This window comes from Gossypium hirsutum, chromosome D08 (assembly GCF_007990345.1).
Source record: "Gossypium hirsutum isolate 1008001.06 chromosome D08, Gossypium_hirsutum_v2.1, whole genome shotgun sequence".
NCBI lineage: Eukaryota > Viridiplantae > Streptophyta > Magnoliopsida > Malvales > Malvaceae > Gossypium > Gossypium hirsutum.
The window spans coordinates 7,781,093-7,853,181 of NC_053444.1; the positions used below are offsets into that span (position 1 = coordinate 7,781,093).

At 34.4% G+C, this 72,089-nt stretch overlaps 5 protein-coding genes across 13 annotated transcripts; 2 read left to right on the forward strand and 3 right to left on the reverse strand.

Annotated features, from left to right (window-relative positions):
• Positions 1-11,969: 11,969 nt before the first annotated feature.
• On the forward strand, positions 11,970-14,796 carry LOC107915904 (thioredoxin-like 2, chloroplastic). Its single transcript, XM_016845096.2, has 4 exons — positions 11,970-12,532; positions 13,465-13,647; positions 14,038-14,202; positions 14,430-14,796. The coding sequence occupies exons 1-4, from the start codon at positions 12,308-12,310 to the stop codon at positions 14,562-14,564; spliced, it is 708 nt and encodes a 235-aa protein (XP_016700585.1). The 5' UTR covers positions 11,970-12,307; the 3' UTR covers positions 14,565-14,796.
• Positions 14,797-34,901: 20,105 nt separating this feature from the next.
• Positions 34,902-39,916, forward strand: LOC107919901 (ELMO domain-containing protein A). Of its 8 annotated transcripts, none has more exons than XM_016849333.2 (12): positions 34,902-35,323; positions 35,467-35,595; positions 35,785-35,896; positions 36,043-36,248; positions 37,367-37,476; positions 38,032-38,100; positions 38,204-38,319; positions 38,432-38,486; positions 38,762-38,882; positions 39,148-39,213; positions 39,359-39,453; positions 39,590-39,916. In XM_016849333.2, exons 4-12 carry the CDS (start codon positions 36,164-36,166, stop codon positions 39,689-39,691), a joined length of 819 nt encoding a protein of 272 aa, XP_016704822.1. In that variant the 5' UTR covers positions 34,902-35,323; positions 35,467-35,595; positions 35,785-35,896; positions 36,043-36,163; the 3' UTR covers positions 39,692-39,916. The 8 variants fall into 8 exon arrangements, with proteins under 8 accessions (XP_016704822.1, XP_040955699.1, XP_040955702.1 ...); XM_041099765.1 differs by having other exon boundaries at positions 39,166-39,213; XM_041099768.1 differs by having other exon boundaries at positions 39,166-39,213; positions 39,594-39,916.
• Positions 39,917-40,197: 281 nt separating this feature from the next.
• LOC107919903 (protein mago nashi homolog) lies at positions 40,198-43,328 on the reverse strand. Of its 2 annotated transcripts, XR_005917428.1 has the most exons (4): positions 43,028-43,328; positions 42,461-42,637; positions 41,781-41,903; positions 40,198-41,235 (listed from the first exon to the last, which is right to left on the reverse strand). XR_005917428.1 is itself a non-coding variant. In XM_041099770.1 (3 exons), exons 1-3 carry the CDS (start codon positions 43,244-43,246, stop codon positions 41,844-41,846), a joined length of 456 nt encoding a protein of 151 aa, XP_040955704.1. In that variant the 5' UTR covers positions 43,247-43,328; the 3' UTR covers positions 41,560-41,843. The 2 variants fall into 2 exon arrangements, 1 of the variants encoding a protein (XP_040955704.1); XM_041099770.1 differs by lacking the exon at positions 40,198-41,235 and having other exon boundaries at positions 41,560-41,903.
• Positions 43,329-43,937: 609 nt separating this feature from the next.
• On the reverse strand, positions 43,938-44,832 carry LOC107919902 (uclacyanin-3). Its single transcript, XM_016849338.2, has 2 exons — positions 44,508-44,832; positions 43,938-44,428 (listed from the first exon to the last, which is right to left on the reverse strand). The coding sequence occupies exons 1-2, from the start codon at positions 44,659-44,661 to the stop codon at positions 44,049-44,051; spliced, it is 534 nt and encodes a 177-aa protein (XP_016704827.1). The 5' UTR covers positions 44,662-44,832; the 3' UTR covers positions 43,938-44,048.
• Positions 44,833-48,192: 3,360 nt separating this feature from the next.
• LOC107920694 (ras-related protein RABD2a) lies at positions 48,193-51,811 on the reverse strand. The gene is made up of 8 exons (XM_016850516.2): positions 51,448-51,811; positions 50,562-50,634; positions 50,159-50,206; positions 50,014-50,061; positions 49,666-49,737; positions 49,376-49,531; positions 49,159-49,262; positions 48,193-48,536 (listed from the first exon to the last, which is right to left on the reverse strand). The coding sequence occupies exons 1-8, from the start codon at positions 51,459-51,461 to the stop codon at positions 48,440-48,442; spliced, it is 612 nt and encodes a 203-aa protein (XP_016706005.1). The 5' UTR covers positions 51,462-51,811; the 3' UTR covers positions 48,193-48,439.
• Between the last annotated feature and the right edge of the window lie 20,278 nt (positions 51,812-72,089).

Genomic DNA, 72,089 nt, shown 5'->3' on the forward strand with positions numbered 1-72,089 from the left:
GCTTTAATGAAGTGATGAATCAATGGAATAATCTCTTACCTGAAGAAACAAAAGGGCTTTTTTGTCCAAGCGAATTAGGTGAGCCATCTAGTGAAACAAAGAAGCCTTTACTGCATGAGTCAGCAGTCTCCTTATAAGTGATGTTGAATGAAGCATGTCTGGCTAGCCTGGGCTCATTGAAGGCATGAACAAGGTAGAAATTAGAAGGAGGAATAGGAAAATGTGTACCAATCTATTGTGGGAGCACTAGCATAGGCACGTGAACACTATGCCAACTTAGTTGAAGAGAATAAGAAACTACTGGAGCAAAATAGAAGGCTAGAAGAACATCTTACCATTGCTGAGAAAGATGTTAAAAGATTACATAGGGAGATCACAGGTGAGAAAGCTAATAAGATGGTGCTGGAAGTTAGTTTAAGGAAAATGAATGAAGAACAAAAGGTTGCAATGGTTAATTCAGCAAAGAGCCATGAGGAAGTCTTGGAGAAATATAAGAGAAATACTATGCAGAGTCTCCAAGAATATCTGTTTGATCTAAAGGCTAACTTCTTTTTGCACGCTCAAGTAGCTGGTGTCCCTTTTGATGCTCGCAGGTTAAATTTTGATGCTCTTATCAGTTAACTGGTGTTCAGCTAAATTTTGATGTTCACTCCCCCTCGAAAGCAACCTGGGAGGAATTTACAGAAAAATATAAGAACTCTGATAATTTTGACCTCCCTGAGGACCTTATTGAGACCAGTACTGCTCTTAAAGACGTTGTTGATACTAGCGTTATTCCTGTAGATGAAGGTGAAGGCAATGGACTTGAAGGACATGGTTAAGAAGAAGACTAATTGTTAGCTGACCCTGTAGGCACAAGTAATAATTGATGATTTGTCTGTTTTTTATTGTATTTGTTACCTTTGAATTGGAAATGGAAATCTTAGTTTGATTCTCGTTGATGTAGTGATGTGTTTAGTTGTTAACTTATTTTAAACTGTTGTGTAGCCATATTGCTAACATAAACACACTAAGTAATGCAAGTTGCCAAAATGATTAACTTTAAGAAAATTATTCATAACTTTCCACCTGTTATGCTTGGGTTATAATTTGAGATTATTAAATCTTTAACCATACAAACATATGTTAACGAACTATTTAGGAGTCGCAATCTTAAATCAACTAACTCAAATAAATTTAGGTTGCGATTTTAAATTAGCTAACCTTTGTAATATCAGCCGTAGGACAACAAGTTGTTTAGGAGTTACAATCTTAAATCTGCTAACTCAAAGAAACTTAGGTTGCGATCTTAAATCAACCAACCTTTGTAATATCGGCTGTGAATGTAAGTCAGTGAGCTATTTAGGAGTTGCGATATTAAATCTACTAACTCAAAGAAACTTAGGTTGCAATCTGAAATCAGCTAACCTTTATAATAACAGTTATGAACGTGGGTCATCGAGCTGTTTAGGAGATACGATCTTAAATTTGCTAACTCAAAGAAACTTAGGTTGTCCACATTTGCAAATAATACTTCTTTATTGAAGAAGAGAACTTATTCATACATAATACTTCTTCAAATGGCGAGCGTTCCACGTTCGTGGCAGAATAGGACCCTTCATTTTTACTAACTAGGCTCCATATCACTTTATAGGGCCCTTTTCCCAGTTTAGAGCTATTTCCCTTCTATGCTGCTAGAAAACTAGCTCCAGTATTTCTGAGGACAAGTTTACCCATCTGAAACTGATTGTTCTTCACTTTAGAATTATAATAGCGAGCTACCTATTGAACTCACACAGCGGCTCTGATTTTTGTTGCTTCTCTAACTTCATCAATAAGATCCAGACTGAGTCTCATGGCCTTTTGGTTAGCACTTTCATAAAAATGTAATATTTTATGTGAGTGCATACCTATATCAGTAAGAATCACTGCCTCCACTTCGTAAATAAGTGAGAACGCAGTTTTCCCGGCTATTGTGGGAGGTGAGGTTCGCAAGGCCTAAAGAATTCCTAGTAGCTCCTCTAACCAAACACTTTTGGCATTATCAACCTTCTTTTTCAAAGCTGTTAGAATTTTCTTATTCATGGCCTCTACTTGACCATTTGTTTGGGGATTCTTGACAGAGCTTTGAACCAGAGCAATTTATAAATCTCTACAAAAAATTTTAAATTTCCCTTGAAATTGTGTCCCATTGTTTGTTATGATTAGGTCAGGGATGCCAAATCTGCACACAATAAACTTCCAAAGAAAAGATTCCATTTGTTTTTCTGTAATTGTGGCTTAGGCTTAAGCATTTATCTATTTAGTAAAATAATTACAACCACCATTATAACTTCTTTTGCACTGTAACTATCGAAAATGGACCTAAAATATCGATTCCCCAGGTTGCGAATGGCCAAGGGTGTAACACCCCTTACTTGGCCCAATTTCGGACTCAAATAATAAGATGCTAGGAAAAATTTTTAAAATCATTATATGTATACACTTTACAAAACAAAATCTCAATTGTTAATCATCAAATCACATATAACCAAAGATATTGAAAATTTGAAATATGCATGGACCTAACTGAGAAATTTAAGCATGAAAAAGGGTTGAAATGAAAATTTTCAAAGTTTAAAGGTTAATATTGAAATCCATAGTTGGTATTGATACCAAATCAATACCTTTTTGAAAATCGATACCAAAATTCAATTATATTTTCTTGGCAAAACAAGGGTGTCAATATTTATTTTATGGTATCGATATTTTATGAAAAAGTATCGATACTCAAATAAAAATTGATTCCATTTTGGCATTCTATTTGTTTTAAAACTTTTCATTTGGTTAAATATCGATACCAGATGTAAAAATATCGTTACTTGTGTTCAAAAATGGTAAAAACTACTTTTTAAAAGATACACTTATGCTCAAAACTTGCCTAAACTCAAATAACATACCTAAACATGAAAAAAGGCATGCAAATCACCATTTAAATATCTTATCCATATACAACTCTATTCAGTACATCAAAATCTAAGCCAAATATATATCCTTAAGATCAACCAACCTAAATAATCAACCATTAAGCCATTAAGGTACTTCAACATGAACAACTAAACATTCAATTTCATTTATAAAGCACACACCAACGGATTATCATCTATTGAGATCAAATCATATATTAACTATCATTCTCACAACTATGCATTAACCAAAAAAAAAAACTCATCTAGCATAACAACACATCAACTATTTAATCATCATTGCATATTACCAAATTACTTTAGCAAGACATCTTCAAAATGATCATTCCTATCAACCACATGTATATACATAATACTTAGAAACTCAAATACCATCAAGACACAAAATGAGCATTACATATATATATATAACATCCTAGTTACTTGCCAAGATCAAAAGAACATTTCACCAATAGTTGAGTTTGTAATAGCCGTTAGATGTTGAGTAGACTATCAACCGATAAGTACCTAACCTGTGCACGAAAAATAAAACTGTATGCTGAGTATAACTCAACGGTATTTCTATAATCCGAACATAAAAGTAAAATACATTACATTTATATGCTCAAGTTAAAATAAATAATGCTATGCAATATTATCTTAATCATAGTTCAATTCATTTCATGCTTAATTAAACATCATTCCTTAAATACATATCATTCACTACTTTAGTTTCCAATTCACATTTTATTCTATATTTCATTCCATTCTATCACATTTGCTATTCAATTGCATTGCCATTTTCAAATCATTGCTATCTCAAGTCATTATCTCGAGTTTACCATTTACTTCCCTTATTAATGTGACTCGGACTCGGACTTGGATACGCGGATTCAACCAACACGCCAAAGTTTGACACCCAGTGCCTGATGGATAAATCGTAGAAATGAATTGTGCCCTGCACTGGCTGGTAAAATCGACAAATGGGGTGCCCAACACTCCCCAACATGTAGTCGAAAAACCCTGAACTCTTCCTATCCTATGACATGCCAATTATACATGACCCTGCTAGAACAATTAATAAGGTAACAATGTTCTCGATTCAATTTGTAATTCCATTTTATATAATGAATTCATTCATTCAATCATTCATTCATATACATAACCTACCATCTCATTTTCATATCAAATCCAATATCATATAATATAAAATATTTTTACAACTATGCAATTTAATAATTTGTCATTAATAATCATTCAATCATCTCACTTCAATTCAAATTCACATCTCATGATATTATTCAAAGGAATAACTCACCTTATATATATACTTACCAAACAATGCAATGTATAAAAATAACATTTTAAATAGTTTGGATTATAGAAATACAAACCGTAAATTTCGAGCTATTCATCGTCAACGTTGTCTTTTCCTTTCTTTCTCGAGTATTCCGAGACGATGTTAGCTACGAAATTAAACAATTAAAATACATTCAAAATACACAATCCAATTCACAGTCAATTACAAAATTTATACTACTGTTGCATGAAATTCAATTTAGTCCCCGAAACTGGAACTAATAAAATTTCCAAATTTAACCCCCAATATTAAAGTTGAATATTCCCATAGTCCCTATAGGACTTTTCATTTCTTAATTACACCTCTAATTTTAATTTTTTCACTAAATAGTCCTTTTTTGCATAAAATTAACAATTGACTTTACAAAATAGTCCTATTTCACTTCCAACCTTAAAATCTATCAAAATAACACCAAGAACTTAAATTTCTCTATAATGGCAACTTCCGTTAACTTAAAAAATTCTGAAAATTTTGAAAATTCTGAAAATTCTGAAAATTCTAACATGGGTAAGCTAGCTCATGATCTTGGGGTTCCAAAAACATAGAATTTATGTAAAAAGGACTAAAATATACTAACCAAATTGAGCTTCAAAAATTAGAACCTATGGCCAAATGCTCATTCTTTCTTTCTTCCCAATTTTTGCATGCAAGGCAAAGTTGAAGGTATGTTTCTCTTTCTCCTCACTTTTCCATCTTAGTTCTAATTGTTTATGTTTTATTATTATTATAATTATTTTCTCTTTACTAATATTATTACATTAAAATTTCATCATATAACTAATAACTAAAATCATGTTACCATCCACTAAAATAAAGTGATGATTTAATTGTCTAACGAGTCCCTTAATTATAAATTACTTATGATTTAGTTATAATTCAACTTTTAATACTTACGCAATTTAGTCTTTGTACTTAAAATAAGCTTTAAATCAATGAAATTACCTAATCGAAATTCGATTCGCTACTAAATTAACTTCGTAAATATTTAATACAAATATTTATGAGTCTAATTTACGGAAATGAGATTTTGAAACTACACTTTCTGGTACCACTAACTTTCGAGTCGTTACAAAGGGCCTGACATAATTTGCAAAGGCTCTGTTGGCGATTGATGCACTTGAGCATATCTCTAACAATAATCACAAGTGCAAACCATATGATATATACCCTTTTCTACTGTTGGCCAGTAGTATCCTTGCATGAAAAACTTTTCTGCGAGGAGTCTGCCACCCAAATGGTCGTCACAAATTCTTTCATGAACCTCCTTCATCACATACTCGGCTTTTAAGGGTGCTAAGCATCGCAACAATGATTGGGAATACTCCTTTCTATAGAGTACACCCTTTAAAAGGGTATACCTAACAGTTACATAACAAAAGAAATTGTTTTAATCAACCAAAAATGGAATAATTGACTAATTAATAGACATTAATCAACCAACATTGGAATAACTTACCAATTCCTAGGCATTCAAGTTATAAATAATAATGTCATACCTCACAGCCTTGTGTTGTAATTTGGCGAACTCTTTCTTGTCAAGGTGGTTTTCTTCGCCTCGCAATGTCCGAACAATGAGGGTCATCCATGTTTCTTCTTGATCCAAGCTAAAAATTTGTGGCATGTCATAGCTCGGGACATCTCTGTATTCTAGCAAAATCTTTCCTTTTTGTTTGATGACAACAAATGATGCTAACTTTGACAAAATATCTACCCAAGTATTATCTTTTCTTGATAGTTATCTGACTTGCACTTTATAGAACCCTGTGTATAGCTGAGCTGCTATGGCATGGCATTTTTTCAAAATTGATTCCTTTACTTTAGACTTACCACTCATTTGCTTAGCTACTAACTGTGAATCAGTATATATGATTAGCTCATTCGCCCTAAGTTGTCGAGCTATTTGTAATCCTGATATTAGGGCTTCGTATTCCATAGCATTATTAGATGTTTGAAAACTAAAAGGAAGTCAATATTGCCACTTATTTTTATCAAGGTCAATTAAAAGGACTCTTGCCTCTAACCTCGTCCTCGTTATAGAACTATCAACATGAAAAACTCCAACTCTTTGACCTATCAGTCGTATTTGCACATTCCTGTGGTGAACTAGCTACTATATTTCGCATGATAAATATAGAAAAGGAAATTTTAGAATAGAGCATGTGCTTATCATAAGTCGTTATATAAGGCAGTAAACTAAACATGTAATTATCATGAGTCTTCACGGGAAATAATAAACACCTAACAAATTTAATTATATTAATCGCTTATTAATACTCTATATTATGAGTTACCTATGAGATTGGTTAACTTCTCAAAAAAACACTCCACTATAAAGTCAACTAAATTCTGATCCTTTATCGTCGTTCTTGGAGTGTACTCTACACCAAACTTGGCTAACTCAATCCCCCACTTTGTCATTCTTCTAGAAGTGTCAGCTCTGGACAATATGTCCTTAATGGGCTGATTTGTCATGACAATAATGGGATGAGCCTGAAAGTAGGGACATAACTTACGAGCTTTAAAAATTAGAGAAAAAATAAGTTTTTCAATTTTCGAGTACCTTTGCTCTCTGTTCTATAATACCTTGCTGACAAAATAAACTGTGAACTGGTGAGCTCCCTCTGCCCTAATTAAAATAACTTCAACTACCTCGTTCGAGGTTGCCAAATAAATATACAAAGTCTCTCCCTCACAATGTGACATCAACAATGGTGGAGATGTAAAGTATGACTTAAGTTTTTCAAAGGCTATCTGGCATTCTTCAATTTAAGAAAAGAAAGTCCTTAAAGCTTTAAAGAAGGTCAAACATTTGTCTACCATCCTGGAAACAAATCTATTAAGCGCAACCACCCTCCCTGTCAAACATTGAATATTTTTAATTGTCTTCGGAAGAGGCAAATCCAAAATGGCACGAATCTTCTCCAGATTAACTTCTATTCCTCTCTTGGAAATCATAAACCCTAGAAATTTTCTAGCTCTAACACCAAAAATATATTTTTTCGGATTAAGCTTCATGTTGTGATCCCGAAAAACAGCGAATGCCTCTGACAGATATCTAACATGCCCTTTCAGAGTAAAACTTTTTACTAGCATATCATCAACATAAACTTAAACACTTCACCCAATATATTCTTTAAAAATTATGTTCACCAGCCTTTGGTAAGTTGCACTTATGTTCTTCAAACCAAAAGACATGACCCGATAGCAAAAGAGGTCTTCCTCAATGACAAAGGTTGTCTTATCCTAATCTTTTGATGCCATAGATATCTGGTTATAACCTAAAAACGCATCCATAAAGCTCATAAATTTATGCCCCGGTGACGCATCAACCAACCTATCGATCGATGGTAAGGGAAAACTATTTTTAGGACAAGCTTTGTTAAGGTTGGTGAAGTCAATACACATTCTCCACTTACCATTAGCTTTCTTCACTATCATTGTTTTGAGTCATAATCAGGATACGTGACCTATCTGATAAACCCTACTGATAACAATTGCTCCACTTCCTACCTTACTACCTCAACAACTTGCTGAACAAACTTTCTTTTCTTCTGTTTAACCGGTTAAATCCTAAGGAGAACATTTAACCTGTGAACAATTATTGAGAATCCACTCGAGGCATATCCGCAGTCAACCATGCGAAAACATTGGATTTTGCTCTTAAAGTTTGAACCAAATCCTATTTTTTTCTGCTGCCAATGCTAATGAAATTCTCACCACTCTGTCCACATCATCATAGAATAATTGTAAAGTTTCCATAGCTTATGCTACCTCTGGTTTCTAAACTCTCTCATCATTTCTTGCATCCAAATTGTCTAAATCCAAAACCTGACTATCCACACTCATTTGCTGCAAGCACTATCCCCGCTGAATATGTCTAGACGTTTGTTTTATTGACAACATATGGCATTGTTTAGCTGTTTGCTGATCAAACTGCATGAATCCTACCCCTATTCTTGTAAGAAATTTAATCTTCATATAGAAATTTACAATCATCATCTTAGTCATTCTCATTATGGGACGCCCAAAAATAACATTATATGCCATGGGATTCTTAACCATAAAAAATTAAACATACTCTGTCATGGTGTGCTCGTCATTCCCCAAGGTAACAGGAAAAGTGATACAACTTTTTACCTCAACAAGATGGTTCGTAAAACCATGTAACAGGCTCTCATTTTTTAACGTTTGTTCCTTCAGTCCTATTTTTTGGTAAGCTTCCTACGTTAAAACTTCCATTACATTGCCACTATTCACCAACATTCTCTTTACCTTGGAACATGCAATAGCCGCTGACACAACCAATTGATCATTTCCCTCGTCACAAACTAGTTCCTCATCTTTGTTACCAAATTCCACCTTCTATTCTTCCTGTTGACGTAACCTCTTTGGTGAGCTAACTGACATAACACTTCTAAGATGAGCCTTTTTCTTGGTGTTAGAAGTCACTCAATCTTCATCTGTCCCAATTATCACACAAATAGTTCCTTTCACCTTGTATTTACCTTTAGCTTCGATTCTCAAACTTTTCCTTGGTTGATTATCATGTTGAGCTACAAAATCTTTTAGCTCACAATTTTTTACAACTTTTTCAATAGCATCATTCAAGGAAGAACAATCTTTAGTCTTATGTCTCCCATCTTTATAAAAAGCACACATGTCCCTCGAGTTTGATCTTCTTACACTATGTCTTATAGATAGAGGACTTGGCAAAATTCCCAAACTCTTTACCGAGCTTAAGATGTAGGCACATGTATCATTCAAAGGTGTATATGTCTCAAATCTACCATGAGGAGGATATCTTCTCGCATGGTCAGGTTGATGCCTTTAAAATGTTCTAGATGACTCATTCTGTGGTTGCCCCTTCTATTGTCCCCCACCTTATACATATAAAGCTTGAAAAGACGGGCCTGGACAATCGCAAACTCCTTCTCTATTCCTCGAACGTCTATCATCTCTTTAGAACGCACCACGAGCTGCTCTTTTAATCTCCTCTACCTCAGCGAATTTGTGAGCCTTCTCATGCAAATATGCTAAACTCCATGGTCTGTTATCAGTGAATAAGTATTGCATATGTTCATTAAAGACTCCCATAATAAAAGCATCAATGGCCCACTGATCCTCTAAGTTTTTTGTGTTTAACGTCACTACATGAAAATGTTTGATATAATCTTGCAAGCTCTCTCTTTCTCTCTGTTTGACAGACATCAAACCCATAGGAGTACTCATTATCATCCTATGTACTCGAAATCTTCCCAAGAACATCTGACCTAATTGTGAAAAACTTTGAATGAAACCCTGCGGGAGAGATAAATACCAGTCATTTGCACTTCCCTTAAGGTCGTTGAGAAGGTCTTACACTTCGTGGCATCAGAAGCTCCCAACACATTCATATAATCATTATATTGGATTATATATGCTCGTGGGTCCCTCTTGCCTTCAAACATCTCTTTTGGGACTTTAAAATCAGCTGGTAAACTCACGGCCGCAATCTTAAGAGCTAATGGATTGTTAGAATAAAATAACCAATCTATATCTTAAGAATTAGGGTCCAAAGCCAGTACATCTCTACGTAGAGCATCCATCTCATTCTATTACCATTTTGCCTATACCTTACGGCCTTATTCATGCATGACAGTATTACCACGGAGATCAGAATTATCAGACTGTACCTTTCTTCTTAGTTCCTCATTCTGCCTTAGCAACTCTTGTTGAAATGTCTGTTGTTGCTCGAACCTACCATTCTGCAAAGTCACCTGCTTTCTCATCAACCTCATTTGCTCCTAGAGGGTAAAAAATTATTATGGAGATGCCTCTTGATTAAAGGGGAGCAATAATCCCTGACCCAAAGGAATATTCAAGTCAAAAGAATTTGAGACTCCTGTATGAGCCGAATTACCCAAATTCTCTAGCTGATATGCAAACCAACCGGCAAATAAATTTGTCTCACTAGGTGGATTACCAGCACTAGAAATTCCAGATTGTTTTGTGAAAAAATTAATCGGAAAATTCTCATTGGGGTGAGCCATTTTCATTTTTCCTTTCAAACTGAAAATCTTTTTAGGTCGGAAATCTGTCCACGCTCACCACACCATATTCTTGCGTGTTTTTCTTTGCCCCTCTAAGATGATCGTGTTTGTATATTTATAAGATATGGGCATTGTTCATTGATATGACGTACTAGGTAGGTTTCATGCATATAGACACGTATCCTACTCTAGACCTAACACATATTTATATAGTTCTATGCACGTGTAACTTCGCAAGAAAATGAGCTTGGTCTGCGAGCTCAACAAAATCTGACCCAAACCCATTCAAAATTTAGGCCAATAATAATAATTATCCTAACAAGAAATAAAAGATACCCGTCAAGATTTGTCATTGCATTATGATAGTAACACTTACGTGAAAAACATAATTAATTTATTAAGAAAAAACTTAGACTTTATTCACCAAGAAATTATATTCATTGAAATTACAACTATCAAATAATATTGGATGAATTAAAATCTTAATTGAATATTGTGGAATAAATTTTATGTGAATATCTAAAAGAGGGTGAAAGAAGAAAAGGAGTTACCAAGAGAACCGACATCTCCATAATTTCTACATTGAAGATTGAAAAGTGTATTTAAAAGAAGGGGGAAGCAATATTAGCCAATAAGAGAAGCAGCAAAATACTACTGAATTCCATGCATCATGGCCTTTCAATCAAATTTCTGAAGCCTTCCAAATTTCATGATGATCAATATATTTGGTGGGTCCTCTTTTATGTCTCATTAACTTGTCCATATCCCTTTTCTACATATTCTATTGTTTCTTAAATGGGTTTTTAAGTTTGAAGGGAATATTATAATATTGCCCCTACAACTCAGACTCACTCAATGACTCAATTTTAGTCATGGGTTAAGTTCAGTCTCGACTAATATGGGTTAAAATTTGGTTCAAATTCGACCTAAATAAAAATTGTTAAATCTGAGTTGGACATAGCCCCTACTCGTATTATAAAAATTATATTATTTTTTATATAAAAATAAATTAAAAAAAACATAATACATCAAATAGACTAAAAATATTAAAATAAAATTTTTTACAACAAATTGAAAATATATTTAAAAAAATTTGTACTTAAATAACACAAAGATAGTTACAACTTAACAAACAAATGTCTCTAAAATAGTAGCAAAATTAATAATACAATAAGAGTTATATAATATCCTAACAATAACAACAAAATAATAGTAATATAATAGTAAAATGGCAACAAACAACAATGATAAAAGATTTAGACAAATTCAAGTCTGGTTGAGCCGGGCCAAAAATATCTTACTCAAGGCCCGACTTGTTTAGAAAATGGGACTTATTTTTGTCCAAACATATTAACCGTGCCTATACCTTTATTCAAAATCTCTTACTTTTCAAACAGGTCTTCGAATCTGGATGGGTGACCCGGCACATGATGAGGCCTACTCAAATTGCATTTATAATCATTTAACTAAACATACCCAAAGAAAGCTTGGGTATTTATGGAGCAACAACGAGGCCCAGCCATAATTAAGCTACCAACCAACAGCTAAAAGTATAGATCACCTTATTTTATGGCCCAAATTATATTTCAGGCCATTTATTCGTATGGACGAATTGAGTTAATTAAATTTCAATAAATGAGTTAAAAAAACTGCATCGGTTTCATCCTCCATCAAACTGGTATTTTATATGGTAGAGAACAGTAAACAAAAACGGCGGCGTATGGAAGATGCATACGTGGACGCGTCTTCTTCCAACGAATTACATTCGATCACCTTCTTCAACCCAAAACCAAACTACTATCTCCCTCTCTTACCTGTTGCTCGGCGCTTATCGCATCTCAGCCCTACAAGTTTTTTTGGGTTACCTATTATGAAGTTAAATAAAAAATAAATAGATATTAATAACCCCACTGGTATAAATTGATTTACTTGTATAAAACCCAATACTTGCTTCTGTGTTTTTCACTTGGTTTTTTGCACTTAAATCTCTTTTGATGGCAGATGCTATTCGATTATTATCATCGTCGTCGTCTTCTTTAATTCATTCGCTTCGCTTCTCTTCGCCTTCACTGCTCACCACTTTCCACTTCGCTTCGAATTCTCCACTATCGTCTCTTGGACCAACCAATCAGAATTCGGATAAGATTTTTTCTTATTCTTCTTCTATTGGTCTTGCTCCGCTTGCTCTGACTCCCAGAAAACTATCGCTCTCTTTCAAGGTACAATATCCTTCTGTTTTCTGATTTTGAATTTTATTTCAATTCTTCAGCTAAAAACAGGAGTACCCTTTTTCTTAAAATTGTTTCCTTGGCTATTTTCTTTGGTAATGATGGCCTTATTATTTATTGAAGTTCTTTGCTTGTGGAATATTATATTTGAATTAGGCATCTTTAGATTCCATTTCAAGCTGAATTTGGATACTTGGTGTAAAGGTTTTAGCTTTCAGAAATATACTAGTTTAAAAGGTGAAGTTCTCTAGTAATGGCTTTGTGCTGATTTGCTGATTCTTTGGTATTTCTAGCTGCCGGTTCCAAGTCAACCATAGAACTGGAAACAGTATACTTTTGGTAACGGAAATTTTTCTGATTATATGGCACTTGTCACTTATCAGGGGTTTCTAGTGATGATTTCAATTGAGTTTCAATGGCCAAAAGACAAATAGATAAAGCTATGTTGAGTTTTAGCTAGCAAAAATGAGCAACCTTTAGTCTTCCTGCTATATACCAGTTTCTCACGCTTGCTTTAAATACCTTTTATGTTAGTTGTAGCTTTAGATACCAAGTTTGTTCTACTTCACTTTTTGGATGTTGTAGGCTTGGGGATTAATACCCTCCTCCTTATTCCACTACAATTTGCTTGACTGGCAACTTGTTTCTCTCTGGCATGAGGTTCTTTTGTACTACCGATGCATCATTTTCTCTGAAAACCCATGCTGATGTATGCTAGTCTCGGTGGTTGCAATGTTATCAATGGCATTCACTTCTTTTAATAGTGGTGGTGTATTTCCTAACGAATATGGATGAATAAAGTAACCTGTTAATCACCATGTTCTTAGAACATTCCGATATTGCTTTATCGTTTCGAAGAAAACAAATTTGATCAATTTTCCTCTTCGGGGGCCAATGGTATTAACCATGTTTCTTCGCTTCAGGTGTATGCAACAGTCGAAGAAACTGAGCAGCCAAAATGGTGGGAAAGGAATGCGGGACCAAATCTGATTGATATTCATTCTACAAAAGAATTTATCAGTGCCTTAAGTGAAGCTGGGGATAGATTAGTTATTGTAGAATTTTATGGAACTTGGTGTGCTTCCTGCAGAGCATTATTTCCCAAGGTAAGTCACTTCACTTTTTCATGGTTGTTGTAATATTCCGGTAGGCATATAATTTCATGATCAAGTATCGTGATTGAAAAAAAGTATGCTCTTGATTATCACTCGTAGAGGAGGAATTACTAGAAAAACATAGTACAATTCATGTATATTAGAGGTCAGAATGTCGCTTTGATGTCAGTGCTGTAAGTATAAAATAGAGCCTGCAGGATACTAGTTGACGAAATGAAGAAAAGAAAAAGAAATTCAAAGAATTATGTTCCTGCTTGGAATTTCACAATTGCTTTGTTAATTTGGCCAGAATATAGGATGAGAATAAGTTTTTCACCATGCGAAAACTAAGGCACGGTGCCTAAGAGCATTTTTTTTCTCCATTCTTTCTTCTTATGTCAGCTCTGCAGAACGGCGCAAGAACATCCGGAAATTATATTCCTCAAAGTAAATTTTGATGAGAATAAGCCTATGTGTAAAAGTTTGAATGTTAAGGTGCTTCCTTATTTCCACTTCTATCGTGGAGCAGACGGACAGCTAGAGTCCTTTTCTTGTTCACTTGCTAAGGTTAGCCATTTCCGCTTTCCTTTTTGTTGATCTCGGTGTTTTGACCATAGAATTTATTTCTAAATGATTGCTTGGAAATGGTCTAAATGTGTACATGTTGTTCATACAAATATGCTTCGTTTATATTATCTCTTGTTAGCATAATACTATGAAGAAACACCGAATAAATATCAAATTTAAATCCCCTTCTTCTTACTTAATCTGGATGTTCTGAAAACGATGTACAGTTTCAGAAAATAAAAGATGCCATTGAAATGCACAATACAGCTCGATGCAGCATCGGTCCACCCAAGGGAGTTGGAGATCTTAATCTCGAATCTGTCTGTGCTCCGAAAAACGACAAGCCAACTGGTTCAAGTTAAACATGGTGGGGATAAACCAATTTGTCTATGAACACGCACCAAGTGAAAACTCCTTTGTAAGCCATTTATAAATATTTGCAAACTAACATTTTCATGTAAAAAGAAAAAGAAAAGTTGATGGGAACTCATTGTTGGGATGCATTCTTTGTCTTGTAATGCATGTAAAGTTTAAAGCTTGAATTCTAAATTTCGTTTCTTTAGAAAGTGGATCAAAGAACTGTAACATTCTGCATGTCTGTCATATTAAACTCTCAAGCAAGCTCTCTACTTCAAAGGTTTATTTACAGAGGTACACGCAAGGGCCGCCATCGCCTACAAGCTTCTGATGGCTGGCTTCTTTCTCTGTCGAGACAAAACCGGTTTTGTCATCGCTCTTTTACCTGTCAAAATGCACAGCAGTATGGATGAATGTAAACATGATTCAGTTTACTAACAAGTATTAGATGTCTTTTCATTAATCAATCCACTGTGTAACATTCCAATTATTGCAAGTAAATTTAAGTGACAACGAAGTTACTACAATGTAGAGTTGTTGCAAATCATTTGTACAGCAACATGTCATGCAAGACTAGCATGTTTAAATGTAAACCTTGGAGAAAGGTAATAATTAAAAACTTCACCAACAGGAATATGAAGGGGCTCCTCTAGAATAAGAGCAATCCTGTGAGTTAAATGATTCCATCAATAACAGATGTCATTAATCAAGAAAATACATATCTAGGAGCAAATTAATCCTTCTACTACATAAGTGAGCAATTTGACCCTTATATTTTTAATTTTGAATCAAATAAGTAAATGTCTAAATGATGGAAAGATTTCTTGTACTAGAAAATAAATGAATAATTTAATTTTTATCATAGTCCATATCAATTTTATGGTTCATGTTTGCGGTTTGGTTCTCTCTCCCAATAATGTTGTTTCTAAGGTTTGAACTTACATCTCCCCTTAAAAATGTAATGTGCTTTACTACTTCACCTAACACTTGTTGGTAGAATTATTATTATTATTATTATTATTATTATTTTAGTGATTTCTCACTTTTATAATAAAGAGACTAATTTACAATTTATCCTATAAAACAGGCATCTGTCAGTGAATTTAGGGTGTGTGTTTTCGTTGAAAATAACTTATCTAAAATATTTTTTTATATGAACCCTAAGTTGTAGCCTATTGATCGCACATTTGCCTTTCCCAAGAATAGTTTAGGTTTAATTAATAGTGGAACTAAAAAAATATTTTCTTGTATTTGTTTCGTGAAAACTATTTTGGTCAACGAAGAATAAGTCCTTTTTTAGTTGACTTTTTTTTTTGAAAAACTAAATTAATGATGTGGAAAAGAATCCATATGAGTGGCATGGTTTTTGTATAAAAGTAGTTTAAATCAAGCCAAATATTATTATATTTGTTGAGGGGTCAACTCCTTCGAGAGAAGTTTTCGAAGTGTCGTCTATCAGGTGGTCGACATTGCTCTCAACGACCAAAGTTATTGTCTCCATGTCAGGGTTTTGTCCATTGGCCTTCGCGGAGAGCCGTGTACGATTCACGGAGGAGGGTGGGTGACTCCTTTAGGAGCTGTCTTCGAAGTGTCATCCATCAAGCAGTCGGTGCTACCTTCAACAATCGAAGGTATTGTCAAGTCTAGATTTTGTCCCCCAACCTTTGCGGAGAGCCGTGTATGGTTCATGGAGGGGGACGCCTCAATTGGTGGGGATCAATTTCTACAAGACTTGGAATGCATGTTAGTATTGGGCGTATGGATAATTATGGAGGTATCAAGGCTGGTGGTTGAGCTAGGATGCGCCCAAGCACCTCCATAATTATTAACATGTATCTCGAATCTTGCAAGTATTGATCTCCACCGACCAAGGCACCTGCCTTTGTGAACCATACACGACTCTCTGCAAAGGTCGGGGGACAAAATCGCGACACGAGGGCAATACCTTCAATTGTTGACAGTCCAGATTAGTTGCTTATAGGACGACACTTCGAAAATTTCTCTTAGAGGAGTCAATTCCGATATCAACATATTCATAATAAAATTTTAAATTTATTTTAAAAAAATTAAATATTCAAATATTATAATTTTCAATATTATTAAATATACATATCTATATTTAATATTTAATATAATTAATGTTATATATTATTTTAATAAAATCATTTAATATTAAAAGTTTATTTTAATAATAAATTCTAACATTAATAATATTTTAAAATTTTAAATCACATTCTTAATATTTTATTTTAATATTTTAAGAATAAATATATAGATTATAGTTTATAAATATCTAATAATAAGTGTTTTATAATATAAAATAAAATATTTTAATAATAAAAACATGAATATTTATTTAGACACTGCTTAGCTAAATTTATCATTTTCCGGAAAAACTATTTTCACAGAAACAAAAAAACACCTTAACCCATGAAGTGGATTGGGCAAAAAAACGAGGCCCGTTTAGAAAACGGGCCGGGCCTCGGGCACCACTTTTTCGGCCCAGACCCGGCCCGGCCCGGCCTGATATAATAAATATATATTTTTTTTTATTTTTAAAATATTTTTTACATACTTTTTTTAATTTTTTTAAATTTTAAAATATTTTTAAAATACTTTTTTAAAATTTTTTTTAATTTTTTTAATTTTAAAATATTTTTAAATTTTTTTAAAATTTTTAAAATAAAAATGGGCCGGGCCGGGCCGGGCCGGGTAGGGCCCGGGCTTATGATTTTTTTCTCGGGCCGGGCCTGGGCAAAATCTTAGACCCATATTTCGGGCCGGGCCCGGGCCTAGGACTCGGGCCGAAATTTTTTTATGGGCCCGGCCTGGCCCATGAGCACCTCTAAAGTGGATGGACATGTTGCTTGTGCACAATGGTCGGGAACTGTATAACCCATTTTCAGATTTCAGCTAAGACCAACAGCACCGAGAACCATTTGGTTAAAATCAGCGACCAGCCTCATACTCCCTTAAAATTAAAATGGTAAATTTTTAATTTAAATATTTTATAATTTATAAAATTTAAATTAGTAATAGTAAAATTATACTTTGACTTTCTTAAAAATAATAAAAAAATTAATTTAAACTTTTAAAATTATAAAGATATAAACTATTAAAATGATGAAATTATATTTTTACTATCGTAAAATATACAATTTAATTTCGGCCCCCAAAAAATTATTTAGGCTCTGCCACTGGTTAAAAATATGCTTTTAGTTTTTATACTATGAGAAAATTTAAAATTTAGTTCATGTATTTAAAAAAATTAAAAATTAAGTCTTACTTTTCTAATTACAAATTTCAATTTAGTTATTAAAATCGTAAGTATTTTTTTCGAAATTTATCAACTTAAAATTTTAATTAGGTTATACTCATATAACGTGTCATATGATTGACAGGAAATAAACATGGTAAATTTACTAATTTTGATAGAAATTAATAACGATAATAATAATTTGATTAGGATTTTTAAATTAAAAATATAGGACTAAAATTTTAATTTTTAAAGTCCAAATTTTATACGAGTACAGATAATAACAACATTTTTAGGCCAGCATAAACCAATTGACAAAGCCTTTTGATAGTCCACAAATCCAATTGATCATTTGAGCTTAAAACACAACACAAGATGTTAGGTGGTTGATCATAACATTGACTACCTGACCGGCCAAACTTTATTAGTGGAAGAAAACCGAAAGGTGATTTCGTAGCAAAAGCAAAGACATCCCCATTCCATCCTCCATGATTATGGGTTCAATTGTTTCCTGAAAAGTGAGACATCTTTCTCATGCACCATATCCTTTGTTTCCAAGCCTTTTTGTTCAAAATCCCCCCCCCCACTCACTTCTTACTAATAGACCCCATCCCATGTGAATATGTTATCTCTCTTCCCCTTCCTATATTTTTTCACTACTCCTTCACCATTTGAACGTTACTCTTCTCTTTATGTCGAATTACTATCCCTCTCCATTTAGGGTTTACTGCACCCAACATCCTTAAATTGTTGCCTGCAATAATTTATTTGGTCTTGAAATCATGATCCTAATCTTATACCCATTCATGTGGTTTATGGGTATATGATGGTGTTGACCATGTAAATATAGTTTGATGCACAAACTATCCTCACCATATCAACCTTATGTGATTTTCTTTTTTTAAAATATTTGCTTAATTGATGGCTTAACAAACACTACAGGATTCCTTGGTACATCCAACAAAGATATTGATTGAAGAGAAGTTCCCCACGTTGGGTTGAAAACCGGAGGTTGTTGAGATGGCAGGCATATCCATATTTGACTCGGTCTAAAACAAACCATGAGGTTATGTTGGGTAATCTTTTGCCTTGGTGGGATTGTTTTTCAAACACAATATACTGTAGCAAGTACCAATAAGAAATGGAATTTTCCCCAGGCCATCTTTAATGTGATCTAATCGAGATATTCATATAAGATCCATTAGTTAAATCAGATTTTAATGGCGGTGGTGGTGGTGGCGAGATCCGATGCTCTTTAATTTATTGTCCATCTTGTGGCCAATTCTTAATATCATTTTTAGTGTTAAACAACCGAAGCAGGCCAGAGAAAAAGACCAACGTCAACCTGACTTGTCACTTTAATTAACTATCCTTGAGGTCAAAGGTTTCAAGAAATAGTATTGGGGTCTGATTTTAGGTCAAATTATGGTTTTAGTCCTTCTGTTACATTCATATTTGAAATTTAGTCTTGAAAAATATCCCCTTACACCTAAGGTTAGATGAAAACTAACCCGAACCCCTAATTATTCTATTTAATTTTTTATATTCAATAATTCTCAATTATAAATAATAAAATTATAATTAATTATAATTTTTTTTTGAAAATGTCATAAAAATATATTTTAATTATTATTAAATTAAATAATAAATTATATTATATTTTAATATAACAATAAGTTAACATAATGTATTTTTCAATTAATATGTGTAAATTTTTTTAAGCTACAAGTATAATCACAATTGTAATTGCAAAGAATACATCTAAATAAGTATAAACAAAATTTATAATTATAAAGCATGATCAAATTATTAGCCAAAATAAATCCATACCTAAACCAAATAAATTTATACAGATCTCACATTGTTGGGACATAAACCATAATAAACAAGAATTGAGAATCCACACGTTGTTTATAGAGTGAGACTCGAATTTATGATATTTCGCGTTAACCTTTCCATAAAATCAATGTTCCATTGGTTGTGAGTTTATTTATTTTTTAATTATTATAAAATATTTTAAATAAAAGTAAAAATAGGAAGTAAAACCAACAATTAACCTTTTAAGCCATGTATGTAATCAATATCCTGTAGGTTTGTTGTATTTCAATATCATAATCTATATTTGTGATACAAAACAATATTAATCATTCATTGTCTTTAATTCCACTTTGATTTGGAAAGGTTTAGCTATATTATTCATTAAGGCTTTATTGCTTGATAATTAACTTTTCTTTTGGAAATGGGAATCTTGGCTCTCTTTTTTTTTTTTTTTTTAACTTGTGGTTGACATTTGACTGAAGCTGCTCACCAGCTATGATGGAATCAAGGTTTGCTTTTTGTTGTTGTTGTTGAGAAGGTGTTTGAATTTATCTACTCTGGTTGGCTTTTGGTTTTTGGTGAAACAACCTTTAAGTTTTAACCTCAATTGGCTTTTAGTATCTTGGCACTTGGCAGGTCTTTGCTTTTTAAGCAAGTTCAAGCTGAATGAGTCCATAATATCTTATTAAAAAAACAATTAAGTTAAGGTTAACATTAACATCAATGATATTTGCAACTTTTTAGTTTTGAGTTTAATATTTGTTTTTCTGTTTTTGTTTCTAAAGATAAAATAAATATTATATGAGATCATTTTTGGTACATTGACCACTATCAATAGATCAAATGATAATATATCATCAAAACTTTTAAAAAATAAATTAATTTGTTGAGGAGAGATCGGTTCCTTTGGAAAAAAATTTTGAAGTGTCATTGTCGAAACCATTTTTTTATTTTTGGAAAAAAACAAAAATTAGTTGTCGACTTTAAAAAAGAAAATTGGGAGTCGCCACCAATCTTTTATTAAGGTGTGATTGGATCACCTAAAAAATAGCTTTGGTCTACGAGTTTCAGAAAAACGGATTCGGGAGTCAGTTACGTACGAGAAAGGATTAGCACCCTCGTAACGCCCAAAAATTAGTACCAAATTGATTAATTAATGTCTTAAAGTCGAGAGTTTAAAAAAAACATTATCCTTAGTTAAATGAAATTATTTATTAAGACTTTCTCTTTTTGAAAAGAAAAATATCACACCCAATGCGTTAGGGCACAACATTTTATTCTCTTCAAAATGAGTTGGTCCAAAAAACTTGTCTAATAAAATTTAAGAAAATATTTAATTGTTTAAAATTTATGAAGAAATCGCAGCCCAATACGTTAGGGCACGATTTCTTAAAATCCCAAACATTCAATATTTCCTTTATATATATATTTTTTAAAAATCTTTATCTCGAGAAATCAACGTGTCACATCCAATACGTTAGGACACAACACATTGAATTCCCGATGACAAGTTTTATTTTGTTTGATTAAAAAACAATCCTCGATTGTTAGATTTTACGAAGAAAATCGGAACCCAATACGTTAGGGCTCAATTTTCTTGAAAATCCTAAATACGAGTATTATCTTTATTTTGAAAATTTTCCATTTTTAAATTCGAGTGAAAGATAATGTAATGTTATAATGTATGTATAAATATCGTGATAACAAATACAATAGTAATAAATACAACAATGGCATAAAAATAATATAAACAAATAAATAAAAATCAATAACATGCAAAGCATCAAATAAATGAGCGAAATAAAAAACATGCTTTTAAAATATAAATGAAAACATAAATTGATAAACAAAAGAAGGAAATAAACAAAAAAAATATAAAGAGAAAAAAGGGTACAAAATATATACATGTACATATATAAAAAAAATTATATACATATATATAGATTATAAAAAAGATAATTACATATATATATAAACAACTAATAATAATTACATATATTAAAATTAATTAATTTAGAAATATATATATATATAATTTATGAAGAATAATATAAGAAAACATACGTATGTACATATTTATCAAAGTAAAAAATATATAAAAGTGTATATATATGCATATAAAAGTTAGGAAATAAAAAATGTATATGTATATAAAATGTAAATGTATATATATGTATATAAAAGTTATGCAAATAGAATAATAATAATATATATATAATATGTGCATGTGTTTATAAAAGTTTTTTAAACAAATGTATGTATATATATTATTGTAAAAAAATATGCGTATGTGTATATATAGTAATAATAATAATGATAATAATAACAATAATAATAACTTAATAACAAGAAAATCAAATTTAATAAAAATAAATAATAAATAAAAAAATTAAATCGAACTTTGACATAAATTCTGGGCCTAAATCAGCAAATAAATGAAGTCGAAAGGACCTTATTGAACACGCCAAAGAAAATAAAAATGCAAGAGAAAGAGAAATTTGAGGGAATACTCTTAAGAATTAGAAATTTGAGGGAATACTCTTAAGAATTATTATTACTCTCAACTTCCCCCTTTACAATGAATGGAGAGGCATCTATTTATAGTTGAGCCTCCCCAAATCCAACGGTACAGATTAATTACATCAACGGCTAAGATTAACAGGTATCTACAAATTAAATCTTTAATATTACAAAATCATATCTTCTAAGATTGCATAAATCATATCTAAGATTGCATATCATATCTAAGATTACATATCCTTGAAGATTATGTTTCCATATGTGAGCCCGGGCTAAAATTGGGTATTACAGCTGCTCCTCTTTACTCGTTGTCGTGTAACAGGAACGGAGCAAAGACTTTAGAAATGGCCAATTTTTGCCCGGTCACACTGGATCTTGGTGCTCTTCTTCTTTAAGCAGCCACATCCATTCTACTGCATCTTCAGAGGTATAGGAATTGGTGTCTCGATCCACTCCACCGCAACATCAGAGAGATAGGATTGGTGACTCGTAACTTTTAATCTACTTAACTGTAATTTCAGATAGATAAAATCCATCACTCTAATCCACTCCACTACAACTTAGGGAGATAGGATTTGTTTATTTAGTCTGCCCCACTGCAATTTCAGGAGGATAAGACTTGCTCTCTTGAGTCTACTCCACTGCAACTTCAGGGAGATAAGACCCGATGTGATCTACTCTACTGCAACTTCAGAGAGATAAGATTTGTGATTTTAATCCGCTCCACTGCAACTTCAGGGAGATAGGATTATTGGCTTTAATCTACTCCACTGCAACTTCAGAGAGATAAGATTCGCCATCTTCAGTCTTTTAAATTGCAATGTTGGGGAAACAAGATTTGCCGTCGTAGCTTCAATCTGTTCCACTACACCGTCAAGGGAGTAAGATTCACCGTCGTGGTTTCAATCTGCTCCACTGTAATTCCAAAGAGGTAGGATTTGCTGCCCACAGCTTCAATCCGCTCCACTTCAGCTAATCCAAGCCTTAACGCCAAGGAGATAAGATTCACCGTCGTGGCTTCAATCTGCTCCGCTACAACGCTAGAGAAGTAAGATTCGTCGTTGTGGCTTCAATCTTTTCCATTGCAACGTCAAGGCGATAAGACTGATGTCTTCGATCTGCTTCACTGCCAGTACAAGAAGGCAAGATCTGCTATTTTCAACCTACTCCACTGTTGCTTAGGGAGATAGGATTCACAATCTTTAACCTATTTCACTGTTGTCCAGGGAGATAGGGTTGGGGTCATCGATCTGCTTCGTTGTCGGTGCAGGAAGGCAAAATCTATTATTTTTAACCTGCTCCGCTGCAACCTAGGGAGGCAAAGCTGGTGTCTTCGATCTGCTTCGCTGTCGGTGCAGGAAAGCAAGATCTGCTATTTTTAACCTACTCCGTTGCAACCCAGTGAGGTAAGGCTGGTGTCTTCGATCTGCTTTGCTGTCGGCGTAGGAAGGCAAGATCTGCTATTTTTAACCTGCTCCTCTACAACCCAGGGAGGCAAGGCTGGTGTTTTCGATCTGCTTCGCTGTCAGTGCAGGAAGGCAAGATCTGCTATTTTTAACCTGCTTCGCTGCAACCCAGGGAGGCAAGGTTGATGTCTTCGATCTACTTCGCTGTCGGTGCAGGAAGGCAATGTCTACTATTTTTAACCTACTCCGCTATAACCCAGGGAGGCAAAGCTAGTGTCTTCGATTTGCTTCACTGCCGGTGCAGGAAGACAAGATCTGTTATTTTTAACCTGCTCCGCTACAACCCAGGGAGGCAAGGTTGGTGTCTTCGATCTGCTTCGCTGTCGGTGCAGGAAGGCAAGATCTGCTATTTTTAACATGCTCCGCTACAACCCAGGGAGGCAAGGCTGGTGTCTTCGATCTGTTTCGCTGTCGGTGTAGGAAGGCAAGATCTGCTATTTTTAACCTACTCCGCTACAACTGAGGGAGGCAAGACTGGTGTCTTCGATCTGCTTCGCTGTCGGTGCAGGAAGGCAAGATCTGCTATTTTTAACCTGCTCCGCTGCAACCTAGGGAGGCAAGGCTAGTATCTTCGATCTGCTTCACTGTCGGTGCAGGAAGGCAAGATCTGCTATTTTTAACCTGCTCCGCTGTAACCCAGGGAGGCAAGGTTGGTGTCTTCGATCTGCTTCGCTGTCGGTGCAGGAAGGCAAGATCTTTTATCTTCACTGATCTGCTCTCTAGGGAACATGACCTGTATAATGAACCTAATTATGCCTAATGATTAGGATGGCATAAAATGAATCAAATGCTCCTAACTAGACATGTGTGAATGGTGTTTGCACGAATGCATAATTTTTAATAATAATTTTTTTCGAGAATGATCCCACTTAGGTTGTCATTGCTCGAAGTTTATTAAGGCTTTAACACTGATGTGCTACAATGCCTTCTTGCTTGGTTGGTTTTTCTGAAGAAACATTTAGTCAGGTTGCCCCCCACTGTAAACCTCAAAGTTCAATCCATTGGGCACAAAATTTGTACCATCATTCTCCCACTGTAACCCAAAGGTAGAAATATATGGCTTTTTCTCGATCCTCTCCTATCACAATTCAAGGATACAGGATCTAAATCTATCTGGTCCCTTACACCATTCCCAAGGTATCGTACCAAAGGCTCATGCATAAATGAAGGCTTTCTTCTCTGAGAAAACCTCTTCCTACTGTCTGGTGATCATTGCTTACTTGTTTATTTAAGCTTTGTCATTTTGTTCAATCCGTGTTTTTAACAACAAAATTCAAAGAGAAATTCCTAATTTAGACTCTTCCTTTTTAGATTTCCAACCTTTAAACATGGTGCGTTCTAAACAATAGTCCTATTTCAGGTTCCTGTATTATTTAGAAACTTCTAGAGTAATATGCCAAACTTCCCTTGTGAAAGTTTTATTAGTCCATTAATCATTATTCCAATGCAACATGGTTGCAAAAAGGGTATAACAATGGATGAGAATACAATTGGTTCTGAGCATAACTCGAAAGGAATAGATTATCAAAAAATAGTAAATAAGGATAACAAAGAAATTGATTGGGAATGTGTATCTTGGGAAATAATGAAGTATTCCAAGAACAGCAAATTCAATATAAATAGTATAAAAATTGGGTGCCCCAAATATCGCAGCTTGAGCTTCTCTGTACAAACTTTCTAAAGACTATTCTGAGTTTGACATGTGTTTAGGAGATCTACAGTACTTCGTCGATGTCCCAAGATGTCGCCTACCCTTTCTTGTTGGTTCAGGTATAGCAAGATCACAACATGCCTCAATCTGATCAAAATTTGAGCTGCTCTGATCACCTCATGTCCCATTCTGATCAAAATTTGAGCCGCCCTTTTCAGGTTTTCAGCTCAAATCCCCTTTGGTCTCAAGACGTCCTTTGCGGATTTTTACCTTGGCCTCTCCTTTTTTCTTTTCTTTTTAAAAAAAATATTTTTTTGATTGAATTTGAACTCATAGGATTAGGCATGTCATTGTTATCCCTTCTGATAAAAATTTACGTTTTTCCAGATAAGGCCATCTACATAAGGTCTTTCCCAGCTTGGGATAAAGTTCTTTTTGTATGGGAAGGATTTTCTTCAATACCAGGTCCCTCTCAAGGAATTCTCTAGGGCGGACCTTTTTTGTGAGCTCGCATCATTTGCTTTTGGCGCATTTGACCATGATGGATAACTTTGAACATTCCTCTTCAATCGGAATTGGATCCAAAAACTTAAAGAGAAAGAATCTTGTCTTCAATAGGCAAAACCGCTATGGGCCCAAGAGAAAGGCATTGCCCCGATAGAGTTTTTTTTTTGCGCCATCTTTTTTTTTGGGCAATATGGCATTAATCATGAACAAACTGCAAACTTTTGATATTGTGCTGTTGTTCAAATTTAGTACATTGTCAGATATGATCCTTTTGGCGTTCCATACTGACATATGATTCTTCACAAATTTGCTAACTGTCGACTTTGTGACATTGGCATATGAAGCATCTTCCACCCATTTAGTAAAGTAATTGACGACCACAAAGATGAATCGATGACCGTCAGATTCTTTTGGTGATATTGACCAAATGATCTTCATGCCCCACATAAGGAGAAGTCATGTATCCCAATGATTTTTTGTAGGGTAAGATTCGTTTCTCGACTTGTTTTACCATCGTTAACAAGTTCATAAATAGGCTACAATCTATGTCATCTTCAAAGTCCTGAGATCCCTCTAAACACATGTCTCACTCAAAAGGAGATTCTGAGTCTGTAGCAGCGTCACTAATGTCGTTGATATCCAGGGACCTATTGTAGGTACAAAAGATTATACAAAAAATATATGAATTTAAGAATCTGTACAGTATGATTATGAATGAATGATTTATTTGGAAGATAATCCAATAGAATGAAAGAATAAAAAATAATTATTCGTAAAGAATGAAAGAATATTGGCTCAAAAATGATCGCAAAGATGCATTTCATTAAAATAATGACGTTCAGACATTAGCCTATTTCACAAATGAGTTCTTATTGCCTCTAGGCTGAAAGTAACAAGTGTGTTCTGAATATTACTTTAAGTAAGCTCTAAAACTACATGGATTTCTTCTACAGTCTGATTATTTAGAACACTCCCAAGTTTATAAGGGTAGATGTCTAATAAGGTTCCTTTTCAGTTGTCTTTATGTATGGCATTGATGTAAACGTTTCTTTTAACTCTTTCATTTTTTATTGCCCATCATATTTTGTTGGACCTTAGCTAACGCTCTTGCAGCAGTAGCTGGTCCTACCTCTCCCTTTGGAGTTGTTCAGGTCTTTCCAATCTTTGGTCCATTACTTTATTTTTTCCTCGTGTACCGATATTCTAGGATAACTGCCAAAATTTTAGTCATTTTGTGAGATTTAATGTATATGATGCAATACAAAGCTAATGTAATGGATGCCATGAATGCAAAAGAAGAGAGGCGTTGTTTCTAATTCAATTATATTAGAACAACTTTTCTAGAAAACAAATCTCTTTACATAAAATGGATATTTATATGGCCTTGCCCTCATACTCCAGGTGAAGACATCAATCCCTTTCTTTATATTCGGATGTTAAAATCTCGTAAACTTTCTAAAAATGGTGTCTCTTCTATCTCCTTTTTGCTTGATCTGGGCCACGAATTGTTGCTCATTCATCCTTGTAATGCTCATTGGCTTTTCTTTAAAAGGTCGGGAGGTTGACGACTCTCGAATAATCTTTATCAACTTGAATCCTCGGGCAACGAAGCCAAGTTGCGTAGTCCTCCCTTAGACCATCATCTTTCTCTCGTTACGTTTTCTCGGACTATATTTGGATGACCGTATTATCTCCCACTTTATTAAGAAATCCATTTTCTTATGACAAGCTCTCTATTTAGATACTAAACGTGAATCAACACCTCTTTTCTATGATGAAAATGCAATGCAATCATAACCATAACAAAACGGAACAGGTTAGTGCAAAATAAAAGCAAGCAAGAAAGAAACAAATTGAGCATCTACTCGGGAAACCATTAGGGTTTGGTGTAATTATTCCTAAGGTGGGCAACTAGGGTTCACTATATGTAGTTTGGCTCTAAGGTAAGGGTACCTGAACTAGCAGATTCCTCGATCCTCACCCATTATAGGCTCATACAGACCAATTTTAGTTCAGGGGAATACATTTCCCTATGGCTTCACGGAGATGAAAATCTCACGAAGACATAGGTATGGATGTATCTCGAAAGTAATCTGCTATCCTGCACGGAGGTGAAGACCTCACGAAGGAAATAGCTTCTCACTCCCACTTAAAAGGATATAATCGAGTGGTTATGTAATGTAATATGCAGAAACATCAAAATTCAAACTAATAAAGTAATTACAAATCGAAGTAATTATAATCGTAACAAAAATGGACAAAATACAACAAAATGATCGTAAATTTAAACCAAGTTTTCGGGTGACCTCTAGGCATTCGGTGTGATTCTACCTAGGGTAGGCTCCTAAGGCTCATTATATGCGGTTCGGTTCTAAAGTAAGGGTACCCGAACCAGCAGATTCCTCGATCTTCACCCATTATAGGCTCATATAGATCAAGTTCGGTTCAAGGGAACACATTTTCCTTATGACAATACGGAGATGATAATCTCACGAAGGCATAGGTACCGATGTATTCCGAAAGCGATCCACTATCCTATACGGAGGTGAAAACCTCACAAAGGAATAGTTTCTCACTCCCACTTAAAAGGGTAAAATCATTCAACTCATGTAATGTATAATGCAAAGATCAATTAAGCAAGAAAATAATGAATGCAAAAGGATCTCGTGAATTTAAAAAAAAATTCTCGACCATAAGACAAAAATTAATCAACTTTGTGGCTCGACTCTCTTATTTTTTTAAAAAGTCCCCAGCAGAGTCGCCAAGCTGTCGAAACCATTTTTTATTTTTAGAAAAAAACAAAAATTAGTTGTCGACTTTAAAAAAAAAAATTGGGAGTCGCCACCAATCTTTTATTAAGGTGTGATTGGATCACCTAAAAAATAGCTTTGGTCTACGAGTTTCAGAAAAACAGATTCGGGAGTTAGTTACGTACGAGGAAGGATTAGCACCCTCGTAACGCCCAAAAATTGGTACCAAATTGATTAATTAATGTCTTAAAGTCGAGAGTTTAAAAAATACTATCCTTAGTTAAATGAAATTATTTATTAAGACTTTCTCTTTTTGAAAAGAAAAATATCACACCCAATACGTTAGGGTACAACATTTTATTCTCTTCAAGATGAGTTGGTCCAAAAAACTCGTATAATAAAATTTAAGAAAATATTTAATTGTTTAAAATTTATGAAGAAATCGCAGCCCAATACGTTAGGGCACGATTTCTTAAAATCCCAAACATTCAATATTTCCTTTATATATATATTTTAAAAATCTTTATCTCGAAAAATCAACGTGTCACATCCAATACGTTAGGACACAACACATTGAATTCCCGATGACAAGTTTTATTTTTGTTTGATTAAAGAACAATCCTCGATTGTTAGATTTTACGAAGAAAATCGGAACCCAATACGTTAGGGCTCAATTTTCTTGAAAATCCTAAATACGAGTATTATCTTTATTTTGAAAATTTTCCATTTTTAAATTCGAGTAAAAGATAATGTAATGTTATAATGTATGTATAAATATCGTGATAACAAATATAATAGTAATAAATACAACAATGGCATAGAAATAATATAAACAAATAAATAAATAAAAATAAATCAATAACATGCAAAGCATCAAATAAATGAGCGAAATAAAAAAAACATGTTTTTAAAATATAAATGAAAACATAAATTGATAAACAAAAGAAGGAAATAAACAAAAAAATATAAAGAGAAAAAAGGGTACAAAATATATACATGTACATATATAAAAAAAATTATATACATATATATAGATTATAAAAAAGATAATTACATATATATATAAACAACTAATAATAATTACATATATTAAAATTAATTAATTTAGAAAAATATATATATAAAAAATTTATGAAGAATAATATAAGAAAACATACGTATATACATATTTATCAAAGTAAAAAATATATAAAAGTATATATATGTGCATATAAAAGTTAGGAAATAAAAAATGTATATGTATATAAAATGTAAATGTATATATATGTATATAAAAGTTATGCAAATAGAATAATAATAATAATATATATAATATGTGCATGTGTTTATAAAAGTTTTTTAAACAAATGTATGTATATATATTATTGTAAAAAAATATGCGTATGTGTATATATAGTAATAATAATAATAATGATAATAATAACAATAATAATAACTTAATAACAAGAAAATCAAATTTAATAAAAATAAATAATAAATAAAAAAAACTAAATCGAACTTTGACATAAATTCTGGGCCTAAATCTGCAAATAAATGAAGTCGAAAGGACCCTATTGAACACGCCAAAGAAAATAAAAATGCAAGAGAAAGAGAAATTTGAGGGAATACTCTTAAGAATTATTATTACTCCCAACTTCCCCCCTTTACAATGAATGGAGAGGCATCTATTTATAGTTGAGCCTCCCCAAATCTAACGGTACAGATTAATTACATCAACGGCTAAGATTAAAAGGTATCTACAAATTAAATCTCTAAGATTACAAAATCATTATCTTCTAAGATTGCATAAATCATATCTAAGATTGCATATCATATCTAAGATTACATATCCTTGAAGATTATGTTTCCATATCTGAGCTCGGGCTAAAATTGGGTATTACAGTCATCTTCGGGATTGTCAACCCAATCCCTCAACAATGGAATATATTATCCCCTAGGGAATGGTTTTGCCCCTCCTCCATAGAGAGTCGTGTATAGTTTACAAAGAGGAGCGCTTTGATCGTACGTGAACATACAACCCCCACCAAGAGGCGATGCGGGTGACATGAGCATCTTGCTCTTGGTGAGATTCGAACCTCTGGCCTATTGTATATAGGTCAATTGTTGGGGTATATGGTACCACTTTGGCGTTGAGGGGGACAAAACCCTCCATCGAGGGACAATATCTATCATTGTTGAGGGATCGAGTTGGCGTCCTCAAAGACGGCACTTCGAAAACTTTTCCTAGAGGAGTCGGTCCCCCCTCAACACGCTTAAATCCACTAAGCTTCATTTTGGTTGATAATTTTATGTACTATTAGTGAATCAAATGATGACACATCAACCAAAGAGAAGTGGATTTAAGTGAATAATTGTGTTTGTTGTGGATGGATAACAAACTTAGAAATATATATGAATGTTGAAAGGCCTAACTCACCCAAAAGCAAAATATCCCATAGCTTTAAAAAAAAATGATTGTGTAAGAAGGGATGGGCAATTGGCAAGACCCTAAAGGCTCATCTACAAGATTGGTGGTAGTGACCACGATTGTTTTGTCCACAAGCTTGTTGTCCAGCCATAGGTCTCACCCATTATAGTGACATGCTTAGTTGGAAAAAATAAAAGTAGATTTATAAACTTTTGGATAGCTTTACCTAACAATGTTCTTCGGAAATCTTTTTGCCAAGCAAGATGCCAATTCCTTTTTCCCACTCAATTTGGTAACTTTTGCTTATTATATACAATGGTCCTCGCCAAGTCACATGCATTTGAACTTTGAAGCTAGTAAATCCTTTTTTTTTTCTTTTGCAAAAAGAAATGTCATGATAAAAGAAGGGGTTGATGAAGATGTCAAAATTTAAACGACATATTTTAAAGATTATTATATAAACTAAGTGAAGTGTTTGATTATTTTTTACTTTTAGAAGGGTTTATTTGGATAGGAAATGAAATTGAAAAATAATACTATTAGTGAGATTGTGTACTTTAAACGGTCAGTAGAGGGGGAGACAAGGGTAGGGCCAGGCAGTGGCCTTGGCCTCCAACGTGATAAAACTATCATTTTAGTTCCTTTAAAATTTATGCAATTATAAATTAATATGATGGTAAATTTGTACTTTAACCTCTTAAAATTTATTAATAATTTTTGTCCTCTTAAACTCTATTCTAGTTTCACTCTTGAGTGGTAGTGTTAAGATAAGAACATTAGAGAAAAATATGTATATGTACATAATAAATAAATCAAAATTATTAAAATTATATTTCCTTCATAGCCGTCACATTGAAAATGATGGAATCTAAAGGTAGGCTAAGTTGAATTAGATCTTTCATGGTTTTTCTATCAATTATAAAGTTTCACTATATCTATCTGCACCCATAAGTTGCTCCTTTTGATGCATATAAAATCAAGTCCATTATAAAAAAAAAATGCATTAAAGCTTGATTGGGGGTGGTGGTAGGGGATGGAAAACATGTTCGAAAAGGAGCTCTCAAATGTGGAACGTTAATTCATCAATGAAATTCTCTATCATACATTAGAGGATTAATTAGAACTGAAATTTGGGAGTTTAGTTCTTAAAATATTATAAAATGCATGACCAAAAGTTTCCAATAATAAAAGAAGAAAAGGCTTCCTAAAAAGCTTGCATCTTTTCTTTGGACTTGGAAAAGGTACATGCAAATTTGAGAGCCACGTAAAGGTGCACCACTTTGTTGGGAGAGGGGACAGCCATGCGTGTGGACCATGACTATAATTTGGAGCTAGTATTTATCATAAGCAAAGGCAAAGTACAAATGATGTTAGTGTGAGTTCCCACATAAATGAACTCTGAGACCATTATGCCTTTGGTCCATTTCACCCCCAAACAATTCAACAAACATCCCATGTGACGTTTCTCTCCTTTTTTTTCTTCACTCGGTAATTTTGTTCCCTTTTCTCCAATCACCTTTTTTGGACGAAATCATATAATGTGTTTCTTTGTTGGACTTATTATTTCAGTAAATGAATTTTTTTTTGTTGATATGCAAAACATTATACAAACCAGAAATTTTATTTCACTAACTGACACTATAAATAGGGTCACCTCTAAGCCATTTGATAATTTTACTAATTCAAAAGTTCAAAGTTTTCTGAAAAAGTCTCTAAACAAACTAAATAACTTGAAAAAATTCTGACAAATGCCATATAAGTTTTGAAGAAAAGCCATATTCTGATTTAGTTTAATCGAGGAAGTCAAAAGTTGTTTTTGAAAAAAAATTACCTTTTGATGTGATTCAACTGAAGAAATAAGGTTATACTTATTTTCAAGATCAAATCTCGACGACATTTAAAGTGGACATTATTGATTCAAGATCAAGTCTTAACAATCTTGGAATCCAAATAAAAAAAAATTTTCCCAAGCAAGATTTTTCCAAATTCATTTCAAAAGCAAGTCAACACGATGCTTGAAACAAGCGACATCCATCCAAGATTAAGCCTAGACGACCCTTGGATTGAAGCCAAACCAGAGAGAAGAATCAAAGGATTTCTTTGTATTCAAGAAACTTCCAAAGTTTGTACTCTTTCCAAATTTGATAATAAAATTAGACTCCAAATTTTCAAGTCAAATTTTGACTCAAAATTTGTGTGTACTACATAAAACCAAATATTGAAGAGCTAGTTATACCTTACGTGTTCTGTATATGCCTCAAGTAACTCCTACACCGACATGGTATCTCCCTCATCCAAATAACAATTTTGCCTTTTCAGGCTTTGCCTCTTTAAGCTCGCCCTTTTAGGCTCACCAACATCAATATGATAAACCTCCATCAGAAAAGACATCTCGCTAAGAAGCATTGTATCGAGGAATGTCACTTTATAACATTTCCTTTAACTAAGAGGCAAGTGTTATACATAACCATCTTGCCAAAAGTACCTCGTGGAAACCAACCACTTTGATCAAAGATGGCTTGTCCAACTAAATTCCCTTGTATGCTTGCCACATGTACCCCTGCTAGATCACACCATGATCTATTTGAAGACTCCTCTTGTCACATCCAATGAAGCCTCCCATTACTCTACCACCAATTTTTCAGGGTATTATCAAGTCGTATCTTATTACATCCTAGTAAAGCATTTCATGACTTTACTACCAACCCTATATAGTAGGATACTTGTCCAAAAGAACTCACGTCAAGCTCCTCATTTATATAAACTCCTCGTAAAAAAGACTCCAACTTATTTCACCATTGCCAATACTATGCCCAAACCTCATCAGAACTCTCCAAATAATCCAAAACCAACACTAGCAACTTTTGATACACTATTTGAACCACCACTAACTTTCAACACCATATTGTGTATCAACAAAATTTATTCACATCGTTAAATTATTTAATTAGACCTATAAATTATTTGATAAATTATCCGTGAAGTTTTTAAACTCCACAAATAATGTTCAAAGAGTAACATGTGTTTCATTTAAACTATAATAAAAAATAGACATATAATAATATTTAAAATTGATTCATATTTCTATAAATTATTAACCCTTTTTAAGTATATTTTCAAATTTGCTTGGTATGCACGTTGGTTAGACTAATATGATAACAAAATCATGCTAAAGCCATCAAAACAAAACGAGCGGAGATGCTTAATAAAAATCTATGTATCTTTTCCCCTTAGTTCCATCCTCATCTATTTATTATGACATAATAATTTGAGGTATAAGATTTTTCAAATAAAGAATCAATTTACACGTAATAATTTTAAGCCAAATGCCTATTTATTTCTCTTCGATTAAATTTAGAAAAAATTTCAAATAATTTAATTATGAGTTACATATCATATAAGTTCATGATTAAAAATAATATGTAGGCTGAATTTTAACTCGACTGGCATCAACATTATTGTCAGTGCAAGAAATTATAGGTTCAAGTGCGTTGAAACGCATTATTCTCTTATTTAAAAGTTTAAAAATTTATAATAAAATTCATGTTGAAAAAAAAACAATAAAGATAGAATTGCATTTACTTTAATTTATTTTTCAATAACGATTTAAACATCTTTCAACCTAGGATTAATTTTTAAAAGAATTATAATTATTCTACAATAATTTGGTTTTTTTAAAATATCAAAGTTAAATTAACCAAACCTGATCGAATTCCATCAATTACTAATATTTGATTTATATTTTAATTTTTTAATAATTTATTATTATCTTATAAAGATTAAAAATTAATTAAAATTAATTTGAAATAATATTTTTATTTTATAAAAAAATCAAACGAAATAAATAATTTAAAAGTAATCAAATCAACTACAGTTTAAATTGATTTTTTTTTCTCCACCCTAACTTTGGATACTGCATTATCTTCATTTTATTAAAAGAAGAAGAAGAAGAAGAAGGAATAAATCCAGTGACAAGTTGTTTGAGAGAGAGAAAAAAAAAACTAAAGTACCTAATCAGTTGGCCCAACCCAAGCACTGTTGCCTTTTCCGTTAGAGTCAATTTTAACTGTTCAAAAGCACAAACCAATGACAATCATTTCACGATGCCTTTTGTAAAAGGGAGCAACGAAGAAAATAAAATATAATAATTTATCAAATTAAATCAGTTTACAAGTTCTCTAAGTAAAACCCTTCTGCCTCTCAGTGGTTTCGTCAAAAAATATATATCCACACCCAGGCTCTCGCCAAAAAAAAAAAAAAAAAAAAACAAACACCGAAAGTAACAGATGCAAGAGAGCGCAAAATAAGGGCAGAGAGAGCTCCGTGGCTTGCAATGGATACCGTCGATTCTTAGATCTCTTAACCCTAGCCATTTTTATTTTTTATCATGTATAGATTCTCAAGATTTTTTTTTCCGGAGATGCTTTCTTGTTTTCTTTTTTTTTTCAAGAATCTTGGTAGCCACTGATCGGAGCTTCACTATGCTTTACTTTTCGAAACTCTATTGGCTTAAAATTTTTTTTTGTCTGCAGTCTGATCGAGCATTGTTTCTAACGAAGAAATCAACTTTTAGGTTTCATTTGATTCAGTTCTGGCTGGTTTTCTGATTTTACCTGCATTTCGCGTTCTATTTCGTCGTGGTTGCTTTGCTGATTGTTTCGGTACTGTTTGGTTTTGTGCTCTCAAGCTAACTTTTTTTTTCTTTTATCGTTTAAAGATTTTCTAGATTTTTTCTCTCAAGATTCTTTTTCTTTTTCTAGAATCTAGGTAGCCACTGATCGGAGGAGCTTCACTGTACTTTACTTTTTCGAAACACTATTGGCTTACATTTTTTCCCTTTTTGTCCGCAGCCTAACCAAACATTGTATCTGACGAAGATATCAACGTTTCTGTTCCGTTTGATTCAGTTCTGGCTTGTTTCGATCCGGTTTCCTTCTGATTTTACCTGCATTTCACGTTCTGGTTCGTCGTGGTTGCTTTCTTGATTGTTTCGGCACTATTTGGCTTTGATTATGTCACATCCTTGCCATCTGAGTAAAATTCGAATGCATTTTCAGTTTTTTCTTAATCAGAGTTTAATTCGGTTTCTCTTCTCTCTTTGATTGCAGTTTTGAATTTTGGAGAAGTCTAAAAGTTGTCTGTTAGGGTTTCCAAGAAGAAAGGAAGAGGATGGAAATGATGAAGTGTATGTGAAAGCAGAGAAGGAGATAGGAGAAACGAGGCGTGATAATGGACGATAGAGGAGGTTCATTTGTTGCTGTTAGGAGGATTTCTCAAGGTCTCGAGCGGGGCAATACCTGCCATTCTACTTCTGGTAACTAAGCTCCAACTTTATTTTTTTTCTCTCTTTTTTCCCCTCGTGTTTACCTTTTTTTTCCCTAAAAGAATAAAAATATTTTCTATCTTCCACACTTGTACTAGTCTCACCGATCTGCTCTCTCTAGTCTGTAATTTTTTTTAATGACTCTTCTTTATTCGCTTATGTCTTTATCTACTTTCTCTCTGAAGCTAGAATACGTCCTTTCTTTTTAAAATCGATTTTTCTTTTTTGGCGAGTGAGCTTTGAGTGTTACCGAAAACGATCCCTAATTGTTTCGGCAAGTTTGTTGGTTAACGTGCCGATAATTTTTCTGAGATTTCTTTGAATTTTTGGAAATTTTGATTCCAATGATGAATCCATCTTTCGTTTTCCTTTTTCTTTTTTTAAATTGTTTTATGATTATCCTTATTGATTTTATCTCAATAGAGTTTTTTTTTGTTTGGGGGTGGGGGGGGGAGCAATTATCTTAAGAGATTTAAATTAATCCAATTTTTAAAGGAGTTTACAGGCAAACCTAGATTAGCGGGCATACTTGCATGACTGTTAATCCGTCGTTCAAACTTTTCTGCGTAAAAAAAAAAAAAAAAGCTGTTTGTGTTTTATTCTATTTTTGTTCTAAGATCTATTAAATCTAACTTAATTTTCACGCATTCTGTTGTGCAAGTAGATCATTCTTCTCTTATGTAGAAGCCATTCATTAGTATATTTCCAGGCTGCTGCCAGATTCATTCCAGATAAAGTTTTCATGAAGCAAATTCTTAGATCTACCCGTAAATAGAGTATATAAGTCCACATTTTGTCCATGGTTCACAACTTGCTTAGTATTTCAGTTTGTAGGACAATCTTTGTCACTCCCGTAGAAAAGTTTGGGTGTTTAATGATTTTACAGATGCTATGTATAATGAAGATTTTATAGCCTTCTTGACGGGGTGCACACGTTTATACCTTCGCTTTCACTGTTCTAATCTTGGAGACAGAATGGCATTTTTCTCGTTTTTTCTCTCTTGATTTTTGCTTTTATTAGCTGCTGAAGTGAACCATCTTTTGGAATCTGTGGTTGTCTTAGGTACTGGTCCTTTTGAAATTTAGTACAGTGCTTTATTTTGTTACAGCTGAGGTTGTGGCAGGATCAACAGCATGGTTGGGTCGAGGTCTTTCTTGTGTATGTGCTCAGAGCAGAGAAAGTGATGCTCGTCCATCATTTGATTTAACTCCTTCCCAGGTAATGTCTATGATCGGGTTCACCTGTTCAACTCTACGTTGTCAACCATGATGGTCATTTGCCCATTTCATCTGTAATATGTGAATTCCTATCTGCAAAGAAATAGAAATCTGATGATAGGATATCTCATAAAGTTTTCCTGCTACCCTGTATACCATTGATTACTTTAACTAATGAGATTCTCCTGTTGCTTAATGCTATCTTCTGAACCTAATGTTGCTATACTCTATAGATGTCATTTTGTGACCTTACATAGTGGCCACTTTTCTTGCAACATGATTACTCGTATAGCACTTCAATTACTTTGACTTTTGGGATTGTTTAGCAACATTATTCAACTATTGAAATATGGAAATTGGCATGCTTTTAGGTTTTTACTGTATGAATGTATTTGGTTAGTTAATTTTGTTGTATCATTGTCCATGTATTTGCCTATTTCTGCTAAGCCAGTACGTCTTTCTAGCACCATATTGATTGATTTTTTCGAATATTTCAAAATTTGCTGCTATTGTACTTTTCTGGAACAAAAAATAATCTTTGCATTCATGCTGTCAGGAGGAATGCTTGCAGAGGCTGCAGAATCGTATAGATATTGCTTATGATAGTTCAATCCCTGAACATCAGGTACCCGTTCCAAATGATGCTATTTATACTTTGTCTGCAATTTTGGGTTCCATAATCATCAATCCTGATTTATTCTCTAATTCATTATTGCTGCTTTCCGCAGGAAGCTTTAAGGGCCTTATGGAATGCTGCATTTCCAGAAGAAGAACTACGTGGTTTAATATCTGAGCAGTGGAAGGAAATGGGGTGGCAAGGGAAGGATCCATCTACGGATTTTAGGTAGCATAGCTGCACTCTATTTCTATTTCCCTTTTTTAGCTTTGCATTTCCTCTTTCTCTGAATGACTATCTGTTTGGTAAGTACTTGTTAATATTTGGATTTATCTTACAGGGGTGGTGGTTTTATATCATTGGAGAACCTGTTATTCTTTGCTACAAATTTTCCGGTATGTGCTTTTATACATGCAATTGATAAGATAAAAAGAGCTATAGGTATAAATGCAAAGATGAAGGTGAAAGGAAAAAAAAAAGGGGGGTGTGCAATGGTCCAGACGAGAGCAATACTGCTGTTTCAACATGTCACTAAACATAGCCATCAGGATTTCAACATGGAAAACCATAGCATTCACATTTTTGTTTCTTAAAATCTAGGTTTGGTTGATCTTTTCATCTTTCTTTGTTCATCCAATGCTAAAGGCATTTCTGAACCGTCTCCAAACAGAAATCCTTCAAGGATCTTCTTTGGAAGCTGGAAGGTGATCGGTCTGTGTGGGAATATCCATTTGCTGTTGCTGGTGTGAACATCACCTTTATGCTCATTCAGATGCTTGATCTTGAAGCAGGTATGTATCCTTAAAAGTAGAGATGTGAATGCTAGAATTGTTTTCTGAAGGAGGGATCTGCTGAGTACTCAAATTCTCTGCTTTCAGATGACTGATTATATGTTTCTAATGGATAATTATATTCAAACAGCACAATTTTAGTAGATGAATTAAAGTCTTATACTCCTATATGTGTTTAAGATATGCATCAATTTAAGGCATTCTCATTTCCTTTTGTGAGCATTCTCATTGAGATTGCTATTTGATGCTTTTCATCACTTAACAGTGTCCTTCAATTCTACAGTCAAACCAAGGACAATGGTAGGAGCAGTTTTCTTAAAGTTCCTCTCAGGTAATGCCAGGTTATTCAAAGTTTTTGTTGCTTGTGGTACAAGTATTTCTTTTTCAAGTCATAATCTTCAATCCAACTTTACCGTTTATATCAAAGTTAGCTGTTAAAATTGAAAACCATGATAGTGCATTTTTGCCCTTGATAGAAAATGAATCAGCGTTTGACCTTCTCTACTGCATCACATTCAAGTTAATGGACCATCAGTGGCTAGCTATGCGCGCATCCTACATGGACTTCAATGTATGTATTCTTCAACTAGAAGGTTCATTTTTGGATATAAGGTCATATTAAAACAAAAAAGACCTCTATTGCATCACCTTGATTTGCCCTCCCATCATTTATGTTGAATAATTATATTGTCTGGTTTTGTCTACAGACAGTGATGAAAGCCACCCGTCGACAACTGGAAAGGGAGCTTCTACTTGAAGATATAACAAGGCTGGAGGATCTGCCATCATACAGTCTTCTTACACGATAATGTTGCTTGCGGTTGAAAGAATGTAAATCAAGTCATTTTGTGATGACGAGATGAGAGATGCATGCTATGAATTGGACATACACGTCGTCTTACTTTTACTATGTACCTTCTAAGCTTAGGCCGGATAAAATGTATATGTGCTTATTTTCAAACAGTTGATATTGGTATTGGTGGTGTTGGTATTTGATTTTAAGAAATTGAGGATTTCAGATTTTTTTTTGTCTATACATTACTTAGGAATTAAAGCTGTGAGTATTAATAACTCTATTGGATCCTGCTTCTTAAATATCAATTGTTCAATCAATGATTTGAAATTGGCAGCCCTCATTAGGACCAAGTCCTTGATTGGCTTCCATTCCGCTAATACGTGCCGGTCACGTACTTTGATGTTGAGTTGGCAATTAGCAAATGGAAATAATGGAATGCATTAAAGGAAGATGATTGACAAGCCAATTGTACCAGACAATCTCTAAAATGGGGCTGAACTTCGTAACGCCTGAAAAATAGTCTAATGATGAATTTCATTCAGGAGAAAAATCTTTGTATCTTACTCTGTCAAAAACAAAAATCATATTTTACAAAAACTAAAAACATAAATAAATTATTAATAAACACATTAATTCAAATTAGTATTTTTTTTGCTAATTCTTTGCATATATATTATGTAAATTATTAATTTATTGACAAGTTAACTTCTCAAGCACAATAACCGAAGTTTGAAATTTTATGAGATTGGGATTGGTCTCAGATTGCTAGCTGTGTGATCCGTCATGTATATTGCTGGTATACGACCTCCTCTACTTGTTCAGCTAATAAATGGGGCCATTATAGGCAAGTTACAGTGGCTGAAGCTTTTAAATTTATTGCCTCGAGCAGCTGGAACATTAAATCATAAATTTGGAAATTCTTCTGGCGTATACCTGCAATGTTGCTTCTTGTTATCGATGTGGAGGGGACGTGGAGTTTGCGATTCAAAGTGTGGAAGCAGATTGTCCTGTCCAATAAGCGAAGCTTGTTCTTTCAACTGTCGCTGTAACAGCTTTGAGGTATTTTCTGAGTATGATTGGAGCTCTATGTTTGGAAGCAACGAAATGACGTAATCTTCAAGCAGCAGAACCTTTTATTCAGGATATCTTGTCTCAATGTACCAGCTGGGCTGTTGCTATTAAAGCAAGAAAAATAAAGGAGAACTTGAGGAACGGAGATCATGCTATATTCATGTTAATTGGTCTACGCCACCTCTTGGATGGAGAAAGGGAATGTTTATTTGACTTCTGTAGAAAGGTAGGATACTATTCAGTCTTCGTAGCGCAGCTTTGGAGCATATTGTGGACGGGGTAGTCTGATAACCTTTTAGCTGTTAACGCCTTAAATAGCAGCACTGAAGTCTTGGATATCAGCTACTCGATGCATTAAAGAGTTTTGCAGGCGTCCCTGGGAAATCCTATTCTGCCATGTTCTTAGAGAAGCAAATAGAGCTGCGGACTTTTTGTCTAGGAGGTCGCCATCAAATGATTTCAGTCTCCAAGTTTTAGATATCCCTCCTGTTGGTATTGAAGACATATTGTCCGGTGTTATTACTACTAGATAACAAGCGATGTTTTTAGGCTGGTGCTTCATGGCCTAGTCTACTCATTTAATACCCAAATACATACATACATATATGAAGTATTTGAAGGATTAACTAATTAGTTTCCGCAAAGTAGAGATGAAATTCACCTATAAGAACGTATAACATAAGCCATGGTTGTACAAATTGGTCAAGTTTTCAATCAGAGGTTCAACCTGCTCAATTCATCTTCTACAGAGTTTTCACCACTGGCCAATCCATTTTCATGTAAGGATCAATTTAATCATCAAACCAAAGCTAGCTCAAAAAGTTTTAGATTAAAAAGTTAATTCATAATAATAATTCAAGGAATATACCTAAATAGTCAATGGAGAAAAAGGCTTTAATATACCTAAATACCGAAATTTCCATTTCAGACCTACATTTTCCCCCAAAGTTCCAAAATCACTGTAATCACTCCTACAAACATACCCTTAGCTTAACCATTTAAATTAATTAAAAACAAAATGGAATCTATACCAATAGCAGGAACAGTGAAAACGGCCCTTGTGACACCTCTGCATGGAAGGGGATTATCAATCTTCAAATAGGCTTGATCTTGAAGTGGAGCGAGATGAGAGAGAACACAAAGCACTTCAAGTCCTGCAGTTTATAAAAATGCGAACAAGGTCAGATATAGAGTCTATATTATAGCCAAGCAGAAAATAGCACATCCTATAAACTTGGGATGCATAAGAGAACCAACATCCGTGGATCAGTATATGCATGATCACAAGGAATCAGATAAACCACGGAAGAAGCCAGGGTCGGATTCCAAGCATGAAAAGGCATCTAATTACCACCCTTAGATATTATGGATCCTAACTGTGCTGGTAACTCGTTTCAAATAGACATTGTAAGAGGAACAAAATAAACTTTAGCATTGCCTTTCAGCATTGTACTTTTAAAAAAAATAAACAAGAAATCAAGTGCCAAAGCAGAAATAAATTAACAAAAATCAATCACGGAGCATCCATCAATGAAAACAAAACCATCTTTGTTTCAAATTACTGTGTTAGAGAACGCGCGAGGCAACAAACAAGAGAAAGTATACTAGAACCTTTTCCCTATACTCAATGATGCAATACAAAGGCCCAAAGGGGGATCACAACATGACTGAAGAGAGCAAAACAGCAGATTGACAACGTCTATTAGCTGACCTGAACCAGATAATAAAATATACGAAGCCCTTCGGGATCCTTGCTGCTCTGAACATCAACAAGGGACCCAATCTTCGAAGTAGTGAAAGAAATATGCTCATTCCCCATCACAATCTCGAGCTCCTGCCGTCCGACACGGTCGGGTTCTGGCCAGTTGTTGTCATCTTCCTTCATGATCTAGACAAAGAAAGCCGATAGAATTGAACAATAATACCAGGAACCATAATTAATAAAAATTGCAAATTTAAACCATCCTGAGCGTCGAAAGAACTACAAGTTACCATTAATCGAAGAAATAAATAATCAACTAAAAACTAAATCTTTTAACCTAAAACCCAGCTGAGCAATTTGAAAAACTGCAGTAAAATCAGAAAATTACAAAACATTTATATCAATCAGAACTGGAAACAAAAGACAATAAATACAAACTCGTTATTTAAGCAAAACATAGAGAAAACAAGAAAAGAAAACCTAATTTTTAATCCCAAACCCTAGGCAAAGTTGAATTAAAGGGGAAAAGAAGGAAAGCATTAAGGCGAAGTAAAGGGTTGAAAAATAATAGGAGACCTCGCTCTCGGTGATGATGCGGCGGCATTCCTTGAGAACGGCAGGGGTGAGGAAGACCTCTTTGCGGATCATGGTGTCGTTTTTGTAGTTGGAGTTGTTAGCATATCGGAGCTTCCCGTCCGGCCTGAACTCGAACTCCAAAAATTCGTGCCCAAATTTCCCTTTATGCCCTACGTAGTAACGGAGGTAAAACTCTCCGCTCTCCTCCTCGGCCGCCATTGTTTTTCCCTCTCTTTTTTTTCTTCTAAGATTCTCGAAAAGAAAACAAACAACACTGAAAACTCTTCCAAGTCCAAGGGATTTTTCTGCATATATAGATGGGTCCACTTAGTTATTGGGCCTTCCAAGTTTTGTTTGGGCTGGGCCTTTTAATCTCATCCATGCATAATCTCAGTATGAATTAAGGATGTCCTCGCAATTAGAAATGTTAGAGTTGCTTAATTCGAGTATAATTAAAATTTTCTAATTAAATAAGTTAAATTGGAATTGATTAAATAACCTTTAAAATTTTAGGGGAGTTTAGATGGATGATTACTTTTTATCTTATATTACCACAGCTACTTTTACACTAATCGCAGATAAACACATTACCCAAATGTACTCTTAATTTGAATTTACACGTCAACAGAAAAAGAAAAACATGTTTTTGTATTGGGTATTATTAAAAACTACAAACTATTGTTGGAGTTTAGTTGATTTATGATTGACTAATAAAATATAATGATAATGATGTCTTACTGAACCAAACTAATACATCAATTATGGTTTGCTGTCATTGTCCAAGTCTTTAAGATTCCTTTTATCTCTTATAACTTTGACTTCGTAGGCTCAATATATATATTGTGATGAACATAGGATAAAAGACCTGTTTTTTAATCATAATTTAAGGCAAATTATTTCGAAGATCATAAAAACATAACTCTCCATCTCTGGTTCATAAAGGAAAAATAAAATAAAATCACACCGAATATTGACGAAAACGAAAGCAAATAAGCCAATAAACAATAGCACTGCCTCTCCCCTAGCACATAATTCCAACAACGGCTCCCAACAAGGCTACCATAAAACCATAATTCACGGTGCTCGGAGCTCCGCTAGGTGTTGACGGGGGAGAAGTTGTTGTACCACCACTCGGGGGAGTCCCGGAAGGAGTGGTGGAACCAGACGGAGTAGAGGGGGTGGAGGGTGAGTTGCCACTAGCTGCTACAACATTGATGGCTAGCTTCATGCCACCAGCACAGTGACCTATGGTGGGGCAAATGAAATACATTGCCCCTGGGTTGGACAGTGTGATGACAGTGTTCCCATCGCTGTAGGATTTAATAGCATTGCCGGTGTTGCAATTATCGTAGTCGCTCTTGGATACTTCCTCCACCGAGTGGCTGCCACCGTAGGTAAACACTAAAACGAAAAAAATACAAACAGGGTCATTCATATTGTTATCTTACTTTGGCTTAATTTTGGTAAGGAAGCAACTTACAAAGTGTGTCGCCTACGGTGAATGTTTTCCCTTGAACCCAACTTTGGTAATCTCCGGTCGAGGTCCAACCGCTGCTGTCTCCTACGGTGTATTGCTCGGCAAAAGCCGCCGGAGCTGCTAGGAGGAGGAAGAGGAGGGCTGCTGCTAAACCCATAATGTTTTAAAGTTTAAAGCCTAACCTTAGTTGGAAAAATAAAGGACGGTGAAGGGACTCTTAGCACGTTACGTTGTGTTATATAGAAGGCTGAAAGTAAGATTTATAGAAGCAAAAAGTCAAGCAATTTCTCTGTTATTCTTACTAAAGCCAATAATTAATGTTAGCTTAATTAATATTCTTCCATCTTCTCCTCACCAAATCGATTTGAATATATATATTCAAATTATAAGAAAGAAAAAAGGGTATTGCTGTGTGGGACTTTTTGGGGTGAAATTTGCAGAATAAAAATCAACATTTATTTTTATTTCCAATTTAATTTTAACACAAACATTTTATCATTACATTACGAATTTGGTGAAGTCATATGTACCTATTATATAAGAGTCAAAAGTTTCTGCCTAAACAAATACAATCTACAATCTCTAACCTAACCACCTTTGGAGAACTTGTGTAACTGATGTCTTGTTTATGCACCAATTTTATGTCTTAAATTATATTTTAAGGATCTAATTTGGTTTTATTCGTGATTTTTAATTTTATTTATGTACTTCAACTTGGCATAATTTGATCTTTCTATTTTTATAATATTATTAATAATTAACACGTTCAAATTGATAACACTGTTAGTTATTGTTATTAAAATGATAATGTACATCAGTCTTACATGTAAATTGTTGAATATTTATTGTGTGCTCAAATAACATTTAAAAAAAATCTACTTCATCACTTTAATGGCCGTAATTAATTATTTTATCAATTTAAACCTAAATAATGTCAAATTAAAGTAAAAGATCAAATACTAAAATTTAGCATAATAGAGGGACTAAAACCATAATTAGACCCAGTTTAATAAAAACCCTAACCCGTTGGCCATTACATCACCAACCAAAAAGATGCTAATCAATTCAAACATTTAATGTTATAATAATAATAATAATAATAATAATAATAATAAATCATTGCATTCCTAATATCTGTATGGATTGGTTAGCAATGGGCATATGATGAACTCACCATAACTGCATTTTATATTTCTGAAAATTATTGGAGTATTAGTTATCATATGATAATGGCCATGTACTTTGAAAATGAAACCTTGAAGGAGTTGGTGGAGTTGGTAAAACAGCCCCCTCCTTTGTTTATCTTTAATAATCTATATTTAAATATATTTTTTATATTCGTTTTACTATCTATGTTCAGAGTTTGTGACTGTATCTTCTAACAAATAAAATGTTGAAAGAGTTGGTAAAACATCTCCCCTCCTTTATTTATCTTCAATAATCTATCATCAAATATATTTTTTATATTCTTTTCATATCCGTTTTACGATCCATGTTCAAAATTTGTAGTTGTTCCTTCTAATGAAAATATATTGTGCCTTACTATTGCACCCCGTCATTTGTTGGTAAATATATATTTTTAATTATACTTTAAAACTATTCATGGGTTCAACAATGTTAATATATAGTATTAATGTATAATTATATAAATTTAATTTTATTAAAATATGTATCATAAATTTTGTTAATATTTTTAAATGTTAAAACAGACCCATTTACACCTGTTCATATTCCTTTTGCTACTATTGTATATTGTTTTTTCCTTGTATTAAATCATTAGATAAAACAATTTAAAAATTTTTTAATATTTAAATTACTGTATATTTAATTCTCAAATTATTTAAATACCGGGACTTGAATTCTATTTATATTTTACATTGATTTTTTTTTATTAAAATTCACTTTTCAGATCTTATAATTTTATTCAAATCTTTTCAAATATCGGATTAACCTTTAAATTTCATCCTTAAAACAAATTCAGTGTAATCTGCTGGAACAACTTTGGACGAACAAAACTGATGCTTTGTTGTTTTTCTTTATAAGCTCATCAGGCAACGTAACAGAGAAGCATCCCCAATTCAACGTTTCGGCCAAACTTTATGGCAACCCAATCTACAGACAATGCTAAATTGATGGTTTCTAAAGCCAAATTATTCAACCCTTTTACGTAATGAATTTAGAATTTGAATTGTAGACGTAATTTGTTTGGTACTGAATAGATTGGTTTTTCTTATGAAATTTAAGGTATTAAATAGTTTGTTCGGTATCTATTCTCATATAGATGATGGATATATAATTTTATCAAATTATGTCAGATAGTATAGAGACTGGGTGCTAAAGGTAAGTTGGTAGACTGTAAACAAGTATGCTAGGAAGTTGATACCCTCTTCATCGTCTTGAGGACTATTTATAGGCGAAGTCCTGTGTAGGATGATACTAACATGTTGGATCCATAATTAGGTCATCATTGTGGGATGCATGGGGCAAATGTCTTTGATGAGATGGAGATGTTTATGATGGGACATATCTTATTATTCATTTTAATATGGGGCAAGCAGCAGTTGAACCCACATGGGGTTTAGTAACAAAAAGAATTATCTTGTTAATAAAAGATCGGATGCCTAAAGGAATGAATGATTAGTTTCTTTGGATGGTTACGTTCCGCTTGCTATGTGGCTAAGACAAGGAGTGAGGCTTCTGGTGACTTCTCGATCTATAGCAGGTGGAGTGTGAGCTTCCGCTCTGCCATGTGTCCCTATTAATTGGTAAAGTATAACAATTATTATCAAATTAGGTGATGTTAATGCTATTAAATAATTTTAAGATAAAAACAAATTTGTTATAACGAATTAAATTTTGTGATTTTACATTTAAATCTCGTATTGAACCAATTTAATGAAATTAGCATAAGATAATTTATTAATAACAAGGGCTCTATAATGGCATGGCTACAATGGCGTCAAGTCAACTTCTAGGGCTTCATATCTTTGAAGATCCATGATGATGGGCAAGACGGAGATTTGCCAAGATTTGTTTTGATGTACACTGTGTAAGCCTCTATTGCAGCAATATATATAACTTATATGATTTATTATTATATATGATTACTTCTAACTATAACTTCTCAATCAACCTCTAGACGTTGTTGAAAAGCCACGGCTTGCCTTCCCCTCACGATTGGGGTTTCCAAGCTGCCTTCTATGGAGATTTAAGCGTCTTTCTTTTTATAATGCTCTTTGCTTTTGATGGGTTCTGCTTTCCCCCTCTGTATCCCATTTCCTTGATGATAATGATGACGATTAGTTGGTTGGACATAGATGTTAAAGGGTTGCATCCTGCCTGGCTTCTAGTCTAGCCAAGTGAAAAGAATTGGTTCAACCCACATTGCCATCCATGGCCTACCTCAAAAGCAAGCAAATTATAATGCCCACAATTACCTAAGGGTGAATTTGAATGGACGGTGCGTTTACATGCGATTAGTGTAAAAATAACAGTGGCAGTGAGATTAGATACTGTAGCGTGAGACAAAAAGTAAACTAAACACACCGCACCGCACACAATCGCCTATCCAAACCCACCCTAAGATTCCTTCCAAATTTTGTTGATCTCTCAACCCATTTTCAATCACAACCTTTTGACAACATATTTATTTAATTATGTAATTTAGAAAACACAGTGACATACAGGCTTGAGAAAGAACACTAGTATTATTTAATCAACAAACAAACAATAATACATTGTACAAGCCTTCACGTTAACCAAGTGTGTAGAAATGAATTATATCCTCTACTTCTGAGGTTTTGTTCATATGAAATAAGTTTGGAACACTGATGAGGTTAAGAAAACACTTGAACCTTACACACCGTGCTGCAACTGGCAGCAGCACACTGCAGAGGAAATAGAGAGAGCTTCCTGCTAACTCATCATTCCATTTTTTAGGAAGAGCAGCAGCCACCCTTTTGTGCAACAGGCTGTCCTCGGATTTGTACCGTTGGAGGCTTTGCATTGTTCATGGCTGGTTGGCTTGCCATTCTGCATTTAGAGACAATTTTAAAGAGCAATTAAAAAGAGCTAAGCGTAACCAACGATCAGTAGGAACCAAGACTTTGCGGTTAAATTTCAGAGAACTGAGTTTATAGATCTATACTTTCTTGTATAAGAGTGAGCAATAAAGCAAAACAGCCTAGAAATGCCATTCAACTGCACATAGCTCTCCAGACCACAATGACTTTTTACTCTAATTGTATTATTATTCAAATAACTGATATTACTAGACTTTGCAATTGACCGAAATGGGTTAGTTTTAAGTCTACTCAACTTGGATTTTAAAAATTCAGTATCATTTCATGCTCAGGTCAGTTTTTGAGTTCAGGTTGTTTCGGTTTCAGGTCATTTTGGATCTAAGTCATTTCGGGTTTTGCCATTCGAGTTCAAATAGTTTTGGGTTATTTATTTAGGTTATTCAAGTTTGGATCATTTTGGATTTGACTTATTTCGGGCTCAAGTTAAACGGGTTCAAGTTGTTGACTTTTTATTATCAACTTAGGTTAGATCAAGTTTAAATTTGAGTTAATTATTCTGAATTTTCAAGTTCATGTCAAAATTGACAGGTGCAGATATTACTAAAACTGTTTAGGAAAAAGAATACAGGTACCTGTCCTTGATGGAAGCAGCCATGGCCATGAAAGCCTGTTCCACATTAGTTGAATCTTTTGCACTAGTTTCCATAAAAGGTATGCCAACTTCATCTGCAAGTGCCTGAAAAAAGAAAAGTAGCAATATGGAGAAAGGGATGGAGCAATGGATATGCAGTATAACACCAAAAATTACAATTTGATAATCACGCAGCTCTTCCTAAAAATAGCAAGTACCTTGCCTGTTTCGTATGACACAACTTTATTCGCTGTAAGATCACACTTGTTTCCAACCAGTATTTTGTTAACATTATCACTAGCATAGCGATCAATTTCACTCAGCCATTGCCTAACGTTATTGAAGCTTTCTTGGTCTGTCACATCATAAACAATCTAATACAGGAGCAAACAGCAAAAGGGAAATGAAAAGAAGGAATAAAAAAAGTTTAAGAGAAGCATACATAAGAATTGGAAAAACCAAAAAAGGAACCGCAATGAGAAAATCTAGAAAGGAAAAGAACACTCACTATTATGCCATGAGCCCCACGGTAGTAGCTGCTAGTAATTGTCCTAAATCTTTCTTGACCAGCAGTGTCCCACTGTACATTGAATCAAGAGCAAATTAACTAGTTAATCATCAAGAAGCTTTAATGCCAAGAATGCCAAGTGTCAAGGATTATGAGCAATTTTGTGGGACTAAATTAATAAAATGGGAATATACAAATGGAAAAAAAAAACAGCCAATAAAGAGAAGCAGATGAGGAGACAACTCATTCTACAATAAGGAATATTACCTTGATGACCTAGGATAGAAAATATTCAAAGAAATGAAATTAAATAAAAAAGGAATAGCAGTACAAAATGAAAAAACATACAATTTGAAGTTTAATGGTCTTCCCATCCTGCTCCACAGTGCGTATTTTCTACCAAGAATAGAAAGCAAGAAGACAAGAAATTAGAATAATTGCTATAAATTTTGGCACTTAAAAGTCAAGCTAACACTAAGGACTGTGTACTCACAAAATCAACCCCAATGGTGCTTATGTAACTTTCTACATATGAATCATCCTGCATTAAATAAATTACATAATGATCAGTTTCAAGATTTAGTCCCGCATAACCATCTGAAAATATCTGGAGACTTGATATTTCCAATATAAAAAAAATATATAATTCAGCTACCAAAATTGTCCTCCATTGAAATCATAACAATATTTCACCATGTGAAGTACATATTTTATTCTCACTATGCATTATATAAGCAATGGAACATTTAAATCAATTATTACTCATTAGTACAATCCATAACATCAAAAGTGAATATAAAAATAAAGGTGCTCATACAAATATCTTGAATGTGCAACAAAACTCTAAAAAGTTAAGAGATTTAATCTCAAATGCCAATTTAAGTCAAGAAACTTACAGCAAATCTCAAAAGAAGGCAAGATTTTCCAACACCGGAATCTCCAATAAGAAGTAGCTTGAAAAGATAGTCACTGCAAAAGTGTGCAACGACAGATAATGTTAACATACTTCTCAATGATGTAAGAACATGATATCTCCAATTATACCACGCATAACAAAGAGTTGATTTCCATAAACGAGGCAAAACACACAACACAAAGAGACTATTTCAGAAACCAAAACTAAAGTTGATATTGTCAGCAATAAAAACTCAAACACCAAATTATTTCCCAAAGATCAACCCAAACAATTCCACGTCATCGACAGTTGAATTCTTAATTTTGTTGGTGCATCAATATAAAATTCATTTCAATTCCATTCAAGTTAGAGCAAGTGAGCACATGTTTCCTACATCACCCTTGAAAAGGTAAATCAATGGACACTTTTTCGAGTTAGATTTGCTTCTTCATCACAAATAATCGATTTGGCAAAGACATCAGAACTTACAGTATATCTTAATACTATTTAAAATCCATTTCAAACCAAAATCCATTTAATTTTTTTTATACCATATAGATACTACAAAGGAAGGGCGTGAATAATTGAAGAACGCATCAAAGCTCGCATCTTTTCCTCCTTTTTTTTTCACTAAATCCCAGAGAGAAATCCCAGTTGGAAATAAGATAACTTTAGAAACAAATACAGACGAGAAAAGAAAATCCCAATTCCATCAACAGATCTAAGAGCAAAACCTAGCGACTTTCAACACCGAGAATTATAGTTTCTTACAAAAATTTCGAGCGTCATCGCACCACCAAGAAGAAAAATAACGTCACGAAATAAGAAAACAGCGCAAAAAAAAGAGTTAAAAATACTACTAAAATAAAAATAAAGAGAGAACTTACTATTCGGGATTCATGGTAGGCTGAAGAAAGTGGAAAGATCGAAGGATGAGATCGTCGAACTCGAAATGAAACTTCCGGCTATAGATCACAAAGATCTGACACCGTTTTGCCGGAAAAAGTCGGCTGGAGTAAGAAGAAGAAGAAGAAGAAGAAGAAAAAGAAGAAGAAAGATAAAAAGGGGGAAAAAGCAGAGATGAGAAGACACGCAAACGCAAGAGGCTGGGAGTCAGAAGCCTGAAGCAGAGAGAGTCTATTTAAAATTGAAGTAAACGGCAATTCTTCGTTTGGTTCTAAGGAACTCTTTGGATCTGGGTCTGGCATCGATTGAACTGGGCCATTGACGGTTACTCAAAAAACAAACAATAATGGGTCTGATCAAGCTCCAGTGTTTGTTTTTGGGGCTGGGCTTTGTGGCTCACTTTATTACTGTTTAAGAAAAATGCAACGGGGGATTTGAATTTTTTTCTTTTTTAAAGGTAAAAAATTATAAATAAATAAATTTCCTTTGCAATTTGTTTCTCCAAAAAAAAAATCATCAAGGACTAGTTTTTCTTTCCTTTTTTCTTAAATTTTTTCTAAAATATTATTTTATTATTTTATTATATTTATTGTCACATAACACACAAAATTAAAGAATCTAAGAAGTGATTTCACTCAATACCCCTAAACCCTAAACCTTATAATCCAAACTTCCCAATTGCACAAAATTATTCTTTGAAAAGTCCTTGCAATTGATTGAAAACCCCAAGAATAATTCTCAGTAAAAAAACAATTTATTGAAAATTCAATGATTTCGAGAAACATAGGTTCAGATGTATGGAGTAAACTTATCGATTTAGGATTTAGTAATCTCTTGATTGTAGGCTCACTTTTATACTTTTTTTCCCATTTTTAGTCTTTAAAAAATTGATTGAAAACCCATTTTAATGTCATCTTTCACCAATTTACAATGCTTAGGGTGAGTTTGGATGGGCGGTGCATTGAACTATGGTTAATGTAAAAACATTGGTGGTGGTGATATTAGATACTGTAGTGATACTGTAATGTGTGACAAAAAATAAGCTAAATGCATTGCACCATACCCCACCACCCATCTAAACCTACCCATAATTGGCACAAAATTCTTACCTTCCATTATGATGATATATGCCACCAAAAATACTAACGCATTATCAAGGTTTAATTTCCTTATTGTTCTTTTCAATTATTTGTTATTATTAATCATTTATTATAAAAACTCAGTTGTAATGGTCACTGATATTGAGGGTACAAATTTGGCAAAGATTGAATAATGTTGGCCATTGGCATATGCCTCTCTAAGTGTCAATGCAAGGATAATGCTAACGCTTAGTTTGGTTCAATGTAATGGCAAAGCTATTACAGGACGGTTCTAATTTCTATAGTAAAGTAGAGGTTCGATTCATTGGAATGCTTAAAACGCCGAATGGTGATTACAACTTCATTCCGAAAATCGTTGAATAGCCATTTAGGGGAGGAGGTGTCGAATTGGCTATTCTAGCCTCTCCATCGAATGACCTTCTTTTCCCTTCCGAAAACACCCTCACACTAAAATTTCTAAACGATTTCACTTTTTTTTTCTTTAGCCATCAACAATCTTTTGCTCAAATCAACCTGAAAGGAAGCAAATCAACTTGAAGGCCAAAGACCTACACTTCGTTTACCACTCCTAAGCGATTCCAACCCATTACTAGAATCGCCTGGTGCTCAGTAAGGCCATACTTGTTTTGATGGTAAATTTTTTTTCTTTCTCTTGAATAGAGAAGTAAATCAATGGCTTATAGTCGTATTCATTCAAGAAGTTATCCATTATCTACATGGTCCAAAAACAAGGCTGATAAATTGAAACTTTCAAGTTTCATTTTCCTTTTCCAGGTTGCCATCTTATTTTACTGAACATTTATAAATGAAAAAGGTTGAATTTTTTTCATTAGGTCATGGGTTTTCAATTTGCAAAACTCCTTATGTTAAATGTTCACAAAAGCTAGGTGAACAACCACTGGGCATTTCCAGAGTTGAAGTGGGTCTCATTTAAAAGATTGAATTCAATTTATCAAAATCTTGAATTAGAAGCCCAAAGTTACTAAATTTTTGAGGGTGCAGGAAACCAGTGAAAATGGTTGGAAAGAAAGAGCATCACTTGTGGAAGAAAAGAGATTTAGCTAACTCTGGACAAAAGGCACTCAATCTTGTTAGAATTGTAAGTTTAATTTGCTTATTTGTTCTATATTGGGTATAGTTTTTAGTTATAGTATGGATTTAGCATTTGAAGTTTAATTTTGATTTTTAATGATGTTTGTGTTGCATTTGCTTTGTGATTTCACTGTTACTATATACCCACTGATTGAAATATGTTTTGTACTAATGTTGTAGGAGTTATTCTATTATTTATTGAAAACCCATTTTATTGAAATTTTAGGGACCATTTTATTTTTTCTATATAAATTAGGGCTATTGTTCCTTCTGCAACCATGGAAGACTTTTGCTACTAATTACTAACACCATTTGCAGCTTGAACCAAACTTGCTTTATTCTGCAGTGGCTGCTTGAACCAAACTTACTTTATTCTAGGCATGACTTTTGATTGCAATCAATTTCTTTTTCGGGCTTAATTTATATGTAGTTTTAGTTGTAATGGTTCTTGGGTTTGATTGACTGTATGATTAATTTGGTGCAGCAGATACAATATGTAAAGACAAAGTCAACTTGTATCACCAAAAATGATGGAAACTTTGTTCCCAGAGAAAATAAGAAGAAGCAAGAAGAAAAAGGTGACAACCTAGTGTTTTAGTTCTCTGAATTGCTATATGCATAATGCATAGTCCTTATTGACTTAAAGAAAATGGTTTCTCCTGTATTTCATTTTCTTAGAATGTGAATGTAATTATTGCAATTAACGTGTTTATATTTTTCATCATTAGTCTATTGCCTTTTTTACCATAAGAAAAATAGGGGGTAGGGAAATTAAATTTTGCATCTTCCTTTAGTTTTCTCACGCTGAAAGATTCATTGAATGATTATTTGGTGTGCTTCTACTAATTCAACCTATTTGTTCAAGATGCTATAATTTAAGATGTGGTTGTCGGCTTTGTTATGTTTAGTATTTTCTCGAGTTAAAGTAGATTTCATGAAGTTGCTGATACTCAAGTGACAAAGTGGATGTTGAGTGTAACACCCCTAACCCGAATTCGACGCTGGAACAGGGTTACAGAGCATTACCGGACTTATAACTTAATTAAACAAACAACTCATGTACAATTCAAATTTAAATCAAAAACCATTCAAATTCATTCATATAGTCCCTAATACGAGCCCCCGAGGCCCAAAATAAACATTAAAAATGGTTCGGGACTAAACCGAGTACTCAAGAAATTTTTCAGTAAACATGTAAAATTTTCGAAGGTACAAGGGACATACGCCCGTGTGGCCAGGCAGTGTGTCTCACACGGCTAAGAGACACTCCCGTGTCTCAGGCTATATGGGCATTCGAAATGAGGCCACACGCTTATGTCCTTTCCCGTGTCCAAACTAATGAGCATACTGACTAGGGTCACACAACCAGACCACACGCTCGTGTGCCAGGCCATGTACCCTTCGAAATGGCCTCACATGCCCATGTGCCAGGCCGTGTGAAAACTGGAAGGTATACTGACTTGTGCCACACGGCCAAGCCACACGCCCGTGTGCTAGGCCGTGTAAAGCTACTGACTTGATTTCTAAGAAAGTTACAGGGGACACACGGCCGTGTCACCTGGCTGTGTGTCACACACGGCTGAGACACACGCCCGTGTCTCAGCCTGTATGGACAAAAATAGGCCATTTTCCAAGCCATATTTCTCACCCAAATTGGTACCAACCTACAAACATCAATATGCATATAACCATAGCATAAATAGGCATTCAAAACCGACCAATGTCAAGTTTATAACATGTAATAATATCATATACCATTATGATACATATAGGCACCTCAAATGGCCACTCATAATCATGCAAACTATGTCTCCAAATATACCTAATTGGTCAAACACATATATGCCATCGTTGTGCCTAATACTTAACATGTATGCCACTCATAAATCTCAACCATTTGGTACCCAAAATACCATTTCACGACCAAGTCATTCACATAGCAACCATACATCATATATTATAAGGCTATTTACATATTTACATAACCAAATTCAAGCCAAATTAAATGGCTAAAACACAACAAAACATATGGGCTTTCAATAGCCAAAAGACCTATACATGCCATTTAACCCAAAATATAAAGTTAAAAGTACCTAACATAGAATTAAACTTACCATATAACCACAATTTAGGTAAGTAACTCAAAGCATAACACAATTCAATTTGGCCAAAGCCTATCACATAATCAATAACCAAGTTAGCCATGTATTCATATAAAAACCGAGAATCATGTATGAATTGGACAATTATTAAAATTCTATATAAATACCTGTACTAGTTCGTATCGAACTTGTAAAATCTCGTAATAACACTATACCTGTTAAACCACTTAGAATATCGTTAGATATGTGGGTGGTACACACGAGGTGTACTGAACTGTAATCCGTCAATTCTTGTACATGTATGCTCATACGAGTGATAAACGGTAAGCTCCTTCAAGTTGAATAATGGTAAGCTCATACAAGCTATGTAGCGATAAGCTCATAAGAGCTAGAATTGGTAACTCGAATGACATGTTATTTGTATCCTATGGATTCCTAAGGTTTAAACGAGGCTCGATATTTTTCGTACGTCATCGATTATGCACTAGATAATTATACATAATAATTAAAATATTCACATACATCTATTTCAATTAAAGCATATAAATACGCAATTTAATTTCACGAACTTACCTTGAACTCGTACGACGAAAATACGATCGTTTAATCTACGACTTTATCTTTCCCCCGATCTAATTCCATACGTTGTTTTTCTTGATCTATATAATGAAATTTAACCAATTTAATCTTTATTCTATTCAATTCAATTCAAAATTCATGTTATGGTAAAATTACCATTTTGCCCTTACACTTTTGACTTCTTTACAATTTAGTCCCTAGGCTCGTAAAATGAAATTCATACAATTTCATCCATACCCAAGCCTAGCCGATTCCTATACATGCATATAGAAACCAAACATTTCACAATTTCACACCTTTACCACACAGTTTACACATTTCTCAATTTAACCCCTAATTGACAATTTCATCAAAACTCACTTAACAAAAGTTGTTTATTTAACAACAATGATTAATTTTATTCCATTAAAATTCAAAAACAACTAACATGCTCTCATGGTAAAACCCTAAACTTTCAACCATTTTGCAAATTGGTCCCCTAGTTAGCTAGGTTAAGCAACAACGATCCCGAAAACATAAAAATCAACAAAAACGGGACATGAAACACTCACCATGCACTAGCCAAAATTTGAAGCTAAAAAATGGTGTCTTCCTTAGGCAAATTCAGTTGGGAGAAGAAGGAAGTGAAAAAGATGATAGCTTGGTCTTTATTTTATTTATTTTATCATTAATTTACCTAATTACCATTTTACCCTTACGTAACATTAAAAATTACTCAATTACCAAGCCATGCACATGCACTATCACCTTTAATGGTCTAATTACCATGTAAGGACCTCTACTTTAATTTTCTATAGCTATTTAACACCTTTAGCGAATAGAACACAACTTTCACACTTTACGCGATTTAGTCTTTTTTCACAAATTGAGCATACAAACGGTAAAATTTCTTAACGAAATTTTTATACCATAATTATATCATGATATTGATCATAAAATAATATTAAAATAATTTTTTTAATTCAGATTTGTGGTTCCAAAACCACTGTTCTGATTTTACTAAAAACGGGCTGTTACATTGAGCAAAGGACAATGAGCTATGATGGGAACATATGACACCCTTCTACTTTCATTGTGGAACATGGTTTTATATTTTTTTACATGCACACAATCATTCAATCTTAAAGCTGTTATTTTCTACGAACACTAGGTCCATGCAACTATAGGACTGCTTCAGTTATCTTTATATTTATGCTCAAGCAGCTCAAGAATGCTCTCTTTTAGCAGGTAAACGATTCAATGAGATTGTGGGAAGCTCATATTACATGGCTCCAGAGGTTCGTAAATGTAATTATGGCCTAGAGGTTGATGTTTGGAGTGCTGGAGTTATCGTTTTTATTTTACTTTGTGGTGTGCCACCATTCTGGGCAAGTTTGTCTTTCTATTTTCAAGTACTTCCCTTTTTTCTTATCTGGCATCATGAAGATTATATCTCGAGATAAATGTAGAGACGATGTGTGCTTCGGGATTTTGGATAAAGAAAAGAGAGATATAAAGAAAAAAAAACTTTTAAATTATCTTTAATATTATGTGTCAGGAGTTTGATGTATTCTTTTGCATACGGTTCACTATCTACTCTTTTACTTTTAGAAAAATAGATATAAACTAAATTTCTCGTGTTTGCATACAGAGACTGAGCAGGGGGTGGCACAAGTAATTATTCACTCTGCTATTGACTTTAAGAGGGACCCACGGCCAAAGGTTTTGGCAATGCAAAGGACCTTGTAAAAAAATGCTTAATCCTGATCCAAAGCAGCGTCTTACAGTATAGGAAGTGCTTGGTAACCTTTTGTACATGTTACATGCTTTATTTATGTTGATATATATTTTCTATGCATGAAAAATCATCCCAACTATTGTATGCAGAACATCCATGGCTACAAAATGCCAAGAAAGCACCCAATGTTCCGTTGGGTGAGACTATGAAAGCCAGGCTCAAACAATTTTTTATAATGAACAAGTTGAAGAAGAGAGCTCTAAGGGCAATAATCCAAATAACTTTTGTAGTTTATCTGCTTTTAAGTTGCATGGACCTATAGTTTCTACATTTAAGACAAGCAGAAGTTAGTTCTTATAAGATACATGAGCAAATGGAAATATGATTCTACTAGTTGATTTCCAAACATTTTAATATTTTAACATGCATATTGCATATGTAAAAAACGATTATTTGCAGGTATTTTATTAAGCCTCATATGTCTATGTGATTTTGACCATTCAAGTTTATGGCAAGTGCAACATTCGGGAATCCAAGATCTTATGATGACCGACATCCGTAACTTCCAAGTATTTACACTGTACATTCAGAAGAATGATATCAAATTTGATTTGTTTTCCGTTACCAAAGAAATGGAAAAACAGGTATCTATATTCACACTGATGTTCTTTGCAAAACACATCTATCCTTCTTTTATATACTTTTCAAATTATGTAAATTGAGAGTATCGTTCCACTTGGATTTGGATTTCTTTTTTCTTCTGCATGTCATTAATTATTTATCTTTTGTGTTGTCAAGATCGGATATGAGTTTGACTTTCTAAGAGAAGCCAATGTTATGGAGAGAATTCTCTATTTCTTATACGAGAGTAACATAAGGAGCTGAGTTTTTGAATAACATAAAATGAGGAATGACTTTTAAGACAAATGGATTACGGACCTCAGCTCCTTCTATATTTATGTCGAGTTTTCTTCATGTTTTTGAATAGCATAAAGAACTATGAGTTTTTGAATAACACAAAATCAAGGTTATGGTTTTTGAATAACAAAGGACTATGAGTTTTGATTTTTTTATTTCACATATGAAAAGAACTAATGTTACTAAAATTTAGTAATTTTTATGTAAAATTTGAAGGTTTTTATTTCACCAAAAGATTGCTATAAATAATTAATTTATTAAAGAGTATACCTTATAATTAATTGTTGTTACCATGTTATTATAAAGGATAAAATAAAATATAAAAAATATGCCTTCTATTAAAATTGACTATTAAAATAAAATGTTATTAGAGGATTATCATACCGTATGTTAAACTCATTTTTATATTGGCGATTGTGACCTCTTTGTAAGAGAAGAGGTGAGAGGCTAGATCGAAGCAATTATATTAGGCATTAAAATATTTTTAATAATATTATATTAAAATTATTAAATATTATTAATAATTATATTAAGAGTGTTATTAAATTATATATTATTTTATTAAATTGTATTTAATAATAATTATGTTAAAATATGATTAAATTATTTATTATTGGGTTCAAAGCACGCTCGGAGTATTAAAAAGTTTTGCCTTTAGGGCAAGCTTCACTTCACCTAGTCTTTAAGGCAAACTTGAACTTCTTAGATTCTTAACATCCAAAGCATGCATCATTTTGTCAACTTAGCCTTCTCATGCTTACTTCACTTTGTCAAGCATCTAATAAAGCTTCATGCTTAAACTATTCAATCACTCTATTTCATTAAAAAAAGACTTCACTTCCTAAAGCACATAATTGAGGCAACACAAACTCACTAAACACTCAACTTTCAAATCAATTATGTTATAGCCTTTTTAGACATCCCCCCTTCTTGATCATTTAAACTTTCGAGGATAAATTCTCTTTAGTTCATTTAACCTTTAAGGTCGCACACGAGTTTTGCAACAGTAATCGAATCACAAACAAACTCCATAATAATTTTCATCTTTTTTTGTGAGAAGAGATATGATTATATTTTCATAAATCAAATAAACCTCATCCATGACGTAAAGACCAAGTCTACTCTAAGCCCAACCACTCAAATAATACTATCATCAAATCAGCATTAGAATACCATGCAACCCATTACATCAAGTCACATAGCCAACCTAATAAAGAATTAAATGATAAGCTCACCAATCAAAGGAGGACACGTAGAAAATAAGTGTTTCCTTTAAATATCCCCCGAACCTTTTATAACAAGTGAGAAGAACTCTTTCCCCTACCTCTCTCTCTTGACGAAGTTCCATTGGAGCTTCTCCTAGTCTTTCTTCCCTCAACTCAACCACTTGCAACTCTCAACCCATCAAGTGAACTTCTCTCGACCTTCTCACCATTTTTTTCTAATCCATATTTTTAAACATTTATTATAATTGGAATTATTTTCTATTTTTATACAAAGCTTGGTTTTGGGGTTAACAAATTGTAAACTCTTTTTCCAAGTATCTTTAGCAATAGGGTGAGAACTAGGACTACAAATGTTGTAACATCCATCAGAGGAGCTGCTACTTGTGATGCAAGAGGATAAGGTTGGTCGTGCTATAGCTCAAGCAATTGCGCAATCACTACAATAATTAAGAATTTTTTGTCACACCCCGAAATTGAGTGTAGAAGTTTCAAGGATAAATTAGGAATTTTGGCTCAGAATGAGTTTAAAAATTTTGAATTATGGTAACCAAAAATTGTTTTTTATTATAGCTTTTTGAAAATCAAATCAATTTTTGAAAATAAGGTAGGATAGAACTTCATTTTTAAAATAGGGACTGTTTTGTAAAAGGGTTCAATTTAAGTGTAGTTTTAAAGTAATTTTACCAAAGTTTTAAAAATACCTTATTTTTCCCTTCATCTTCACAAAACCCATGTTAGTTCTTCCCATTTTTTTTTGTTTTGTCGTCCATTGTCTTTCCAAACCCCATTCATTCAATTTTGATTCCCAACCTTCATTCCTTTGATTTCTTTCATCGTAACATTAAACCTATTTAGAATTCCATAAAAACCATAAAAAACATCATAGATTTCTCTATTGCTTAACTTTCAGGTTTTTTGAATTTTCGATCAAACGCTTGATTGTTCGTCAACTAAGGTAACCTTTCGTTTTCCTATTGGTTTTTAATGATACCTAGCTTTTTAAATTGAGTTTTTATCCATTGAATCGAAATATTTGAATAAAAGCCGAAAGTTGGGTTGTTAATGGTGAAATTTAGGATTTTGCATGAAAATAATGTTTCAAAGTGTTTTCAACTTGTTTTGACATGATTAGAAGGTTTCTAAATTTTTCCTTTTCGTTAAGATTTTTTAAGGTTTTATTAAGTTTCCATGAAAAATGCATATTTTACGTCAAAATTTTGGAACCATGAATTTGGTTAATGTTGCATAGTCTGAAATTTAAGAATTAGTCATAGATGAATAATTAGATGAATGGAATTAGTTTTAGGCAAAGAGGATAAGTGGAGATTGAGATAATTGAGTTTCAAGTTTGCTATGTTGAAGGTTTCGGTTCCAAGAGGAACTAACTTAGGCTTGTTTTTTGGTTTTTTTAAGGGTGTATTTAGTTAAACTTTAATCATGGTTATTGTGTGGTTAACTTTGGTAAAGATACGAAAGTGTTGGAGCTTTCGACGAGCAGGGTGAAAGGAAAGGAAAAACTAGTTTGAGCTTTCGACGACTAGGAAAAAGCGTGAGCGGTGAGTGTTTGGAATCGCTGCTAGTAGACACGATTCATAGTTTTAATTGGGAGCTTAGGAATAGCCTAAACCCTTATCCTAAGTTTTGAGTGTAATCTTTCTATTCCCTTTGATTTATTTTGGCAAAATGTGTGATTATGTGAATAATTGTGGATTTAGTATTATGATGTGATATTGTGACATGAGATGTATGTGATGGTTATTGTGAATTGTGTTGTGTTGTGGGCATGATATAAATGCCAAATGACAATGATAATGATATGCTAATAATACAAATATATAGCGAAAGTGAGCGGAATTTCGGTAAGTACATATGTATTGAATTATGGAATGTAATATTATTATGATAGGTAATATGTGAGAATACTTGTATGTGATATATAATGTACTGATTTTAATGCAAACATATGTTGTTGGATATGTGATGGCTTAATGAGCATTATTATGGCACTTAAAGTTTAATTAAATGTGAATTTGATAAGCATGCATTGTATACAAGTTTGTGATGTAAATTGATGATTATGAACAAAGATGATGTGCATTAAATAATTAATTAAAATTGTGTAATTGTGGATATTTTGGCCTTATGATCTCTTGAAGTCGTTGGATATAGTTGGCATGCCATAGGATTGTGAGTACTCACCCTTGTGTTTTGTGATTTGGGCATTGAGGCCCTGGGACAGCTTGGAGAGATAAGGAAATGTGAGCCAAGCTCCATTCACTGGGATATATTGGTGTGTTGGAGATTGTTAGCTAAATGCTACGCTTTAGGGATATGTCCAACTCTACGAGTCATTTAGTGTGTTGGAGATCTGTGTATCCAATGTGTGGTGATAGAACCCACTTTTATGTTTCATAGCCTCAAGTGTCAAATTATCGTTTAAATGTGATATTATTTATTGTGATAATATGATGTGAGATGGATGCATAAACATGTAAATATTATGCTAAATGAGTCGATTTAAGTTTCATGAAAATATTAGTATGTTCTCATAGTAAATTACGCATGTAATTGTGGTTTGGGTCATTTTCATTTAACTTGCGAATGCATGTGAATGTATAAGCTTGACTTGTGAATTATTAAAGCATGTATACATTGTTTAGTCTTGATGAATTATTGTAAAATGAATTTTTTGTATATAAGTTGAGTGCAGTTGTACGTGAGAGTATATGCTAATTTTATGATTGAATGAAGTTAGAATATGTTATTGTGACTTGGTTAGAATATGGCTGGGAACGTGTTGTAGTATGCTTTTGTTTAACATTTGATATTGTGTATACTTTATGGTTACTCCGACATTCACTAAGCTTGTTTAAGCTCACCCACTCTCTCTAACCATTGTAGATATTTAGTGTTTGCGGTGTGAACGGTTCGGAGATACCAAGGAAGTGATCTAAGTTAAGCTTTAGTTTTTGTGTAGGTGATATTATTATTATTCTTTGAACAGTGGGAGTAAGGCAATGTGGTAGACTTTTAGCTGATTGATGCCATGATGTTTTGGATGTTTACATGACTTTATTGCTCTTAGGATTTATGGATATCAAGCTTGGTATATTGATTGTTTGTTCAGACATATTTACGATGTTTTGAACTACCACTATAGTTGTTTTGATGATTGTTTGATAAAGTAATAGATGCAAATTGGAGTAGAGGTATCAATATTCGAGTTTTAAAATCGATAACTCTTTGATATTTCGAATGTGTAGGAAGTTAGTAACTTAATTTCGTATCGATACCATATCACGAGTATCGATACTTAGGGTAATAAAATCAATAATTTTTGAAATGTACCGATAATTTTTTGGGTTTTGATTTTAGGCGAGAAACAAAATGCTAATTTGGTACCGATTTTCTAGGTGGTATCGATACCATCTACAAGAATTATTGATACCTTTGATTTAGTATCGATACCCACGTGATTTATTTAGAAATTTTGTTAACTGGATTAAGAGCATGTTTAAATCTTGTTATAAGCTCGTCTAATGTATGTTTAGCATAATTTAATGTTGCTTAGGGTATTCATGACTTAGAATCTATAACACCCCAAACCTAGCCCAAACGTTATGGTCAAATCTGGCGGTGTCACATGGAAATGTTTTTCGTAAAGTGAGTTGTCGTTAAAAACCTCATTTCTTTATCACTTCTTTACACTCTCTTTTGCTTAATGCCAAGACGTGTCGATCAATTTCAAACATGATTCATATTCATAAGTTATTCTATTTCAAAATGTTATAAATTTTCAAAACGTTATTTATCGCGGAAGCTTTTTAAAACAGTTTGCCAATTTGTGCGTATTTTGTTAAAACATTTGTTTCATTTTGAAAACTCGATTACCCCTACTACTAGCAGTTGTAAGTCAAAACAATAGAAACCCTAAATTAAACATAAAAATCTAGATAGGCCATTATTACAGTAAAATACCCCCAAAATAAAACCGAAATTATAATTAAGTACTAAATCGAATTAAGTAGGTCGTGTGGCCACCGCTGAGTCCTTTGTCGCACCAATCTGCCTATGTCTAAGGATTACCTGTACAATCAAATCAGAAGGAAGATTTTACGAAAACTCAGTGTGTAATCCCATATAAAGCAAATAGACAGAAAGCAATCACGGTCTGGGCCTAGGCCCTTTTCAGTGTTAGAGACAATATCAGTTTGGGCTTTAGCCCATCTCAGCACAGAAGCAATCATGTGTTTGGGCCTTGGCCCATTACAGTAACAATAATCAGTACAGTAACAGATTATACAGTATACAGGTCCTACCCAATCAGCCTCTACACTCCATCTCTGTCTAACCTTGCACTCTATGTGGGGATATAATCAACCCGCCTATCCCTACGCTCCAAAAAGTACCAAATGCGGCACTAGGCAGTAGTTGCAGCTGAGCTGCCAGTAAGTTAGGCTCGAGTTTTGGTATCATGTAATCATGTTTTGGTATCATGTATAATCAGTACAGTACGAATAACATGCTCAACATACAGACATACATATCTATCTTATATAGGCATATAACAATCTTTCAGTCATTTCAGTTAATAAGGGGTTCAAGTAAACTTACCGACCCTACAGTAGGTTCATAGTTGACTCGGGAGACCCGTGCAACCTTAGCAGTCAAATAGTGAAAATAGGCCCACAGACCCATGTTGTATGCCGATGTGGGCCTACACGTCAGTGTGGCCCACACGGCCCAAAATGGCCTTGGCCATGTGGATCACACGACCTGGCCCAATATTCCCACACACCTGCGTGGTCTACCCGTTTGGGGCTCACGTGCTCGTGTGGCCCACACAGTCCAATTCAGCCCGACCCATGTATTGAGTATGGCCGGCCTCATCGATTATACGTCCATGTTCGATCACATGGCCTACCACACGGGCGACCACACGCCGGTGTGGCGTCGACAATCACATTTTTGGCTTTTCGTCAATTCCGTTTTCAAAGTTATTTTTACACACCTGAGTCGTTTTCGATGCTTAAGCACTTCCTAACCTTCTGGAACCTGCAAGCAGCGTACCCAATCTCGAATTTAAGAACTAAAACACAATTTAATCAATACCAAAATGAGCCAAATGCACTCACTTACCGCAATCACCCCCGACTACTCGTACTAATCAATTCGTTGGGAAGAAAAATGGCTTCACGATCGTCCCCTATATACAAACAACAGAATCAAAATCTTTCAAAACAAAAACTAAAAGAACACAACAACTCTACTTACTGTTATCGCACGAAAAGAAAAGCTGATGAGCCAGATAGACCGAAATGAAAGATAAGGGGAAACACTTGAAATTTCAACAACAAAACAAAACAAAAAAGAAAGAGAATTCAAGGGTAAAACGACAGTAATGGGGGATTTCGACTGAAAATAAAAGAAAAAGAAAAGGTGGAGAAGGAAAAATTCGACAAGTAGAGGGAAAGCACTCGAAATCTCGGCAGCAACACAAGAAGATTGAAGTCTAAAGAAACGAAAATGGGGTGGGGAAGAAAGGGACATAATTTGACTATAGAGCCAGAGAAAAGAAAAAAATAAAAATGAAATATGGTAGAGGAGAGTTCTACAGAGATTTTCAGAATCAAAGGGTAATTCCCCAAACTCCTTAATTTACTCTACTAAACCACATCCATTCCAACCACTCAACCTCCCATTCCAACTCAAACATCTCTACTCCATATTTTTCTCCCCAAATCCCTCAATCCACTCTCCTGAAGTCGTCCACCCCTCCCTCAACCACCTAATTCAAATTCCATTCTAACTCTTTAGTAGTTCGGTTTGACTAAAACACCCACACGACACTAGCAACAAAATAAAACACTCCTTGGCGTACACTAGTACTCAAACTCAAGACCACCAGCACTTTGCCACTCTACTTATCCACAAGACCAGCAGGCCCATTCTGACATATTTCACTAACATTTATTTATAAGCCTACTGGCTAATGATAGGGGTTTATTCAATTAAAAACAAAATTTTGCCCAAGCTAAGGTTAGAATTTGGGACCTCTCAGACACTTCCCAGAACACTTAACCATTGAAGCAGACATGTATTTATGTCACAAACATACGAAAATAGATATATAAGATATTTTTTTAGGGTGTTACAACTCTACCCCCTAAAAAAATTTCGGCCTCAAAATTTAAGCTGATCAAACTATATAAGGGTACTGCTGTCGCATTGCATCCTCAGGCTCTCACCTGGCCTCCTTAAAGCTATGATTACGCCAAAGAACCTAACCAGTGGGATGGATTTTCTTCTTAGAACTTTGCATCTCGCTCCAGTATCTGGATTGGCTCATCCTCAAAGGTTAGATCTAGCATTACCTCGATCTCCTCAATAGGAACAATATGCGTGGGATCAGAGCGATAGCGCTTCAACATAGAGATGTGGAACACATCGTGAATTCGATCCAATTCTAGAGGTAATTCCAACTGGTATACAACCGGTCCCACTCGCTTAAGCACATGGTAAGGTCTAATAAATCTAGGGTTCAACTTGCTCTTGCGACCAAATCTCATTACCTTCTTCCACAGCGAGACCTTGAGAAAAACGAAGTCTCCCACTGAAAACTCAATCCCTCGACACTTCAGGTTGGCATAGGACTTCTGCCTATCAGATGCCGATTTTAGTGGGTCTTGAATCAACCTAACTTTATCCTCAGTATCAGAAATTAGCTCGGGACCCAGAACACGCTGCTCGCCCAACTCAGTCCAACATGATAGTGTACGACACTTATGACCATATAAAGCCTCATAATGTGCCATTTGAGTGCTAAATTGATAGCTGTTGTTATAAACAAACTCTGCTAGGGGCAACTAATCCTCTCAATCGCCTCGAACGTTAATCACACAACTTCTCAACATATCCTCCAGTATCTGAATCACCCTCTCTGATTGACCGTCAGTTTGAGGATTGAATGCAGTACTGAAGTCTAATCTTGTACCCAGAGCTTCATGTAGCTTATTCCAGAATCGAGACATGAAGCGAGGATCCCTATTAGATATTGTTGAAACCGGTACCCTAAGCAATCTCACTATCTCAGACATATACAATTTAGCCAGCTTCTGCAAAGAGTAATCGGTCCGAATTGGTATGAAGTTGGCGAACTTGGTCAATCGATCCACAATGACCCATACAGAATCCTTCTTAGTGAGTGTGAGGGGTAACCCACTAGCGAACTCCATAGTCACTCTCTCTCACTTCCAAAGCAGAATCTTGACTGGCTGTAACACACCCGAAGGTAATTGATGCGTAGTCTTAACCTGCTGGCAAGTCAGACACTTACCCACAAAATCTGTAATTTCATTCTTAAGACCTGGCTACCAATATAACTCACGAAGGTCTCGGCACATCTTATTTCCGCTAGGATGCATAACATAACGGCTACTATGTGCCTCTCTCAGTATAGACTGCCTAAATTCAGTATCTTTCGGTACACAAATTCTCTCACGGAAACAAAGCACCCTTTCGCTATTCAGTCTAAAATCCTCGGTATTCCCACACTCAACCTGTCGAAAATGAAAACCCAACGACTCATCCTCTATCTGTTTACCCTTAATATGCTCTATCCACGTCAGTTTAACTTGAAGTTCGGCCAACACACTACCATCATCAAATAAACTGAGGCGAGCAAACATCGCTCTCAGGTCAGTCATAGCCCTACAGCTCACTGCAACGACCACCACATTGGCCTTACCAGGATGGTATTCAATAGTATAATCGTAGTCTTTAAATAACTCAATCTATCTACGCTGCCTAAGATTTAGCTCCTTCTAAGTAAGGAGGTATTTGAGGCTTTTGTGATCAGTGTAAATGATACACTTCTCACCATACAAGTAATTCCTCTATATTTTCATTATGAATACCACTGCGGCCAACTCTAAGTTATGCGTCGGATAGTTCGCCTCATGAGTCTTAAGCTAATGAGACGCATACACTACCACCTTACCATCTTGCATCAACACACATCCCAAACAGACATGTGATGCATCGCTGTATAAAGTAAACTCTTTTCTAGACTCTGGCTGTATCAAAACAGGGGCCTCAGTCAATACAGTTTTGAGCTTCTCAAAGCTCTCTTGCTGTGCATCAATCTAGTTAAACGGTACACCTTTACTTAGCAGCTTAGTCAAGAGTGCTGCAATCAGTGAAAATCCCTCTACAAATCGTCGATAATACCCTACCAGTCCCAGAAAACTGCAAATATTAGATACAGTCTTAGGCTATTTCCAATCCAACACCACCTCAATCTTTCGAGGATCGACTCTAATACCCTCAGCAGAAACTACATGGCCCAAAAATGTTACTTCCTGTAACCAGAACTCATATTTACTGAACTTGGCGTACAATTATTTCTCTCGTAAAATCTGTAGAACCACTCTGAGGTGTTCATCGTGTTCATCCTCAGTTTTCAAATACACCAGTATATCATCAATAAATACCACTATGGACTGATCCAGATAGGGCTGAAACGCTCAGTTCATCAGATCTATAAAAGTTGCCAATGCATTCGTCAGTCCAAATGGCATCACTAGGAACTCGTAGTGACCATAGCGAGTCCTAAATGCCATCTTATTCACGTCAGCCTCTTTAACTCTTAATTGGTGATACCTTGACCGTAAATCAATCTTAGAGAAAATCGAAGCACCTTGAAATTGATCAAACAAATCGTCTGTCCTCGGTAGGGGGTATTTGTTCTTTATGGTCAACTTGTTCAATTATCGGTAATCAATACACATACGCATGAATTCATCCTTCTTTTTCACAAACACAATCAGTGCTCCCCACGGAGACACACTAGGGCTAATGAACCCACTATCCAGTAGCTCTTGAATCTAAGCCTTAAGCTCCACAAGCTTTTTTGGTGCCATTTTATAAGGAGCGATTTAAACAGAAGCTGTATCAGGAAAGTGCTCAATCCCAAACTCTACTTCACGAGTCGGAGGTAACCTAGGTAGCTCTTCAGGAAAAAAATCTGAAAACTCTTTAACCGTCTTGAAATCTTTAATCGAAGAATCCCCAGAATCTGAAACACTAATGTAAGCCAGATACGCCTCACATCCCTTACGAACCAACTTTTCGGCCTTTAATGTAGAATTCACATTCGATAAATAGTTCTGACGTTCCCCAATTACGACTAGCTCACTGTCTTCTACAGTTCTCAGTACAACCCTTTTCGTGGCACAATCTAAGCTCACTGGGTGTTTAACCAACCAGTCCATTCCCAGTATCAGATCAAATTCCCTAAAAGGCAGTTCCATCAGATCAGCCAAAAAGATAGCTCCTTGAACCTCTAGAGGAACATCTCTAAACAGTTTGATAACCCTTATTGACTGCCTCAATAGACTCAGTACAGTGACCTCATTCGTAGTGCTTTCAACCAATATACCCAAGTTTTCAGATACGGTATAAGCGTGAGTGGATCCTATATCTATCAGTGCAGTATATGGTACATTATAAATAAAGAATGTACCTGTAATGACATCCGAAGCAACTCCATCCTCTCAACGATGAGTAGCATAAACTAGAGCTGATTGCCTCGCCTCAGTTTGACTGGCACTTCTGCCTGGTGCCCTCTGACCACGGCCCAAACCATTACTACCTTTGGCTTGACTCCGACCTCTCGGTGGCTGATGAACTACCCTTGGTGGCTGCGCAGTATTATTATCCGGAGCTTGCATCTGATCAGACCACCGTATACACTCTCTAATGCTGTACTCTAGAGAACCACACCTCAAACATGCCCCAGTTTTTTTCCAACACTCGCCCTAATGGCGCCTACTACAGTCAGTACATAACGGCTGTCTAGCAGCAACAATGGAAGCCTCAACTCTGATTGGCCCATCAACTCTAGCTTTTTTCTTAGGTCTCTGAACGAAACTCGAGGGCTCTGAATCGTCTTATTCCTACCTCTCTCTGTCACGGTTCTGACGCTCAGTGTGCTTCACCTCCTCGGCGATCTTCGCCTTATCAACAAGTGCAGCAAAGTCTCGCTCCCTCTGTGGAGCTATCAGGACCCTCAGATTATCCATGAGGTCATTTTTGAGGCGAACACATCACTAATACTTAATCGCCACCATACTACGCGCATAACAGCTCAGTCGTAAAAACTCAGCCTCAAACTCGGCCACTGATCTATCTCCCTAAATCAAATTCAAAAACTCCCCCTATGGGCATCCACATAGCTGACACCTACATACTTTCCTTGGAAAGTGGACTTAAAGAACTCCCAGGTCAGTCGATCGGGCTGAGTGCCCTCATTAACAGTGAGCCACCACTAATAAGCCTCATCTCGTAGCAGCGATACAACACCCTTTAACTTCTGCTCAGAAGTGCAGTCCAGGTCATCCATAATCCTCTAGGTGGCCTCAATCTAGTATTCTGCCACATTAGGGGCAACTCTAGCAATACCCTTAAAAAGCTCAGCTTCGTTAGACTAGAGTCGTTCTGTAACCGACCCGCGGCTTCCAGCTCCCGTATTGGGCCCAACGACCCTCTCTAGAATCCTTAACATGGCTTGAAACAGTGCGTCGTCCCCAACCGCTCAATCATGAGACCTAGTCTCAGTACAGGTGAAGTCGGTGTCTCACTAGTTTCCAAATTAGGCAGATTGCCAAATGACGAAAACCCAACTCGAGCACCTCTATGGCCTCTACCATGAAATCTTGTACCCCATCCGCGAGTACCTTTTGTGGTCATTATCTATTTGCGTTAATTTGTATTAACAGTTTTATGCATCAGTTTATAGTTCCAGTGTTTATTAACATATATTTTATGAAAATAGTATCAAAAGTGTAATGTTTGTTTTCGTACGACGCAGTGTCTACCAGTGTTTATCGGTTTTACTACAGTTTCAGTATACACTAACCTGAGTATTTTCAGTACAGTCTATCTATAGTAGTCTCAGTATATACCATCTATAGCACTTTCAGTTTTTAAATAGATATCAGTTTAGATGACTTACAGGATCGGCGCCGGAGACTCGATGTGCCACACATTCAGTAAAAATGTTTCAAATCATTTAGAAATTAGTGCTTTAAAAAACAAAGTTTTAAACCCAAATCCACAGGCGATTTTTGTAACCTAGCTCTGATACCACTAAAAGTAGCACCCCAAACCCAGCCCAGACATTATGGTCGAATCTGGCGGTGTCATATGGAAGTGCTTTTCGTAAAGTGAGTTGTCATTAAAAACCTCATTTCTTTATCACTTCTTTAAACTCTCTTTTACTTAATACCAAGATATGTCGATCAATTTCACACGTGATTCATATTCATAAGTTATTCTATTTCAAAACGTTATAAATTTAAAAAAACGTTATTTATCGCGGAAGCTTTTAAAACAGTTTTCCAATTTGTGCATATTTTGTTAAAACATTTGTTTCGTTTTGAAAACTCGATTATCCATACTACTAGAAGTTGTAAGTCAAAACAATAGAAACCCCAAATTAAATATAAAAATCCAGAGAGGTCATTATTATAGTAAAATACCCCCAAAATAAAACTAAAATTATAATGAAGTACTAAATCGAATTAAATAGGTCGTGTGGCCACCGCTGAGTCCTCCATCGTACCGACCCGCCTATGTCTAGGGATTACTTGTACAGTCAAATCAGAACGATGAGTTTACAAAAACTCAGTGTGTAATCCCATGTAAAGCAAATAGACAGAAAGCAATCGCGGTCTGGGCCTAGGCCCTTTTCAGTGTCAGAGACAATATCAGTTTGGGCTTTAGCCCATCTCAACATAGAAGTAATCATGTGTTTGGGACTTGACCATTTACAATAACAATAATCAGTACAATAACAGATTATACAGTACACAGGTCTTACCCAACTAG

Excerpts from the sequence above, each read along its gene's own strand:
- LOC107915904 (XM_016845096.2), top strand. The coding sequence starts at position 12,308 with ATGGCAGATGCTATTCGATTATTATCATCGTCGTCGTCTTCTTTAATT. Across the intron at positions 13,648-14,037 it reads GCAGAGCATTATTTCCCAAG|CTCTGCAGAACGGCGCAAGA; the intron begins GTAAGTCACTTC and ends TTCTTATGTCAG. Across the intron at positions 14,203-14,429 it reads TTTCTTGTTCACTTGCTAAG|TTTCAGAAAATAAAAGATGC; the intron begins GTTAGCCATTTC and ends AACGATGTACAG.
- LOC107919901 (XM_016849333.2), top strand. The coding sequence starts at position 36,164 with ATGGACGATAGAGGAGGTTCATTTGTTGCTGTTAGGAGGATTTCTCAA. Across the intron at positions 37,477-38,031 it reads TTGATTTAACTCCTTCCCAG|GAGGAATGCTTGCAGAGGCT; the intron begins GTAATGTCTATG and ends TCATGCTGTCAG. Across the intron at positions 38,101-38,203 it reads GTTCAATCCCTGAACATCAG|GAAGCTTTAAGGGCCTTATG; the intron begins GTACCCGTTCCA and ends TGCTTTCCGCAG.
- LOC107919903 (XM_041099770.1), bottom strand. The coding sequence starts at position 43,246 with ATGGCGGCCGAGGAGGAGAGCGGAGAGTTTTACCTCCGTTACTACGTA. Across the intron at positions 42,638-43,027 it reads GCATCATCACCGAGAGCGAG|ATCATGAAGGAAGATGACAA; the intron begins GTCTCCTATTAT and ends TTCTTTGTCTAG. Across the intron at positions 41,904-42,460 it reads TATTTTATTATCTGGTTCAG|GACTTGAAGTGCTTTGTGTT; the intron begins GTCAGCTAATAG and ends TATAAACTGCAG.
- LOC107919902 (XM_016849338.2), bottom strand. The coding sequence starts at position 44,661 with ATGGGTTTAGCAGCAGCCCTCCTCTTCCTCCTCCTAGCAGCTCCGGCG. Across the intron at positions 44,429-44,507 it reads CACCGTAGGCGACACACTTT|TGTTTACCTACGGTGGCAGC; the intron begins GTAAGTTGCTTC and ends TTTTCGTTTTAG.
- LOC107920694 (XM_016850516.2), bottom strand. Across the intron at positions 50,207-50,561 it reads GCCTTCTTTTGAGATTTGCT|GATGATTCATATGTAGAAAG; the intron begins GTAAGTTTCTTG and ends TATTTAATGCAG. Across the intron at positions 49,532-49,665 it reads GTGGGGCTCATGGCATAATA|ATTGTTTATGATGTGACAGA; the intron begins GTGAGTGTTCTT and ends CTCCTGTATTAG.